General features: G+C 40.7%; 3 protein-coding genes and 4 non-coding genes across 7 annotated transcripts; 5 read left to right on the plus strand and 2 right to left on the minus strand.

Moving 5' to 3' along the window:
• Window positions 1-10,229: 10,229 nt before the first annotated feature.
• LOC6033179 (manganese-transporting ATPase 13A1) lies at window positions 10,230-38,279 on the minus strand. Its single transcript, XM_038258509.1, has 5 exons — window positions 37,702-38,279; window positions 30,235-32,782; window positions 29,829-30,168; window positions 29,488-29,764; window positions 10,230-11,029 (listed from the first exon to the last, which is right to left on the minus strand). Exons 1-5 carry the CDS (start codon window positions 37,978-37,980, stop codon window positions 10,907-10,909), a joined length of 3,567 nt encoding a protein of 1,188 aa, XP_038114437.1. The 5' UTR covers window positions 37,981-38,279; the 3' UTR covers window positions 10,230-10,906.
• Window positions 38,280-42,888: 4,609 nt separating this feature from the next.
• Window positions 42,889-56,766, plus strand: LOC6033172 (zinc finger FYVE domain-containing protein 26 homolog). Its single transcript, XM_038258508.1, has 4 exons — window positions 42,889-43,134; window positions 44,123-49,912; window positions 50,021-50,142; window positions 56,091-56,766. The coding sequence occupies exons 1-4, from the start codon at window positions 43,075-43,077 to the stop codon at window positions 56,578-56,580; spliced, it is 6,462 nt and encodes a 2,153-aa protein (XP_038114436.1). The 5' UTR covers window positions 42,889-43,074; the 3' UTR covers window positions 56,581-56,766.
• Trnam-cau lies at window positions 43,360-43,431 on the plus strand. The gene has a single exon. It is a non-coding gene; the product is annotated as a tRNA-Met (tRNA).
• On the plus strand, window positions 43,590-43,663 carry Trnan-guu. The gene has a single exon. It is a non-coding gene; the product is annotated as a tRNA-Asn (tRNA).
• Window positions 43,855-43,927, plus strand: Trnak-cuu. The gene has a single exon. It is a non-coding gene; the product is annotated as a tRNA-Lys (tRNA).
• On the plus strand, window positions 43,999-44,071 carry Trnaa-agc. Its single transcript has one exon. It is a non-coding gene; the product is annotated as a tRNA-Ala (tRNA).
• Window positions 56,767-57,106: 340 nt separating the features above from the next.
• Window positions 57,107-58,190, minus strand: LOC6033178 (TBP-related factor). Its single transcript, XM_001843608.2, has 3 exons — window positions 57,959-58,190; window positions 57,808-57,887; window positions 57,107-57,748 (listed from the first exon to the last, which is right to left on the minus strand). Exons 1-3 carry the CDS (start codon window positions 58,067-58,069, stop codon window positions 57,229-57,231), a joined length of 711 nt encoding a protein of 236 aa, XP_001843660.2. The 5' UTR covers window positions 58,070-58,190; the 3' UTR covers window positions 57,107-57,228.
• Between the last annotated feature and the right edge of the window lie 3,019 nt (window positions 58,191-61,209).

The raw sequence follows: 61,209 nt of genomic DNA on the forward strand, positions 1-61,209 counted from the left end.
GTTTGGGAATTTTTTCAATATTATTTTAACGAATATAGAATTATTTAAACTTTTGTAATTTTCCGTCGCATTCAAATAAGCAAATTCAAGTAAGGGACCATCCATAAACCACGTGGACACTTTAGGGGGTATGGGGATTGTCCACGATCCATACAAAAAAGTTTTTTTTTGTATGGACAATTGTCCACGAGGGGGGGGGGGGGGTAACAGATTCCCAAAAAAGTGTCCACGTGGTTTGTGGATGGTCCCTAATTAGATTTTTTCATCAAAACATATTACAAACAGGCACCGTGTAAAGAAACGTCATTCGCCACTCTTCCTTTCTGTTTCTTTTCAGCTGCGTGCGGCTTAAGAAATATCCTTTCTGGACCCTTTCCTTGAGTTTTGCTTTTCTTCCGAGCTCCGTACTAGCCTCTTTCATTTACGTGACTTAAAACAAAAGGAGGTCATTAGTTGCCAGATTGATTAAAAGTTATGAGCGCTTTATTAAATATGTTGTTATTTAGTTATTAATTTATTTTGAGCTAGGCATCACATTTATTGATGCTTGTAATTTGTTTATCCAAGATGGCGACCAAAATGGCGGTGATGGAGTGTTGAAAATATGTTTTTGCAATTCCGTCGTGAAACTAGGGGAAATCTACCCTTTCCAATCAAACACCTATCTTCGTCATATGGAGAGTTTGATGCTCGATTAAAGCTCCAAAAATACTATTTGGGCTATAAACTTACCAGTAACAGCACCGCCTCGAGTAAGCACGCAAATGTATGCCACTTACTGGCCAAAAAGATCACATTTAATGCACTTTTGATCATAATTTGTATTTTGCGAGACCACTTCTCATCATTTTGTTGGCACACACAGTGACACACACGAGAATCCCTCAAACGCTTAATGAATATCGCCAAAATTACCTTTTCACTTTCGCTTACTTTTTCACGGCGTTTAAGATATGAAATTGCTTCCAACTACCGGCAACATGTTCTTTTGATCATTAGTAAGGCACTCACTTGAAGAATAATCCCGAAAAATGTAATAAATTAGCAAGCGCCATAAAAAAAACAAACGCGTCAAGTCGTTTGACGTTTCAATTTTCACTTTGCATTCCAACCGAAGGCTGAAGAAAACCGAGCGAGAGACGAAGGCAAAAAGAACAAAGGCTGGCCGTCAACACCACCAGCAGCACAGCCAGCGATGCCAGGAAACTTTCCTATAAATGCCACTTTTCGTGAGTGTTCGTTTGAACTGTCAGCGCAAATGGCAACACTCGACAGAGTGTTGGAAGAAAAAGAACTAAGCCGATATTAGAAAAATGGGCGTGGCCCAATGCATTCGCCTCGATTAGAATACCCTTGGGAATTTTTTTTTGTTAAATGCTTGGTAAAGAAATACAATAACTTTTAGTGAAAGTGAAAATAAACAGAAATGTTCACAAAAACTTGCTCTACTCGTTGGTGTACTTGGTTTTAGTAAAATTCAAGGGAGACTCTAGATTATCCAGCATCATTCAAACACGACCGCTTATTAGGATTAAAATGGGTAGATTTCCCCTACTTACTTTTCCTGTCATTCTTGAGCGACGAAATAGCCTACTTTTCTGTACCAAATCGAATCGAATAGCAACACTTTTCAAAATAAATGCTGAAAAATTCTACTTCCAGCACTGAAATGGGTGCTGAAAAGTTCTACTTCCAGCACTGAAATGGGTGCTGAAAAGTTGAACTTTTCAGCACATTTTTCGAAAAGTAACACTTTTCAACATTTTTTTTTTTTATTTAAACGATTTATTGACAAAATACATGAAAATTTGACTTAAAATTTCACTCAATGGGTGTTTTCCGGAATTGCAAAAAAATTTGTATGGAACTCGTTGCAAAACTTGATTTTTTCAGCACTCTTCGTATTTATCCAACTCGGTGAACCTCGTTGGATAAATGTACGACTCGTGCTGAAAAAATCCTCTTTTTTCAACTTGTTGCATAAACTATTATTTTGGTTATGTAATTAACAAGGAATAAATCACTATGCATAATTTGGCTTTTAAGAGAAGCTGAAGTTGAGTTTTATTTTAGGAATTTGAAAATAAAAAATAAGAGAAAAAAATGATTCAATTTTCACAGGTTGTCTGGATTATTTTAAGTTGAGTAAAAAAAACTCAAAACACAAGCAAATCTGACCTTGTTAGCTGCTCCGATGGCCAGGTGGTAAAAATACCCACGATACCGCATGATTTATGAATCTTAATTACATTTCTTCCATTTTTAGCCTGCGTTACGTACTATTTTGACGCACAGCTAAAAATAACCGATAAAACGGTGGTTCTTTTCTCCATTTCTAGGTTGTTTTATCGTTGTCACCATTACTATCATCCGAGGCAACAGGGGCACGTGTCGTCCTAAGAGTTATGACCTGAAACTGAAACCAAAGTTTTTTTTTCCTTTATTACGCATTCCGACTATGACGGTCATATTATTTTAATTAACTGCTCTACAAGGCAGCTATCGGTTCCGATTATATGTGCGTATGGTTTTCCCGAAGAAAGGAAGCATAACCCGGAGCCGGTTGTCGTTTAGACTATATAGGCCATCGATTCTATTTTTAACATGCCTCATATTTTGGATTAAAATATTCTCCAGCTGACAAGCATAAGTGGCAACCCGTTGAACAATCGACGCGGTGCCGGTGATCAATTATGGAGGATGTAACAGTTGGCATTTAAAAAGAATTTCCCTTGTCAAATTAGTCTTTCGGTAACGCGGTCGAAACTTCGAATCGAACTTTTATTTCAAAATAGAATGATTGATTTTTACATTTATTATTATAGTAAGCTGACGCAGTTCAGTTTCCGATAGTCTATGCCAATTTGGAATTCAATTCAATTTAATAAGCATTAGCAACAATTTTTTATTTGATTTGAAAACTCCTTAGTTTTCAAAGCTCTGAAGAAAAGTTCATTATCGATATATTTACCTGTGCCGAGTTTCCTCATATTTCCCTTTGCCCCCACGACTCCATGAGCCATGAGTAGACTTTATGGCAGGCAATCATTACTAAGCTGAGTTTTCCTCCTTTCAGCTTAGTGGGGTAGGCTATTGCACTCTTTACAGTGCGAAGGACTTCCCCGAATAGAACAAGAGTCATTTGATTTAAATTTGTTCTTTTGTAAAAATGAAACAAATCTGTGAATATAAATTCCTAAAAGATTTTCGAAAGGATTAAAAATTTAAATTTCCGAAAATTCAACCCTCTACCGTTAACGTTTAACCGCCTTGCACCAGATATCCGTTTTGCTTCTGTCTTGGAGCCATCAGCCGGGCAAACAGAAGCCGTTTTCCGCAGTCAGTCAGGATTCGCCCCGACCACCACCACCACCACCGCCACCAAGTATTATAAATAAAATATCAGTTTTATTTTCATTTGCACGCTAGCCTTGCCCGACTATTCTTAGACTTTTGATTGCGGTTGTTTGGACGGATGGAGAGAGAAAGAGATGGGAAAAATAACGGAAAAGCCACTAAACCCGATAGGTTTATTTAGCACAACAACACAGACCAACCTCACCCATCAACCTAGCCACCCACATGGAGTGTGGCGCAGGAACCAACAGGTCGCACGAAACTTAAAAGTCGAAGAAAATTGCCCGCGCGCGAACTTAACATTGATCCGAAAACGGAAACTGCTTTATTCAGCTGATATTACGGGTTTTATATAATAAAGGCGGTCAAGTTATCGACCAATTGTTGGGCAGGAGTTTAAACTTTCACAAATAGACGTTTCTATTTTTTTTCATTAGGCTGGTACAAATTATATTTTATGTTTTTGACTCCCCCCTTCAAAGCTGGCCCGAAAATCAAGGGGCAAAAAAATATTTATTCATAAAACTTCAAAATCTTTTGAATTTTTGAAAATTTTCAATGTTTATTATCGCAAAATGTTTTTTTTTTCGCTAAAATTTTTGTTTTCGTCAAATCTTACATTTTTTGAAAACTAATGATTGCAAAACAACTGAACTAGTGTAAAATGCATTTTACAACAGTTTTCCATGCAAATGTTGAAACTATGGCTTGTTATTTCAATATTTATATTTGCATGAAAATATTCAAAAATGTGGGATTTTCAGATCGATTTTGTACTTTCGGCAAAATAGTATGATTAGAACATTTAAGATACACGCAAAAAATACTATTTTTTAAATTGACTTTTAATCACTAATAGGGGAAATATACCCATTAGGGTGGCTCGACATGATCGATTTTTCAGAACAGGCATTTTCCGGTCCCATTTGGGTCCCCAAACAACCCCCCAAAATTTGGGAGCGATTGGGTTTGACCCGGCTTTCCGCAAAGCGATTCAAATTTGTATGGAAATTTGTATGGGAAAACCCTCTTTTTCACATTTTAATTTTTATCATTTTCATTTTTCACTCAATTTCAAAACTAACACCGTAGAAGTATAGCCCTGAATGTCCTCTAAATCTTTCCCGAAGAAAGTATGGTCCTATCTTGCTTCTGGAAAAAGATACAGGGTTTTTAAAAGTAGCATTTCAAAATAAGTGCTGAAAATTATATTTCTTGCCAACACTGCCAGTACTTCGGTAGATATTTCGAAATCTTATTTTTTAACGTAATAAGGAAGTAACCTAGCAAAATGGTGTCTTAGGAAAAGTTGTTGTATATGAATGTGGCTTTTATTTAAAATTATTGACATGCAGGGTGGCACACTTACAGGGTGTCAACCAAGCCCTAACTTCTACTGGTGACCTTTCAAAGCGATGGTGTTTTAAGAAAAGTTGTTAAGCTACTTATTCCAAGAAATTTTGACATGGTTGGAAGACAGGGTGGCACATCTACAGGGTGTCAAACCATTTCTCGTTTCTATTTAAGACCTTTTTGATCACTGTAAATTGGGTGAAAAAGGGCACAAATCGCATAAGGAACAAAATAACGTAAAAATTAAGTTTGTTTTACATAAAAGTTCCTGGGGAATCGATTGCGCATGATTAAAAACAGTTTCCGATCTTGCATATTTAATTTTACATAAAAAAAATAGGTCAAAAATGTTAAGTACAAGATTTTTTGTTTATTTACAAAAATCACTATTTAAACAAAATATAACGTCGGAAAAATGTTGGTTCAAACTTCTGAATGGCTTAAAACATGCTAGGTTTTGTCACCTAAATCATAAAAAAATCTAGAATTTTGGGAAACAGTTTTTTTGTGAAAAAAAGTTAATTAAAAAAAATCGCCAATTTTTTCCATGTTTCTATTTTTTCGGAAAAGTCTTCATCAATACCTACAACTTTGCCCAAGACACAAAATCAATAAAAAAAAAAATCTTGAAAAGTAACAGATTTTTTAATATTTACGTACCATTTTTGTATGAACAGCTGCCAAAATTGTATGGATAATTGTATGGGTGAACCAATAACACAAAATGGCTTCTTTGGTAATAGGGAAGGCCTCCACAAAGTTTGAGCCAAATCGGCCAATTTTGTAGAGATTGCTCCAATGTCCCGAACATTTTTACAAAAAGAAATCCATTATTCAGCTTCCTTTTATTTTATAGAGAAATGTACAGAAAAAATACAACTTATCAGAACGTTGCCAAACTAGCATCTTAACTTTTTTACCGTGTTTTTAATCATGTGCAATCGATTCCCCAGAAAATTTTGTGTGAAAAAATGACTTTTGACGAATTTTTGTTCAGCCTCCTTTTGCGTGGCAACTTACAGGCAACCACTTTACAGTGATCAAAAAGGTCCTAAATAGAAACGAGAAATGGGTTGACACCCTGTAGATGTGCTACCCTGTCTTCCAACCATGTCAACATTTCTTGGAATAAGTAGCTTAACAACTTTTCCTAAAACACCAAGTCACCAGTAGAAGTTAGGGCTTGGTTGACACCCTGTAAGTGTGTCACCCTGCATGTCAATAATTTTAAATAAAAGCCATATTCATATACAACAACTTTTCCTAAGACACCATTTTGCTAGGTTACTTCCTTATTACGTTAAAAAATAAGATTTCGAAATATCTACCGAAGTACTGGCAGTGTTGGCAAGAAATATAATTTTCAGCACTTATTTTGAAATGCTACTTTTAAAACCCCTGTATCTTTTTCCAGAAGCAAGATAGGACCATACTTTCTTCGGGAAAGATTTAGAGGACATTCAGGGCTATACTTCTACGGTGTTAGTTTTGAAATTGAGTGAAAAATGAAAATGATAAAAATTAAAATGTGAAAAAGAGGGTTTTCCCATACAAATTTCCATACAAATTTGAATCGCTTTGCGGAAAGCCGGGTCAAACCCAATCGCTCCCAAATTTTGGGGGGTTGTTTGTGGGCCCAAATGGGACCGGAAAATGCCTGTTCTGATTGAATTAGTCCATTTTGAAATTTTCCCATACAACTTCAAGCCACCCTAATACCCATTTTAATTATGAAAGCTATAATTCACGATCAAAGTGCGATCAAAGGGTATAGTTCCCCTAGTTGAATTCAATATGAGTAGTTCTCAATGATTTCGCAATTTTTTCACGATTTTTAAATGTTTATTTTGCATTCCTATGTCGAAATAAGACCATCCATAAACCACGTGGACCCTTTTTGAAATCTCAGACCCCACCTCCCCCCTCGTGGACAATTTCTGATGGATTTTCTGATCAATGATTATTATGATTAGTACTTTTCAGAAAAAAAGGCTCACGGAAAAATCCCGTTTTTTAAATAACTTTGTATGAATAAAACTTTAGCCATAGTGCGTGATGGTGCAAAGTCTGGGTTGAAGTATATGATTTCTTAGAAAAATAGTTTTTTTTTTGTAAATATCAAATCCCGCACAAAAAAAAACTTGTAAGAAAAACACCTCTGAAAAAAATATTTTTGAGGGGCTTAGAAAATTTTCTAGAATTATCATTCTGGAACTTCTTCTTCTTCTTCAATATCAGATAATTAGTTTTTGAGGTACAGCCTCACAAAGAATTCAAATCATTGAAAATATTCGTTTTTTTGGGTCACTTGATTAGTCTGTAAATTTCAACTGACGATATCTCGGAAACTATTCGTCCGATTTTCATAGTTGAAGTTGAAACATTGTGATCTTTTTAATACAAATATAGAAAAAATATTATTATTTTTAGAGGTGCTTTTATTTTACTAAATTTTTTTTAAACTCAAAACACGAAAAATTTGTGCTTAAAAGTAGCTATAACTTAAAAACGGTACATTTTATCCAAAAATATCCAAAGAACTTTTTGATTGCAAATTCGTTTTTGCTTGAAAAAATGATTTAATTACTTATTAGTAAAGATTTCCGATATTTTCCTTAAAAAAACACTTTATTTTCAATCATTCATAACCTCCTAAACAAGATTTTTCACCATCGCGCAATGTGGCTCAAAAGATGTATTTTTTAGTACCCTAAGAACAAAATTCGAAAATTAAAAATACGTGTTCAAAAAATATGGAATTCAACTTTTATTTAATAAAAGTAAAAAAATGGGGAATGTTGTTTTCCGTGTGCATATTTCTTATGAAAAGTCCCAATCATAACCTACAACTTTGCCGAAGACACCAATCTGAAAATCCCTTCTTACACACACTTAGATTTTTTTACCGATTTTTTTTTGTTCATTTTGACAGATGAGCAATTCTCTACCAAAACCGGAAATGGATTTTATTTGTATTTTTGAAAAGGCTCAAACTTTGTGGGGGCCTTCCCTATGACCAAAGAAGCTATTTTGTGTCATTAGTTTGTCCATACAAGTCTCCATACAATTTTGGCTGCTGTCCATACAAAAATGGTACGCAAATATTCAAACAGCTGTAACTTATGAGTGAATTTTCTGATCAATTTGGTGTCTTCAGCAAAGTTGTAGGTATTGTTGAGGACTAATGAGAAAAAATAGGTACAGGGAAAAAATCAAACGATTTTTTAAACAACTTTTTTTTACAAAAACTCAATTTGCCAAAACCCATATTTTTTTATTTTCGAGATTTTTTGATATGTTTACTGCCGTTCTACGCATAATTGTCCCATGTCATTTTTGGTCGATTCTGACTTTTTGTCATTTTTAGGTTAAGTTTACTTTTCGAAAAACACATAAAATTGAGTACTTTGTTCGAAAACTCATTGAAAACAACAACAAGTCTGTTTGTCCCATCGTTGTACTTCTACGCATAATTGTCCCACCAATTATTTTCTTTTACGAAATCATCAGTTTCACGAAGTATTGTGTCTTGTTTACCTATTGTATAGCAAGAGGATCACAAATAAGAGTGATACACTGCTAACTGAGATGATTAGGGACTTATGGGGTGAATAGGGACCCACGGGACAATTATGCGTAGAAACACAAAAAACGGTCGAAAAATTTCAATCGCGTTTTTCTCAGTTGCACTTTTTTTAACATGGGACAATTATGCGTAGAACGGCAGTTTAGGGGACAAAACCCCGCATCTTTTGAGCCATAGAGAAGTATGGTCAAAAAATCGGCTGCTGAGTTATGAATTTTTGAAAAAATAGTGATTTTTGGGAAAAAATCGAAATGTCATGCAAAAACAAATAATTTCGTAGAGAATTGCTTGGAGTTTTACAGATCTGAACTTTATGTGAATTAAAAAATAATAAAGAAATTGAAATTCTTCAGAAGTGCAAGTGTCTAAAAAATCAAAAAATCTAAAAATATAGAAATTGGAAAATTCAATGATTTAAAAATTCTAAAATCAAGGGATTTGAAATTTGTCAATACAGTTCGAACTCCACGAATTTTATTTTTTCAAATTTGAGACTCTTATCTAAAATAAGACTGAGTTTTCAAGACTCCAATAATGCTCCAGAGTTATCTGATTATCTGTAATCTAAGCATTTCAGAAAAAAACAAAAATTAAAGGATGGAGCACCTGATTCGAGTGGTAGAAATGACAGTTCTCCCATAAGAAATACATTGTAGAAAAAAAAACAAAAAACAAAACCATTGAATGCTTAGAATTTTTGATTTCTTGAATTTTTTTTATTTTTCTGAATCAGAGTTTCAAATTATTGGCTTTGATAGGTTTTAGATTGTTTTGAAAAATTATAAAAGTGTTTCAAATTGCATTATACACCAGTTTTCAAAAATTCGAATTGTGAAGAAAAAAAAAATTCTATTCCTATTGAAATTAAATTGAAGTTTTTTGAAAAAATATTACTCTCGACCCCTGATTTTTCGAGCCGATTTTGCAGGGTCTTCAAAAAATATTTGCAACGGCCTGTTATACATTAGTATATTTCACATAAAAAAATAAAAATAACAATTAGAGTAAAGCTAAGTACAATAGATTTTTCAATTTTTCAATTTTGGATTCATAATATTGCCAGTTTACATATTTAATGTGTAAGAGTTTATACCAATAAAAAATGGTGGTAAAAAAATAAATTAGAAAAAAAAACTTTTATTTGTTTACTTTGCGGTTGTTTGGTCCAAGTGGAATAGAACACTGCGTTACATAATTTTTTGAACGACCTCCAATTATTGAAAAACAAAGTTCTTTCCCAATAAAAATAGGAAGAAATACGTTCTTATATTACCATTTTAAAAGAAAAATTCTTGAATTGTGAGTTTTATCTCCATCAAATGTTCCATAAAAAAACGAAAATTGCCGGAAATTCCCCAATATGACTCAAGAAAAACCCCCAAAACAATTAAGTTACCACCTTTTTAGGCATTCACCAATCAGAAGAAGAAAATCAGAAAGAAAAAAAATTAACACCCCCGACTAATGGGCGGAAAACCCCCCAACGACACGCCACGTCCAAGCATGGGAAAATCCACTTGTAAACTCACTGTGCTTGACACGATGGCCCACCTGGCCCACCGTAAAATGTAATCAAATTTGACGAAACAATAATAACGCTTTCACGCGCTGATCTGTTTTCGACCGTGGCCACTTAATCAATTTATTTTTAAAATTATGATCCGCTCGTAACCGGATGACCTTTTCCCGTTCCATTAGTGTTTTGTGATGCGACCCAATTTTGAGGCAAGTGAGAAAAAAAAATCTCCACTCTCTTGGCGATGGTAAACGAATTACGGCGCAGAGGTTGTTGAAAGCTTTTGTGGAAACGTAATGTTATTTTATCGCGACATCAACTGACAGGATTTTAATCCAATTTGAGGGTTATTAGTGGGCGAGTGCAACAGTTGCAAAGGGATGTGTGTGTGATATTGTGTGAGGGCAAGATTGCTTCTTTTTTTCAAATATATTATTTTATATTTCAAAGATTTTCCTTCGATACGACGAGCCATACAACGTTACTTCAACTAAAAAACTCGTAAGACAGTCATATAAAGTGTATAAGTCAAGTAAACGATTTTTTTTTGTTTGTTTATGAACATACTTGCTTTTCAGTTCGTTCCCTGCTTATTCATTACATTATTGAATTATTACCTCTTTTTTTTTAGTTAGTTCTCTTTTACTCTCTTTTATTCTAGACACAAATTCAATTTACTAACCTCGCTCCACGGTTTTCGTAAGCCTTGCTCCTCTTGCTTGTCTTTTCAACATCACTATCTCTTTAAAATCATTCACACATACATTGTATCAACGTTTTACGCACACAACAGGCTCGTCTTGCCTTCTTTTTTTCTTGCTTTTATCTGTGCGCATTGCTTCGTTTTTTGCTTTACTAACTAACTTAGTACTTAGAGTTCGGTAAGTTTGCAAGCTCAACTCCACCCTCCACCTTCGGCTTCTTCTCCGAGCTGCTCTCAGTTCCTAGTGCTTGTTCTCCCCTCAATTGTTTTAATTTTGTGGTTGCGTGTGTGTGTGTGTGTGTGTGCAGTTCTTTTCGTACAAAAACGAAAAACTCTCCTCTCTAAGTAATGCGCGTGGAATAGAAATAAAACGAAAAAAGAGCAACGCTTCTTAGGAGGCAGCGATAATGTCGGTCCGTTTGCGCATCTCGCCAAACAGGAACGAGCAGACGCGATCGACGAGGTACGCGAGCAGCATGTCGGCCACCAGCACGCCGACCAGGATTTTGCGGAACTGGAAGATAAGGGAAGAGAGAGAAAAGAGTTTACATTATGATGTTATTTTCCAGGTGAGAAATTCTCCCAAGAATGAAACATTATTTTCATTCTAAATTTGGCTGAAACTTTGCATTATTAGATCGACCATAAAAATCTTCACATAACTTTGACAAAAATACTATGAAAGAATTCAAAAAATATAACGTCATGATTCGAATTCCCGGACGCTTCGAAACCCGGACACCTCAGGGCTTTTGTTAATTTGATTCGGTTAACCGCGGTGGATTTTCTTGAAATAATTCGAACTGTCAAAAATCCACCAAAGGATCTACCGGTGGATACTTTTCTACCACAGTTTTTTGTGTGATCAATGTGGTAGATGTTTTGGTGGATTTTTGACAGTTCGAATTATTTCAAGAAAATCCACCGCGGTTAACCAAATCAAATTAACAAAAGCCCTCTCATCTTGTTTTATCAATTATTTGGATATAAGTTGGCAATATGAATGTCAAAACTGTGTTATTTGATGAATTCTAACATCAACTTTAATTTAAACTTTGTTTGAACGCTATAGTTAATGTCAAAACAATAAAATAAAATAAAATTATAAGATTACCAAAAATGCGAAACATTTCACGTGAAATATTTCATAGGCGTCCGAAGCAACGGGAAGGCAAAGCAGAAATTTATGGTTTTGATTTCCTTAAATTCTAGCAAATTTTTATATAAAATATCGATTGTTATGATGTTAACAGCTTATTTGAGACCTAAAGAATGCCATTCACTAACGTTTCAGTCCAAATTTGTGCGATTCATAAGCAAAAACGAGTGTCCGGAATTCGAAGCAAAAGTGTCCGGATTTCGAATCAGCTTTTATCAGTGTCCGGGATTCGAAGCACAACTAGTCATTTTAATTTTCAAATTCTGATGAAAAAGGTGCAGGTGGTTATGTTACACATGACCAGTATGACAAAGAACTTTGCTAGATGATTGTTGAAATTTTCGATTAAAACGTCCGATCCAAATTTCCCCATGATTCCCTTATAATTACACAAGACAACTCTTTTGTGGTCTATTTCGTGGCTCTGAAACAGTCTGTTTGATTTGTAAAGTTTTAAGACATAATATCAACGTCCTATCGAACTAAGGGGATGAAAATTGCAAGTGGAGCTGAACTGCCCTATTCAGGGCACTAATTGATTACGAAATAGTTATTCTAAATTTCCAGAAACAGATTTCAGAAGTTTAACAGTCATTTTTCCCCAACTCTTATGGTTCGGCAAATGTCCCCCCATCGGAACATCCCCGGGGCCTCCGGCCACTTCGGAGTGTGGCCACTACTGCCGAAATTTCATATTTCATGTCCAGTATCAAAATCCATAAAGTTTAATACCCATATTGCAACAACTCTTATGATTCGGCAAATGTCCCCCCATCGGAACATCCCCGGGGCCTCCGGCCACTCCGGATTGTGGCCACTACTGCTGAAATATCAAATTTCATGTCCAGTATCAAAATCCATAAAGTTTGATACCCATATTGTACCAACTCTTATGGTTCGGCAAATGTCCCTCCATCGGAATATCCCCGGGGCCTCCGGCCACTCCAGTTGGTGGCCACTACTGCCAAAATCCGGCCACTCCAGGTGGTGGCCAATACTGCCGAAATGTCAAATTTCATATCCAGTATCAAAAACCCTAAAGTTTGATACCCATATTGCCCCAACTCTTATGGTTCCGCAAATATCCCCCCATCGGAACATCCGCGGGGCCTCCGGCCACTCCAGGTGGTGGCCACTACTGCCGAAATGTCAAATTTCATATCCAGTATCAAAAACCCTAAAGTTTGATACCCATATTGCCCCAACTCTTATGGTTCCGCAAATGTCCCCCTATCGGAACATCCCCGGGGCCTCCGGCCACTCCAGGTGGTGGCCACTACTGCCAAAATGTCAAATTTCATATCCAGTATCAAAAACCCTAAAGTTTGATACCAATATTGCCCCAACTCTTATGGTTCCGCAAATGTCCCCCCATCGGAACATCCGCGGGGCCTCCGGCCACTCCAGGTGGTGGCCACTACTGCCGAAATGTCAAATTTCATATCCAGTATCAAAAACCCTAAAGTTTGATACCAATATTGCCCCAACTCTTATGGTTCGGCAAATGTCCCCCCATCGGAACATCCGCGGGGCCTCCGGCCACTCCAGGTGGTGGCCACTAGTGCCAAAATGTCAAATTTCATGTGCAGTATCAAAAACCCTAAAGTTTGATACCCATATTGCCCCAACTCTTATGGTTCCGCAAATGTCCCCCCATCGGAACATCCGCGGGGCCTCCGGCCACTCCAGGTGGTGGCCACTACTGCCGAAATGTCAAATTTCATATCCAGTATCAAAAACCCTAAAGTTTGATACCCATATTGCCCCAACTCTTATGGTTCCGCAAATGTCCCCCTATCGGAACATCCCCGGGGCCTCCGGCCACTCCAGGTGGTGGCCACTAGTGCCAAAATGTCAAATTTCATGTGCAGTATCAAAAACTCTAAAGTTTGATACCCATATTGCCCCAACTCTTATGGTTCCGCAAATATCCCCCCATCGGAACATCCGCGGGGCCTCCGGCCACTCCAGGTGGTGGCCACTACTGCCGAAATGTCAAATTTCATATCCAGTATCAAAAACCCTAAAGTTTGATACCCATATTGCCCCAACTCTTATGGTTCCGCAAATGTCCCCCTATCGGAACATCCCCGGGGCCTCCGGCCACTCCAGGTGGTGGCCACTACTGCCAAAATGTCTAATTTCATATCCAGTATCAAAAACCCTAAAGTTTGATACCAATATTGCCCCAACTCTTATGGTTCCGCAAATGTCCCCCCATCGGAACATCCGCGGGGCCTACGGCCACTCCAGGTGGTGGCCACTACTGCCGAAATGTCAAATTTCATATCCAGTATCAAAAACCCTAAAGTTTGATACCAATATTGCCCCAACTCTTATGGTTCGGCAAATGTCCCCCCATCGGAACATCCGCGGGGCCTCCGGCCACTCCAGGTGGTGGCCACTACTGCCAAAATGTCAAATTTCATGTGCAGTATCAAAAACCCTAAAGTTTGATACCCATATTGCCCCAACTCTTATGGTTCCGCAAATGTCCCCCCATCGGAACATCCGCGGGGCCTCCGGCCACTCCAGGTGGTGGCCACTACTGCCGAAATGTCAAATTTCATATCCAGTATCAAAAACCCTAAAGTTTGATACCCATATTGCCCCAACTCTTATGGTTCCGCAAATGTCCCCTATCGGAACATCCCCGGGGCCTCCGGCCACTCCAGGTGGTGGCCACTACTGCCAAAATGTCAAATTTCATATCCAGTATCAAAAACCCTAAAGTTTGATACCAATATTGCCCCAACTCTTATGGTTCCGCAAATGTCCCCCCATCGGAACATCCGCGGGGCCTCCGGCCACTCCAGGTGGTGGCCACTACTGCCGAAATGTCAAATTTCATATCCAGTATCAAAAACCCTAAAGTTTGATACCAATATTGCCCCAACTCTTATGGTTCGGCAAATGTCCCCCCATCGGAACATCCGCGGGGCCTCCGGCCACTCCAGGTGGTGGCCACTAGTGCCAAAATGTCAAATTTCATGTGCAGTATCAAAAACCCTAAAGTTTGATACCCATATTGCCCCAACTCTTATGGTTCCGCAAATGTCCCCCCATCGGAACATCCGCGGGGCCTCCGGCCACTCCAGGTGGTGGCCACTACTGCCAAAATGTCTAATTTCATATCCAGTATCAAAAACCCTAAAGTTTGATACCAATATTGCCCCAACTCTTATGGTTCCGCAAATGTCCCCCTATCGGAACATCCCCGGGGCCTCCGGCCACTCCAGGTGGTGGCCACTACTGCCAAAATGTCAAATTTCATATCCAGTATCAAAAACCCTAAAGTTTGATACCAATATTGCCCCAACTCTTATGGTTCCGCAAATGTCCCCCCATCGGAACATCCGCGGGGCCTCCGGCCACTCCAGGTGGTGGCCACTACTGCCGAAATGTCAAATTTCATATCCAGTATCAAAAACCCTAAAGTTTGATACCAATATTGCCCCAACTCTTATGGTTCGGCAAATGTCCCCCCATCGGAACATCCGCGGGGCCTCCGGCCACTCCAGGTGGTGGCCACTACTGCCGAAATGTCAAATTTCATATCCAGTATCAAAAACCCTAAAGTTTGATACCCATATTGCCCCAACTCTTATGGTTCCGCAAATGTCCCCCTATCGGAACATCCCCGGGGCCTCCGGCCACTCCAGGTGGTGGCCACTACTGCCAAAATGTCTAATTTCATATCCAGTATCAAAAACCCTAAAGTTTGATACCAATATTGCCCCAACTCTTATGGTTCCGCAAATGTCCCCCCATCGGAACATCCGCGGGGCCTCCGGCCACTCCAGGTGGTGGCCACTACTGCCGAAATGTCAAATTTCATATCCAGTATCAAAAACCCTAAAGTTTGATACCAATATTGCCCCAACTCTTATGGTTCGGCAAATGTCCCCCCATCGGAACATCCGCGGGGCCTCCGGCCACTCCAGGTGGTGGCCACTACTGCCGAAATGTCAAATTTCATATCCAGTATCAAAAACCCTAAAGTTTGATACCCATATTGCCCCAACTCTTATGGTTCCGCAAATGTCCCCCTATCGGAACATCCCCGGGGCCTCCGGCCACTCCAGGTGGTGGCCACTACTGCCAAAATGTCTAATTTCATATCCAGTATCAAAAACCCTAAAGTTTGATACCAATATTGCCCCAACTCTTATGGTTCCGCAAATGTCGATTATCGTGTGAGCAGCAGCGCCGGAAAGATGGATTTTTGTGGCGTTCTTTTTGTGCTGTATTCGTGATCGTGTTCATATCATGCATGCGGTGAGGGGGGTCATTGTGCTAATGAATATTATTGCGCTTCATTATCGTGTGAGCAGCAGCGCCGAGAAGATGGATTTTTGGGGCGTTCTTTTTGTGCTGTATTCGTGATCGTGTTCATATCATGCATGCGGTGAGAGGGGTCATTGTGCTAATGAATATTATTGCGCGTCATTATCGTGTGAGCAGCAGCGCCGGAAAGATGGATTTTTGTGGCGTTCTTTTTGTACTGTATTCGTGATCGTGTTCATATCATGCATGCGGTGAGGGGGGTCATTGTGCTAATGAGTATTATTGCGCTTCATTATCGTGTGAGCAGCAGCGCCGAGAAGATGGATTTTTGGGGCGTTCTTTTTGTGCTGTATTGAGGGGTGTCATTGTGCTAATGAATATTATTGCGCGGAAAGATGGATTTTTGTGGCGTTCTTTTTGTGCTGTATTCGTGATCGTGTTCATGTCGAATTATGTGGAAGGTGCGAAGCCGCGTTTTAGGATTCTTGTGTCTTTGTTGTTTTATTTGTGTTTCCATCTGGAGTATTAGTTTTAAAATTATTTTCATTTTTTACAGCTTCCTGGAATTATTTTAAATCAAATGTTTACATGTAAATTTGTCTACTCACTATATGATTTATTTAAATGTTCATATTATTCCTTATCCTATTCCTTTCCTGTAATATACCATCTCCTCATACCATATATGATCAAATTGCTTAAATTAACGAAACTTTCTAAAACAGCATGGGAACCATCTGGAGCATTTATATTTTAAATCACTGTTTTTTTTACAGCTTCCTGGAATCATCTTGATTGTATTTATTATATTCATTATTTTAATTTTATTTACTACATTTATTATATTTATTATTTATCATTATTACAAAACTATATGCTTATTGGATAATACACTACAGACTCACATTTACACTTACAAACATTCAAATCATTAAATACATTACGCACTCAACCATTTTCATCGGCCCGATGAAATTCCTCTAACCCCCATTCCAAACCTCCCAAAAATATTCCGTTCACTTTTAAAAGTCGCATGGGTTCCCTGCACTTTTGCCACTAGTGAACAACAAAAACATCCCCTCCCAAATCCCCACGGGACTGTATGGGCGTAGCCTTGGAGCACAGTGTGGAAATTTACGTTCTTAGATATTCTTGGTTGTACCGGGCAGCAATCAAATTGTCTAAGAATATTGAATTGATCATTGTGGCACCCCCTACAGCGTGGTGCAGACCCGTTATGCTATGCTATGCTATGCTATGCTATGCTATGCTAACTCTTATGGTTCCGCAAATGTCCCCCCATCGGAACATCCGCGGGGCCTACGGCCACTCCAGGTGGTGGCCACTACTGCCGAAATGTCAAATTTCATATCCAGTATCAAAAACCCTAAAGTTTGATACCAATATTGCCCCAACTCTTATGGTTCGGCAAATGTCCCCCCATCGGAACATCCGCGGGGCCTCCGGCCACTCCAGGTGGTGGCCACTACTGCCAAAATGTCAAATTTCATATCCAGTATCAAAAATCCTAAAGTTTGATACCAATATTGCCCCAACTCTTATGGTTCCGCAAATGTCCCCCCATCGGAACATCCGCGGGGCCTCCGACCACTCCAGGTGGTGGCCACTACTGCCGAAATGTCAAATTTCATATCCAGTATCAAAAACCCTAAAGTTTGATACCAATATTGCCCCAACTCTTATGGTTCCGCAAATGTCCCCCCATCGGAACATCCGCGGGGCCTCCGGCCACTCCAGGTGGTGGCCACTACTGCCGAAATGTCAAATTTCATATCCAGTATCAAAAACCCTAAAGTTTGATACCAATATTGCCCCAACTCTTATGGTTCGGCAAATGTCCCCCCATCGGAACATCCGCGGGGCCTCCGGCCACTCCAGGTGGTGGCCACTACTGCCGAAATGTCAAATTTCATATCCAGTATCAAAACCCTAAAGTTTGATACCCATATTGCCCCAACTCTTATGGTTCCGCAAATGTCCCCTATCGGAACATCCCGGGCCTCCGGCCACTCCAGGTGGTGGCCACTACTGCCAAAATGTCTAATTTCATATCCAGTATCAAAACCCTAAAGTTTGATACCAATATTGCCCCAACTCTTATGGTTCCGCAAATGTCGATTATCGTGTGAGCAGCAGCGCCGGAAAGATGGATTTTTGTGGCGTTCTTTTTGTGCTGTATTCGTGATCGTGTTCATATCATGCATGCGGTGAGGGGGGTCATTGTGCTAATGAATATTATTGCGCTTCATTATCGTGTGAGCAGCAGCGCCGGAAAGATGGATTTTTGTGGCGTTCTTTTTGTGCTGTATTCGTGATCGTGTTCATATCATGCATGCGGTGAGGGGGGTCATTGTGCTAATGAATATTATTGCGCGTCATTATCGTGTGAGCAGCAGCGCCGGAAAGATGGATTTTTGTGGCGTTCTTTTTGTACTGTATTCGTGATCGTGTTCATATCATGCATGCGGTGAGGGGGGTCATTGTGCTAATGAGTATTATTGCGCTTCATTATCGTGTGAGCAGCAGCGCCGAGAAGATGGATTTTTGGGGCGTTCTTTTTGTGCTGTATTGAGGGGTGTCATTGTGCTAATGAATATTATTGCGCGGAAAGATGGATTTTTGTGGCGTTCTTTTTGTGCTGTATTCGTGATCGTGTTCATGTCGAATTATGTGGAAGGTGCGAAGCCGCGTTTTAGGATTCTTGTGTCTTTGTTGTTTTATTTGTGTTTCCATCTGGAGTATTAGTTTTAAAATTATTTTCATTTTTTACAGCTTCCTGGAATTATTTTAAATCAAATGTTTACATGTAAATTTGTCTACTCACTATATGATTTATTTAAATGTTCATATTATTCCTTATCCTATTCCTTTCCTGTAATATACCATCTCCTCATACCATATATGATCAAATTGCTTAAATTAACGAAACTTTCTAAAACAGCATGGGAACCATCTGGAGCATTTATATTTTAAATCACTGTTTTTACAGCTTCCTGGAATCATCTTGATTGTATTTATTATATTCATTATTTTAATTTTATTTACTACATTTATTATATTTATTATTTATCATTATTACAAAACTATATGCTTATTGGATAATACACTACAGACTCACATTTACACTTACAAACATTCAAATCATTAAATACATTACGCACTCAACCATTTTCATCGGCCCGATGAAATTCCTCTAACCCCCATTCCAAACCTCCCAAAAATATTCCGTTCACTTTTAAAAGTCGCATGGGTTCCCTGCACTTTTGCCACTAGTGAACAACAAAACATCCTCCCAAATCCCCACGGGACTGTATGGGCGTAGCCTTGGAGCACAGTGTGGAAATTTACGTTCTTAGATATTCTTGGTTGTACCGGGCAGCAATCAAATTGTCTAAGAATATTGAATTGATCATTGTGGCACCCCCTACAGCGTGGTGCAGACCCGTTATGCTATGCTATGCTATGCTATGCTATGCTAACTCTTATGGTTCCGCAAATGTCCCCCCATCGGAACATCCGCGGGGCCTACGGCCACTCCAGGTGGTGGCCACTACTGCCGAAATGTCAAATTTCATATCCAGTATCAAAAACCCTAAAGTTTGATACCAATATTGCCCCAACTCTTATGGTTCGGCAAATGTCCCCCCATCGGAACATCCGCGGGGCCTCCGGCCACTCCAGGTGGTGGCCACTACTGCCAAAATGTCAAATTTCATGTGCAGTATCAAAAACCCTAAAGTTTGATACCCATATTGCCCCAACTCTTATGGTTCCGCAAATGTCCCCCCATCGGAACATCCGCGGGGCCTACGGCCACTCCAGGTGGTGGCCACTACTGCCAAAATGTCAAATTTCATATCCAGTATCAAAAACCCTAAAGTTTGATACCCATATTGCCCCAACTCTTATGGTTCGGAAAATGTCCCCCTATCGGAACATCCCCGGGGCCTCCGGCCACTCCAGGTGGTGGCCACTACTGCCAAAATGTCTAATTTCATATCCAGTATCAAAAACCCTAAAGTTTGATACCAATATTGCCCCAACTCTTATGGTTCCGCAAATGTCCCCCCATCGGAACATCCGCGGGGCCTACGGCCACTCCAGGTGGTGGCCACTACTGCCGAAATGTCAAATTTCATATCCAGTATCAAAAACCCTAAAGTTTGATACCAATATTGCCCCAACTCTTATGGTTCGGCAAATGTCCCCCCATCGGAACATCCGCGGGGCCTCCGGCCACTCCAGGTGGTGGCCACTACTGCCAAAATGTCAAATTTCATGTGCAGTATCAAAAACCCTAAAGTTTGATACCCATATTGCCCCAACTCTTATGGTTCCGCAAATGTCCCCCCATCGGAACATCCGCGGGGCCTCCGGCCACTCCAGGTGGTGGCCACTACTGCCGAAATGTCAAATTTCATATCCAGTATCAAAAACCCTAAAGTTTGATACCCATATTGCCCCAACTCTTATGGTTCCGCAAATGTCCCCCTATCGGAACATCCCCGGGGCCTCCGGCCACTCCAGGTGGTGGCCACTACTGCCAAAATGTCAAATTTCATATCCAGTATCAAAAACCCTAAAGTTTGATACCAATATTGCCCCAACTCTTATGGTTCCGCAAATGTCCCCCCATCGGAACATCCGCGGGGCCTACGGCCACTCCAGGTGGTGGCCACTACTGCCGAAATGTCAAATTTCATATCCAGTATCAAAAACCCTAAAGTTTGATACCAATATTGCCCCAACTCTTATGGTTCGGCAAATGTCCCCCCATCGGAACATCCGCGGGGCCTCCGGCCACTCCAGGTGGTGGCCACTACTGCCAAAATGTCAAATTTCATGTGCAGTATCAAAAACCCTAAAGTTTGATACCCATATTGCCCCAACTCTTATGGTTCCGCAAATGTCCCCCCATCGGAACATCCGCGGGGCCTCCGGCCACTCCAGGTGGTGGCCACTACTGCCGAAATGTCAAATTTCATATCCAGTATCAAAAACCCTAAAGTTTGATACCCATATTGCCCCAACTCTTATGGTTCCGCAAATGTCCCCCTATCGGAACATCCCCGGGGCCTCCGGCCACTCCAGGTGGTGGCCACTACTGCCAAAATGTCTAATTTCATATCCAGTATCAAAAACCCTAAAGTTTGATACCAATATTGCCCCAACTCTTATGGTTCCGCAAATGTCCCCCCATCGGAACATCCGCGGGGCCTACGGCCACTCCAGGTGGTGGCCACTACTGCCGAAATGTCAAATTTCATATCCAGTATCAAAAACCCTAAAGTTTGATACCAATATTGCCCCAACTCTTATGGTTCCGCAAATGTCCCCCCATCGGAACATCCGCGGGGCCTACGGCCACTCCAGGTGGTGGCCACTACTGCCAAAATGTCAAATTTCATGTGCAGTATCAAAAACCCTAAAGTTTGATACCCATATTGCCCCAACTCTTATGGTTCCGCAAATGTCCCCCCATCGGAACATCCGCGGGGCCTACGGCCACTCCAGGTGGTGGCCACTACTGCCAAAATGTCAAATTTCATGTGCAGTATCAAAAACCCTAAAGTTTGATACCCATATTGCCCCAACTCTTATGGTTCGGAAAATGTCCCCCTATCGGAACATCCCCGGGGCCTCCGGCCACTCCAGGTGGTGGCCACTACTGCCAAAATGTCAAATTTCATGTGCAGTATCAAAAACCCTAAAGTTTGATACCCATATTGCCCCAACTCTTAAGGTTCCGCAAATGTCCCCCCATCGGAACATCCGCGGGGCCTCCGGCCACTCCAGGTGGTGGCCACTACTGCCGGAATGTCAAATTTCATATCCAGTATCAAAAACCCTAAAGTTTGATACCAATATTGCCCCAACTCTTATGGTTCCGCAAATGTCCCCCCATCGGAACATCCGCGGGGCCTACGGCCACTCCAGGTGGTGGCCACTACTGCCAAAATGTCAAATTTCATGTGCAGTATCAAAAACCCTAAAGTTTGATACCCATATTGCCCCAACTCTTATGGTTCGGAAAATGTCCCCCTATCGGAACATCCCCGGGGCCTCCGGCCACTCCAGGTGGTGGCCACTACTGCCAAAATGTCTAATTTCATATCCAGTATCAAAAACCCTAAAGTTTGATACCCATATTGCCCCAACTCTTATGGTTCGGAAAATGTCCCCCTATCGGAACATCCCCGGGGCCTCCGGCCACTCCAGGTGGTGGCCACTACTGCCAAAATGTCAAATTTCATGTGCAGTATCAAAAACCCTAAAGTTTGATACCCATATTGCCCCAACTCTTATGGTTCCGCAAATGTCCCCCCATCGGAACATCCGCGGGGCCTCCGGCCACTCCAGGTGGTGGCCACTACTGCCGGAATGTCAAATTTCATATCCAGTATCAAAAACCCTAAAGTTTGATACCAATATTGCCACAACTCTTATGGTTCGGAAAATGTCCCCCCATCGGAACATCCGCGGGGCCTCCGGCCACTCCAGGTGGTGGCCACTACTGCCGAAATGTCAAATTTCATGTGCAGTATCAAAAACCCTAAAGTTTGATACCAATATTGCCCCAACTCTTATGGTTCGGCAAATGTCCCCCCATCGGAACATCCGCGGGGCCTCCGGCCACTCCAGGTGGTGGCCACTACTGCCAAAATGTCTAATTTCATGTGCAGTATCAAAAACCCTACAGTTTGATACCCATATTGCCCCAACTCTTATGGCTCGTCAAATGTCCCCCTATCGGAACATCCGCGGGGCCTCCGGCCACTCCAGGTGGTGGCCACTACTGCCGAAATGTCAAATTTCATATCCAGTATCAAAAACCCTAAAGTTTGATACCAATATTGCCCCAACTCTTATGGTTCGGCAAATGTCCCCTATCGGAACATCCCGGCCTCCGGCCACTCCAGGTGGTGGCCACTACTGCCGAAATGTCAAATTTCATATCCAGTATCAAAAACCCTAAAGTTTGATACCCATATTGCCCCAACTCTTATGGTTCCGCAAATGTCCCCCCATCGGAACATCCGCGGGGCCTCCGGCCACTCCAGGTGGTGGCCACTACTGCCAAAATGTCAAATTTCATATCCAGTATCAAAAACCCTAAAGTTTGATACCAATATTGCCCCAACTCTTATGGTTCCGCAAATGTCCCCCCATCGGAACATCCGCGGGGCCTCCGGCCACTCCAGGTGGTGGCCACTACTGCCAAAATGTCAAATTTCATGTGCAGTATCAAAAACCCTAAAGTTTGATACCCATATTGCCCCAACTCTTATGGTTCCGCAAATGTCCCCCCATCGGAACATCCGCGGGGCCTATGGCCACTCCAGGTGGTGGCCACTACTGCCGGAATGTCAAATTTCATATCCAGTATCAAAAACCCTAAAGTTTGATACCAATATTGCCCCAACTCTTATGGTTCCGCAAATGTCCCCCCATCGGAACATCCGCGGGGCCTCCGGCCACTCCAGGTGGTGGCCACTACTGCCGAAATGTCAAATTTCATATCCAGTATCAAAAACCCTAAAGTTTGATACCAATATTGCCCCAACTCTTATGGTTCGGCAAATGTCCCCCCATCGGAACATCCGCGGGGCCTCCGGCCACTCCAGGTGGTGGCCACTACTGCCAAAATGTCAAATTTCATGTGCAGTATCAAAAACCCTACAGTTTGATACCCATATTGCCCCAACTCTTATGGTTCGTCAAATGTCCCCCTATCGGAACATCCGCGGGGCCTCCGGCCACTCCAGGTGGTGGCCACTACTGCCAAAATGTCAAATTTCATATCCAGTATCAAAAACCCTAAAGTTTGATACCAATATTGCCCCAACTCTTATGGTTCGGCAAATGTCCCCCTATCGGAACATCCCCGGGGCCTCCGGCCACTCCAGGTGGTGGCCACTACTGCCGAAATGTCAAATTTCATATCCAGTATCAAAAACCCTAAAGTTTGATACCCATATTGCCCCAACTCTTATGGTTCCGCAAATGTCCCCTATCGGAACATCCGCGGGGCCTCCGGCCACTCCAGGTGGTGGCCACTACTGCCAAAATGTCAAATTTCATGTGCAGTATCAAAAACCCTAAAGTTTGATACCCATATTGCCCCAACTCTTATGGTTCCGCAAATGTCCCCCCATCGGAACATCCCCGGGGCCTCCGGCCACTCCAGGTGGTGGCCACTACTGCCGAAATGTCAAATTTCATATCCAGTATCAAAAACCCTAAAGTTTGATACCCATATTGCCCCAACTCTTATGGTTCCGCAAATGTCCCCCCATCGGAACATCCGCGGGGCCTACGGCCACTCCAGGTGGTGGCCACTACTGCCAAAATGTCAAATTTCATGTGCAGTATCAAAAACCCTAAAGTTTGATACCCATATTGCCCCAACTCTTATGGTTCCGCAAATGTCCCCCCATCGGAACATCCGCGGGGCCTCCGGCCACTCCAGGTGGTGGCCACTACTGCCAAAATGTCAAATTTCATATCCAGTATCAAAAACCCTAAAGTTTGATACCAATATTGCCCCAACTCTTATGGTTCCGCAAATGTCCCCCCATCGGAACATCCGCGGGGCCTCCGACCACTCCAGGTGGTGGCCACTACTGCCGAAATGTCAAATTTCATATCCAGTATCAAAAACCCTAAAGTTTGATACCAATATTGCCCCAACTCTTATGGTTCCGCAAATGTCCCCCCATCGGAACATCCCCGGGGCCTCCGGCCACTCCAAGTGGTGGCCAATTCCAATTCCCGCTCATGCCGGCTGGCATGTCTTGGCGTGTCCATGCTTCCAGGCTATCTGCTCCCGGGCCTCCAGGCCGTCTGCAAACGGGCCACCAGGCCATCTGCTCCTGATGTGTTCTCGTCGACGGCCAGCAACAGACTGAATTTTCGGGACCGACCGAGCCGAGTTTTGTTAATTTAGATCGGGGACGTATGCCCCGCCTTTTGCACCCATTCTCCTACATCTCCTTATTCGCTTTTGCCTCGTCGACGATCCGAAAATTATGAGGTAGAGTGGGGTGATTTTAGATACATCAATCTCACGTCTCTATATTGACTGATTGGGAAACGTTTGTTCAACCAACCAGCCTGCACCAAAAAGAGGGGAAATTTGCCGAGAGGGGAATTCGTTACGTAACGTTTTCGCTTCGCGAAAATTTTGGATTGACACCCCGTATAGAAACCTTAGGACAAAGTTCTTTGTCAAAATTGTTAGAAAAGACATATTTTTCATGCATTTTCTTAAAACTGACTGTTAATACTACATCCTGATGATATTTCTTCATTTCCAACATATTACATGATTTTTTGTCAGCTATAACGAAAATGATATGCTACTAAGTGTCCGGATTTCGAATCATGACGTTATATCGAAACGGGAATTCCAGATCGATTTTGTATCTTCGGCAAAGTTATTAAAATCACTAAGTTACTTGAAAAGTAAACCTTACACAATATTTATTTCACTCAAAATCAAGGAGGTATTAGACTATGGCAAATTAACAAACAATCAAACTCGCACTTTTTTTGTGTTTGACAGTTTGCCAAACTCGCAAACAAAGCAAGCTTACGTTTCTGCAAACAAATGCAAACTGGCAAGCTGTCAAAAAGTTTGTTTGTTTGTTTGTTTGTTTGTTTGTTTGTTTGTTTGTTTGTTTGTTTGTTTGTTTGTTTGTTTGTTTGTTTGTAACAGTCAAAAACGTCCTTCAGCCCTAACATCTTTCCAAATTTTCAAATGCAGACATCACAAAAAGCCGGCGCTAAAATCATAGTCAGCGTCGAATTTAGAGACCGGAGTTGGAGTCGCTTACAAAGTTACTCGACACCGCTGTTCTGATAAAATGTCACAGTTTTGACTCAGAAAATAAATCTAATGTTACTGACTTGATTTTAAACTCAGAAAATATCATTTTTTGCATTTTTTTACGATTTATATCATTCTAGAATGACGAAACGCCTAATTTCCATCGCCAAAAATAACAGTATTGAAAAGTACTTTTTTGCAATTCCGTCGTGAAACTACTTACTTTTCCTGTCATTCTTGAACGACGAAATAGCCTACTTTTCTGTACCAAAAATAACAGAATCGAATAGCAACACTTTTCAAAATAAATGCTGAAAAGCACTGAAATGGGTGCTGAAAAGTTGAACTTTTCAGCACTTGTTTCGAAAGTAACACTTTTCAACATTTTTTTGATTTAAACGATTTATTGACAAAATACATGAAAATTCGACTTAAAATTTCACTCAATGGGTGTTTTTCGGAATTGCAAAAAATGTTGTATGGAACTCGTTGCAAAACTTGTTTTTTTCAGCACTCGTCGCTATCTTGCTGAAAAAATCTTCTTTTCGCAACTTGTTGCGTAAACTACTATTGCAGCATTTAATCAGATTCTGAAAAGTTCAACTTTTAAGCACTTGTGTCGAAAAGTAAATACTGTTTTGGAATTTGACACATATCTTGACAGCAAATAACATTCAAGCGGGGAAATATACGTTTTACTGATAAAATTCATTTCAAATGAATATAATTCCATTATATTCTATTCAACTCATTGCAAAACTTGATTTTTTCTCAGCACTCGTATAATTTATCCAACGAGGTTTACCGATTAGGTGTCTTCGGCAAAGTTGTAGGTTATGATTATAGTAAGGCGCAAAAAAAACTTAACTAAAAGGTAAATTACAGGATGGCTAATTAAAACCCATTTTCGAATTTTCGACTTTTCCAGAACCTGAAATAATATGCATTTCTAATACAAGAATGAATTAGTTTTTTTTTTCGTGTCCTTCTTTTACTTGTTTTTACCATCACATTTGAGTTCTGCGACCCCGTTTTAGTCTAATTTGAATAAATGCATGTTTTCAATATTTCGTCACCGCCATCTTGGAATTCAAAATTTTAAATCACGTTAGCGTAGTTTAGGGGACATACTTAAGCTCGACACTCAAAAATTAGACAGCAAAAATTTTTTTTTCGGAATTCGATTAGGCCGATGCAAATATTTAAAAAAGTTTTTGTCCCTCGGCCCTGGCCGAGGTCAAGGGGGGGGGGGGGGCAAAAATAAAAAAAAATATAAAAATTTATATAACAAGCCATAGTCTTCACATTTAAATGAAAAAAGTGTTTTAAAATGCATTTTACACTAGTTCAGTTGTTTTGCAATCATTAGTTTTCAAAAAATCTAAGATCTGACAAAAACAAAAAAAATATCGAAAAAAAAGATTTAGCATCGAAAATTTTCCAAAAATCTTAAGATTTTTTAATAAACCCAAACATGCTAAAAATGATTTTAAACGCAGGAGAATGTATTTTAATTTGATTTTATCTGGTTGCACTTGAATTTTCATTGAAATTTTTAAGTTTATTGTAAAAATATTTTTTTTGCCCCCTGATTTTTCGGGCCAATTTTGAAGGGGGGGGTGACAAAAACTTTTAAAAATATTTGTACCAGCCTTATCCGAAGTTAAATTTTTCCGAGGCCTTCGGATAATCGAGTCTGGACTGTACATGGATAACATTTAAAGATTAATTTCAAAAATTGACAAATACTCGGTTTGATCTAGGAAAGAAAAGAGATGAAAAAAGTTAAAATGAACGACGCAACTTTTTGTACCCTAAAAAGTAAATGTCATCGCTGAAATTTTAAAGTTATCGTATTTTTAGTTTAAAAAGTTGTTTTTCCCCGTTTTTGCGCGCTGCTTGTCGAAAAACCCAGTTTTTATTTTCAAAACATCGTATCTCAGAAGCCTAAAAACATAACTTCATCATTTTTTTGATATCTTACGTAAGTTTTTTTCGAGGAATCCGATAAAAATATTTTCGGACATAGGCTCTTTGGTCCCGAGACCTTCAAATCGACATTTTATGTTTTCATACAACTTTTTTAAATGTTAGGCTGGATTTTTGAAACTATTAAACTATTTTTCCTTGAATAAACAACTAATCATCATTCATTTGCGTCCAAAACAACTAAAATTAGTTGAAATAGCGCGGAGTTACGATTTTTGACAAATTTGGACCACCCTAACACGGCGTAGGTCACCCTAATGGCCAAACAAAAAATATGGATCTAATTATTTCGGCCAAGGAACTCCCATAGGAGAACTTTTTCTCGTATCATGCTGTTTTCGTGGGGTTCTGCTGAATACAAAAATCATTGAAAGTTGAAAACCAAAAGTGTCCCATTGATGACTACGCTTCCCTAACCGATTTTTTTTTTTTTGCAAATTTTGGCTAATTTCTGACTTTTTCGATTTCATGACTTGTGTGGCCACCCTGTAAATTCCTATAAATCGATCATTTTCGATTCGATTCGATTCATTTCGATTTTTGAATATATTAGGGGACCAAGAAAGGGATTTTTGCGCCAGAGTGCTGCCAGATGCTAAATCTGGTTAAAACGACTTAAGCTTGAGAAAATGTGATGATCCTTAAAAAAAAATCTGATTAAAAAATAAAACTTTTTACCAATTTCAATATATTTTTTTTTGAGGCGTGATTTTTCGTCATTTTTATAAATTAAATTTTGCAAATTAAAAAATAACATTTTTGACAAAAAAAACATGTTTTAATTATATCTGTATGCCCCAATGTCACTCTTGGTGACGGTACTTTATCATAAGCTCACTGAGAGCCAGGAATTGTTCTATCCTGCAGGAACGAAAGCGCGTTAGTGTCTCTCCAGCAAGAGCGCAAAACTCAGGAAACGTGACAAGAATATAAGCAAAAAACAAAGCCCTTTAAGATTGGCGGGATGCCGTACTTTTTTCGCGCCGCAACCTCGGAAATTCACCGTTTGGCTAGCACCACAGTTTGCACACCTGACGCGCGCTTTGTGCGTTTTCCCCTAGCTTGCACAATTAGATTTTTTACCGAATTTTCAACTGCTGAACAGTTCGGTAAACTGAAAAGTACCGAATTCGGTAAAAACTTACCGAAATTCGGTAATAAAGTTTATTACTGTTCATTGTCCAACAGAAATTCGGTAGAATTTTGTTCATTTTGACAGATGGTTTACCAATCAAAACTTTACCGATTTTTCAACTACCGAGTCCGATAAAAAAATCTAAGTGTGTGTCGGAAGACTACCCTATTCGGTGATGTGAGTATCACCACACTTCACACACCGGAATGTGCCTCGACCGAATTTTTGACATTGATGTCGGATTCTTTGTGTAGAATCGCCTCGTCAACAATAATTGATCCAGTGATTTTATCCTTCACAAGGTGTATGAACCAGTCATCGTTGTTGATCTCGAGACTTAGCGTCAAAGTATGCAAGTTGTTTCTCCAGATCAAAGAACATGCTGTTTTTGTATCCCTGTAGGACGATCTTTACAAAGTCAAATGTGAAGAATTTGAAGTTTCGCAACTTCTACTCCTTCGCTTTTCTGTCGAAATTCAGTTTGTTCAGTGTTATCATTCATCAAAAGTAAAGACCATCAAACTTTTCCAATCCACCCACATCAATACTCACATCCGGCTCGAAGTCTATCACCTCGAACGTGGCCAGCAGGTCCGGCACGATGCCGAGCGCCAGACACAGCACGATCGTACTGGACGTGAAGATCGCGTACGACAGCAACCGGTTCTCGCGCATGCTCTCCATAAACGGGTGCCCCTTGTAGTTGACCGCCACCGTCGCGATCTGCATCGCCACACTGATGATGTACACCGTACTGTTGACGATGTTCGGCACAAACTCCTCCTTCTCGTCCGGACCCAGGTCCAGGTTGAGCTTCACCTTGCCCTCTCTGGAATTGTCGAAAGATTTGATTTTAAGGATGAGGATTGATGCAGACTTCAAAGGGTACGCACTTTGGCGGCGATCGCAGTTCGGCCTCGTGCACGAGGTAGATGAGCGCGGTAAAGTGCACCGCAAACTGGGCCAGGATGGTCGTCACCGAGTACAGGTTGAAGATGTTTGGGAGCGGCGCCTGCTTCGAGAGCACCTTGAGCGGTTTCGAGCGCGTGATGAAGAGAAAGCAGGCCGCCGTCAGGAGTCCGTGCAGCGTCAGCTGGGTGTCGCTGTTCTTGACGCCGTCGATGTACAGCACCGACTGGCAGTACGCCGAGATGAGCGCGTTCAGCGCGAGGATCTTGAACATCTGCAGCGTGGTCACGAGCGTGCAGCGGCCCTGCTTGATGATGTGGCAAACTGAAAGAGAGAGATTGAAATTGTATGAAAAGGATTAAGGTTAATCAGTGTTCAAAGCTTTCATACCACAGTTGATCGACGACGACCGGCTGGTGAACGGCGCCGCAATACTGGCATCGCCCAACTTGACAATCTGCACCTGCTCGTCGTCAATGTCCTTCAGCACCTTTTGCAGCCGTTCCTGGGTCGAGTTCAGATTCTCGCGATGCTTCAGAATAGCGCGCTCCCGCGGCGTCATCGCCTTCCGCTCCTCTTCCTTTTTCTTCTTCTCCGCGGGGCTTTCCCCTTCTGGTGCCGCCGCAATCACGGCCGCCCTCATCGACCGCTTCTCGGCCTTGCTCGGCGGATGACTCAACAGCGAAACGCCCACGTTGGCGTGCTTCAGCGCCCCGACGTCGTTAGTTCCGTCGCCACACATCAGCGTGTAGAATCCGAGCTGCTTCAGCGTGGTGATCACAAACTCCTTCTGCTTGGGGGCGAACCGTGCAAACACCGTCACGTACGGAACCAACTCCTGCAGGTAGCGATGCCGCTCGGCGTTCAAATACGCGAGTCCCTCGCCGGTGATGCAAAAGTCGTGCTCTTTGTACAGCTCCCGTACGGAGCGTTTGTCGTCCTTGCCGAGAGGTAGTCTCGTTTCGCCATTGATCGATTCCCAGTGCCATCCGGCTTCGTCGCGGTCATCGGCGCGAGTCAACACGACGATGGTGCGTTTCGTGAAGCGAAGTTCCTTGGCCACGTGGCACGCCGTCAGCGGATTGTCCCCGGTGATCATCATCACCTTGTGCGAGGCCTGTAGGATCTCCTTGATGGCGTACTTCGAGTCGGGCTTCAGCGGGCAAGAGATTATGATAAAACCGGCAAATTCCAGATCCTTTTCGACGTCGGCCCGCTTCAGCTCGCGAACGGTCGCGTTGTCCAGCGTTCCGAACGATTTGTAGCCCAACGCGAGGACGCGAGCTCCTCGGCGAGAATACTCCAGATACGTTTCCTGATAGTTCTCCGGCACGGTTTTCAGCATCTTCATAATCACTTCCGGCGCGCCCTTCACCGTTCCGATGTAGCAGGTATCGTTGCTGTACGGAACCAGGTAACCCGCCAGCACGGACATTCGCTTCAGCGACGAGGAAAAGTGGAACCGCTGATAGATCCGCAGCGGCTTGAACTTGCCCCGCTTCGGCACAACCGAATCCCCTTTCGTCAAACTCCAATCGATCGACGTCAGCGTGGCCTTCTCCAGCGGATCCCCCACAAGTCCATCTTCCAGTTGAACCAACGAGTGGCACGAACCCAGCACGTGCGCCGTCGCCTCCGGAATGTCCGCGATCGCCGTTATCGTAGTGTCCTTCTTCAACCCAGCAACTCCCTCAACCACCAAATTGTCGCTCGTGAGCGTGCCAGTCTTGTCAAAGCAGCAAATTTGCACCTTCCCGGCAAACGGTATCCGGAACGGTTCCGTACAAAACACGTACAGCTTCGAAAGCTGCAGCAGCGAAGTGTTCACCGCCAACGACAGCTCAATCGGTAGATCCGGTGGGATGATCGACGTCAAAATCAACGTGCACTCCAAAAACAGCTTGTACCGGTTCCGCTCCGGATCTTCCGAACCCTTGACCCACACGTAAACAGCTGCAGCCACCGCAAACACCATCAAAAACAGAATAAACGCAAACGTCTCCAGATTGTTCTCGGTGACGCGCTTCACCCCGAACAAAATCGTCCGCAGCAACTTGCCCTGCGACGTGTTGAACCCGGTCCTCAACACGTACCCGATGCAGCCACTGTCCGGCGCCCGCATCGCTCCCTTGCTCGGCGAGGAATGCTGAACCACCTTCGTCCCGCCAAACAGCACGTACAACTTCCCATCCGACTCAATGTCCAACTCCTTCCCGTGCTCGTCCGTATTCTCCAGCGATTCCTTCATCTGCGGCACCGACTCACCCGTCAGCATGCTCTCGTCCACGATGCACGTCCCCCGAATCAGCAGCAAATCACACGGCACCAAATTCTCGTCCTGCGACCTCGTAATCGACACCAAATCCCCCGGCACCAACAAGTTCGACTTCATCGGGCGCCACTTCCTGTTCCGAAACACATTGATCATGTACGGCCGATTTCCCATCTTCCGAATCTCCGACATGTTCCGCAGCTGCTGCTGCACCAAAATGCACTCAAACGAAATCAACATCCCCAGCGTAAACAGCGAATAGTACATGTACTCGTCCAGGCACCACAGCAGCACCGAAAAAATCTGGAACACGAAAAACGGCGCCGTCGCCCGCTCCACAAACAGCTCCATAAACTCCGGCACCACCATCTCCATATTATTGTTCCCATAGGTCCGCTCCGCCAGCTGCACGTCCGTGTCCTCCTGGTGGCCCTTCGACTCAAAGTACTCCTCGTACGTCCGGTGGATGGGGAACTCGACGCCGCGGAACTGCTTCTTGTCGGCGTCCCACACGTACTTGGTCTTCTGGAACAGGAACCAAACGATCGGTTCCGGCGACGATGCGCCGTCGTCCACGACGGTCCGCTGCAGCTTGACCAGCTCCGACGAGCCGTTGTTCTCCGTGGGGACGACCTTGGCGAGGCGCGCCTTCTCGGGGGATTTGGCCTGGAAGGGGTGAGGGAAATTTATGTTAAAATTAAACAGAAAAGCAAACATTTTTAGAGTCATATTTTAGGTTCAAACCCCTGATTTTGAGAGAGATAAAAATTTCTTATATGCAACTATTTTTTTTAATCCGAAGTGCATTTTAACGAGGACTTCGGACAATTCAATTGTTTGATGTTCTGAATTCCAAAAAAATTAATTTAGAATTTTTATGTTTTGGATTTTTTTATTTATTTATGGATTGTTGAATTTTAAATCTTTACATATATTTATATATTTGATTTTTTTATTTTTTTTTTTTTGAACTTTGGATTTTTTTATTCAAGTTTTGCGTGGTGATTATTGCACTTGATTATTTAGATCGCAATTTTCGACTCACGAATATTACGATCGTAATTTGTCAATGGTAAGTCGTAATTTTTCGATAGTAGATTGAGATCATAATTTCTCGATCTACCATCGACAAATTACGACTAACGATTGAGAAAATCTCAATATGCTTCAAAAATCGAAAAAAATCGGAAAATTTCACGAATGTTTCATATTTTAATATTGAAAATCGGACCATAAATTGCTGAGATATCGACAATAGAAAACGGTGGGTTGTTTGGGTGAGACTTAGAAAACATCAATTTTCCTGTTTTTAAATCTTTGCATGGCAATATCTCAGCAACTAAAGATCGTATAAACAAATTTCAAAAAAGCAAAATATAGAGAATTTTCTCAGCTTTTCAAAAATATTTTTTTCAAAAGTAGGCAAACATGGGCACTAATTTTAAAAAAATGAATAACTGCGACTATTTTCAAAAAAGTAGCCTAAAAATGGATTTAACTTAAAAACGGTGCACTTAATAAAAATTTCACTAATGTACGTTTTGATTATAAATTCGAATTCACATCGAAAAATGAAGTTGAAAAATTGTTGCGACCAATATTTCGATTTTTTGAAAAAAAATCAGTATTGATTCAAAAAATTATAACTCGATCAAAGATTTTTTGCCCGTTCTGGAAATTTCTGATAAATTGGCATTTGATGTCCCCTAAAACATATCAGAAAATAAAAAAAATAAAATAGTGTTTTTTTGGAAATCAAGTTTAAGTGACATCAAGTGAAATTAAAAATCACCAAACAAATGTTTACCGTGTTGCATTTTTTTTCAGTGTAGTTCATACCTACAACTTTGCCGAAGACACCAAATCGATCAAAAATTCCTTCAAAAGATTGATTATTGAATTATTTACATCATTTTTGTATGGACAGCTGCCAAATTTGTATGGAAAATTATATGGACAAACTAATGATGCAAAATGGCTTCTTTGGGGAAACCAAAAACACCAAAAAAGTTTCAGACGGATTAAAAAATATAAAAAGAATTGTAATTTTTGTAATTCTTGTAACTTTTGTAATTTTTGTAATTTTTGTAATTTTTGTAATTTTTGTAATTTTTGTAATTTTTGTAATTTTTGTAATTTTTGTAATTTTTGTAATTTTTGTAATTTTTGTAATTTTTGTAATTTTTGTAATTTTTGTAATTTTTGTAATTTTTGTAATTTTTGTAATTTTTGTAATTTTTGTAATTTTTGTAATTTTTGTAATTTTTGTAATTTTTATTTTTCGTAATTTTTGTAATTTTTAGATTTTTTAGAAATTTATGAATTTTATGAATTTTATGAATTTTATGAATTTTATGAATTTTATGAATTTTATAAATTTTATGAATTTTATGAATTTTATGAATTTTATTAATTTTATGAATTTTATTAATTTTATGAATTTTATAAATTTTATGAATTTTATAAATTTTATGAATTTTATTGGATTTTTGGATTTTTTGATTTTTTTTTTTTGTTTCTGTACGATCTTATAGCCCGTATTTAAACCATGGATTCTAATTGTTAAAAAAAATGCTATTACAAACTTTGATCGTAATTTCGTAAATTTTTAAACTTAATAAAATATTTTTTATTTTAAAATTTTTGAAACTTTTAAAATCTCTGAAAAATTTTAATTCTTTAAAAAAAAATCTTAGAATTTTTCAATTGTTGATGACATTTTTACATTTTTTTTAAATCTTCTAAAATTATGTTTTTTTTAATAATTCGGAGTTTTCAATATTGTTTTTATATCGTATACAGAATTATCGATATTTTCGTAATTTCAAGAATTTCATCATCTTCCATCTCCACCGCGGATTTGGAAGACGGAAAGTGTTGATGCTCCACTTTTGTTTTAATGAGGTAAAGGAAAATCTCAACGGTATCCCCAAGTAAGTTTCGCTTAAAGTTAGACGGTTTTTAGGAATGTTTAATATATTTTCATATTCAGAAACTTGTTGTCTCACCCACTGAGAAAAAGCTTTAAAATCATTCGGAAAATGAACTTCTTAAGGGGTTACATACATGTAAAAAATCACAAAATTTCATATTTCAGAAAATTTATTAAATCACCTTAAAAGATGATTTTCAATCACTCCTGAAAGTTTCATGAAGATATTTTATGAGTTGAGTAAGTTACAGACGATTTAAGCTGAAAATTTTGCCATGCGCAAAGCGAACTGTCAAACTTCGCGAGCGTTTTTCTCTGAACACAGAGTTGATTTACGGGTGCCACGATATCTCGAGATGGGATGGAGCAAATTGGCTGAAATTTGGGGTGAAGACTCGCAAGACACATCCCGTGTGCATGACGAAGCCCAATTTTGAAATTGGGTACTAAAGCCCTATGTAAATTTTTATGTACAACGGTAAAAAACACAATCAAAAACCATTTCTGATCACTTTTTTTCATTTTAATGCTGAAAAAAATAAAGACAAGACAACATTTTTTCGATGGATGAACTATGGTCCCCTTGGAACGAGCTGTCAAGTAGGAACTTTTCTGTCAAGAAGGACCGCGAGGTTAATTTTTCAAAATTGATTTAAAAATCCATTTTGAACTCTTTGTGGTCGTACAAAGGATCATTGTACTCAGAAAAATAAGCTTTATCGCTGTAAACAATAATATCAGCAATCTAAGCTTTATTTTAGGACCCAATTTTGCATTTTTAAAAAATACAAAAACTGAAAACTTTTGATTTTTAATATGAAAAACATAAAAATATTTTTATCTTTTTTAAAAATAAACTTTTTGAAAATTGGCCTTCGTCATGCACACAGGACCGGTTTAACGAGTCTTCACCAAAATCTTGAGCCGATTTGGTCAATGCAGTGTTGAGATATCGTGGCACCCGTTTTTTGAAAATGCTAACTTCATATAGCTGTATCTCGGCAATGATACAACCAAATGTCATCAAATTTATTTTGTTAATAGTTGAAAATGTATATTTTAATGTCCTGAAAACAGATTTAAACAAAAGTTTAAGTTTGTGCTCAAACCATTTTGAGTATTTTGTAATTTTGCTCGCTGAATCTAAATCTGTTTTCAAAATTAAGCCAAAGTGTCAAAATATCGACTATTTTTTTATATTTTATTTACATGGAAACCAAAAATATGTCCCATAACCAATTAAACAGAAATCTCTAATCCTTGACCGAAATTACTCAAAATAGGCATATAAACCTAATTTTGCCTAATGATGGATAACTGGTTTCCACAATGGTAAATAAATAATAAACCCTTAATTGACTTTAGATCAGCAAACCATATCAAACTCAATCTTCTAAATCGTTAAAATATTGTTTGGATTATTGCCACTAAGACTTTATCTCACCAATAAATCTAGCAAACTTGCTGACGAAAAACAAACAAAACCCCGTGTGATAATGTGGAAAATGAGGGTGCAAGAAACCCATCCTCTACCACAGGGGTGCTCAAAGTTTTTGGATGCCGGGCCAAATTTGAAGCTCAAATGAGCTTGCGGGCCAAATGTATAAAAAAAGTTATTTAAAAAAATAAATAACTTCAATTTAATTTAAAAGGCAAAAAACTACATCTATTAATTGATGTTTTGAGAATTTGCTGTTACTTTTTGAACATTTCCAGACTTTTTTTTTGATTAGGTCTTATAAACATATGAAATATAGGACCTTTTCAAAAAAACTCTAGATTTTCCTTATTTAAAAAATAAAAGACAGTTTTCCATCAGTTTTATTGCTTTTTTTGTATTTTTTCAAATACCTAAACAACTTTGCAATGAAAAAAAAAAATAGAAAATGTATTATTTTCAAAAAGTGTAAGATTGGACGAAAATAAAAATTTAAGCGAATTTTCTTTCGCTCTAGATTTCTAGATATTTTTTAGTAAACCCGAACATGCTCAAATTGAAAATAAACGCAGAGGTATGAATTTTAAATTGATTTCAGCTGATAGCACATTATTTTCAATTGAAATTTGTATGTTTGCCTGAAAAAATATGTTTGTCTCTGATTTTTCGAGCCGGGGAAGAGTTGGATTGAAAAAGGCTTTGAAAAATATTTGCAACAGTCTTATTCCTCTGATTTTAACATTTAGTCTGCCTGAATGAGATGGTAGCCAACCAGATTCGTTATCCAACTGTCAGTAGTTCAAACCCCGAGATGGAAGATTTCTTAGTGCTAAATAAGTTAATGGCTCAGTCCATAAACCATGATTACATTTTTTTTACTTCAGTCAAATTTAAACATTTCATATACATTTCCAAAAATGTTTATTGAATATTTTGATATTTACTAATTTTATTCATATTGTAACGTGTGAAATTGTTTTAAATTAGAAAGATTCATGAAAATTAATATAAAATTAAAAAAAAACATAAGTTAAAAATAACCCTTGATTTTGAGAAGTATACAATCACGGTTTATTTTCAATTAACGGGCCATTTTACATGATCATTCAAAATTGGTCCGCGGGCCACAAAAAATCACTTCGCGGGCCACGTTTGGCCCGCGGGCCATACTTTGGTCACCCCTGCTCTACCACCACCCACCACCCCCGCACTCACCTTCCGGCAGTTCAGGAACGTCTGCACGTGCACACTCCAGAAGCAGCACAAACAGACAAAAACCTGCACGAAGCCGATTCCGGCCAACGTCAGCAGGCCCGCCTCCCAGTACTCCTCGATACCGTACACGGCCACCCACAGGTAAGCCCACACGCCGTACAGTCCCATGAAGGGCAAGACGCTCCCGGACAGCAGGACATGGCTCGGCGTGTGCAACGTCACGTACTGAACGAGATCGTCCACTCGGTCCCCGGTTCGGCCACTGCTGCCAACGGCCATCTTTCCGCGGCACCTTTCACCTGATCTCTCTCTCTCACACCCAGACCAGCCGGAACGATTCCGGATTGCTTGCTTTATTCTTTTACTCTACTTTCACTCCTGCTCCTCCACGGGAGGAATCTTTCCACACCTGAACCCCGACGACGGTCCCTTACACCTACAGCTGGCACATTTTGGCCGCAGACTTTCCGGGACGAATTTTCCGCGAACTCGGAGAAAGGGGGTTGTGAAAATTTTTCCAGCCAGCAGGCGAAACCCGTGCAGTGAAAAGTCTTGACCAACTTCACTTGACAGTTTTCGTTTTTTTTTTTTTAAGAGAAAAAGAAGAAGAAGCAAGCGTTGACGTGTGAGTTTTCGAGGACTGTTTTGTACTAAAATGTGCACGGAAAAAATATGAATTAAATATGGATTAAAGATTTTGTTTTGGATTTTGTTCTAAAATCAAGCTCAAATTCTCGAGTTTTTTTTGAAAAGGTCCTATAAACAAAATTTTCACTTTTTGCTTTTTGGGTGTTTTTGAATACCCCTGACTCAAGGCGGTTCTAAAAACACCCAAAAAGCAAAAATTGAAAATTTTGTTTATAGGACCTTTTCAAAAAAAAGTCGAGAATTTATCAATATCAATTTTCAATATGCTTAATTTTAGGACCCAATTTTCACTGGGATTGCATCAGGACACTGTCCCATGTTTGTTTTAGAAAAACATTCAAATCTTGATTCAGAATGTTTCAATCAAAAAATGGTTTTCTTTGTGTTGTTTGTAGAAGCATTTTACGTATCGTGATTATTTTTTTTATTGCAATATACTATTTCTGGGCCCTGTATTCAGAACCATCATTGACAGTCATTGTTCCAAAAGTGAAGGAGACCTTCTTTGACCTTAATGCCAAAAAAAACCAACAAGACAACATTTCGTCGCCGTCGTGCTAACTTGTCGTACGTGCATTTTGGGCCAAATTGAGTTAACACTGAAATAAAAATCTTGATTGTCGCTATGAGTTTCGCATATAGATTTTTGCAAAATGCTTCTGCACATGAACGGCGTTTGCCCCGCATATAAACTGTATAAGCACAGCAAATGCATGGATACGAATTTGAACTATGTTAACGCATATAAAATATATGTGCACGGCACATGAACGGTATATGCAATGCTCAAAGATTTGAATTTGCATTCACTTAAAACATATATCAGTAAAGTTAATGATTTTTATGATATTTTTCATTTGATTTTTAATAGCAATGCATTTACTTTTTATTAAGTATTCCTTATGATATTTTTCTATATTAATTTTCGTTCAATATTAATTATTTACAAAATTTATAAAGATGCTTCTAACAAAGGTTGTTTTTTATTTAAAGGCACGTATTTTTTCTTTAATTTACATTCAAAATAATATACTTTTAACTAGCAATCACGGCCGAAGGCGGGAACTTCTTTTGGCAGAGCGTTGGCAGCATCGTTGCGTCGTCGCTGACTCGCTTTGCTGTCAGGGCACACTCATTGAGTTGGGCCGCCGAATCGCTTATCCACCAGGTCATATGAAAGAAGTTTCAATCTTGTCGTGCTATCTTGACACAGCCTGAAAATTGATGTAAGTGCGATAATTGGCCAAAGGGATTTCAGGTCAGAACGCATTTGACGCACGTACAAGTTAGACTATACCGTAAACATTTGTAGTTATAACTCGGGACTCCGGCAACCAAATTCAACCAAACTTTGGGACCATGCACAGAATGGTCAACCAAACCAAACGTGGTTTTTATTGTTTACATTGCATGATCTCGTTTTTGTTTATTCAAGGTCAAACATTAAAACGCGTTTTTCTCGGAACGTCGAAATGGCGGGTGCGGCATAATAGCACGACAACGTCGATTTTACGATGGATCAAATCTGGAGCAACATTTGAAAGGAGCGGTAAATACGACATTGCTCTTATGACCTTTTGTCCCATTTAAACTCGTGTATTGAAAGGCCGTAAGAGCAATGTAATACCACCCCTTTCAAATGTTGCTCCAGAAATTCAAAAGTTGTTCCCTTTGGAACGAGCTGTCAAGTAGGATGTTAATTTTTCAAAATTGAGTTGAAAATCCATTTTAAATCCTTTGCAGTCGTTTATATAAAGGGTCATTAAACTCAAAAGCTTTTAAATTACACTGGAACCCCGATGGTTTAACACCAACTGTTGTCAAAAGAACGGGGTCACTTTTTAGTTTGACACCCTGTTTACACAGAGCTCACACTTACTACCAAACGTTTTGTTTGGTAGTGTGTGTGAGTCCCGTGTTAAAAGTGACAGTTCGTCACTTTGACTTTGTCAAACCAACGGGGTACAACTAGGGGTACAAATTCAAAAAGTGTAAAACGAAAAAGTGACCAACCTCCGGGGGTTGAGTGTATCATTGTGAACAATAATATCACCAATTAATGTGCACATGATATTATTGTTCACAACGATAAAGCTTCTTTTTCTGGGTACAATGACCCTTTGAACGACCGCAAAGGATTTAAAATGGATTTTTAATTCAATTTTTAAAAATTAACTTCACGGCCCTTATTGACAGAAAATGTCCTACTTGACAACTCGTTCCAAGGGGACCATAGTTGATCCATCGGAAAAATATTGTCTTGTATTTTTTTTTTTTTTTTTTTTCATTAAAAGCGGTATACGCACTTCGGAAGGAACCGGTCAAGAAAAAAATCAAATGGGCAGCAGCGGCAGCGCAAGCAAGTCAGAGAGGGTGAAGAAAAGCCCCAAGAAATCGCTCCCTCTCCTTTGTTCTCCTGTTCGTAAAGCTGTTTCTTGACCCCTTTCCTTCCGATCAGCATACTAGCCTAAAATGAAAAAAAGTGATCAGAAATGGTTTTTAATCGTGTTTCTTACCGTTGTACATACCAGTGCTGTTAAATGTTTAAATTAACGACGTTTAACTTAACGGAATCGTTAGGTTAACTAAACGTGAACGCGAACGGAGCCTACGTTGATCTTAACGAGAACGTGAACGGAGCACGTTAATTAACGTCGTTAATTAACGCCGTTAATTAACGCGTTAATCCTTCTGAGGCCCCGACTTTGAGGGCCTGTATATCCCAAATGACAACATTTAGCGGGTTACTTCCAATTGGACTTGACTCTATAAGCTCCCGGAAGAGGTATTTGGCCATCGTGGCCACCGGTTCCGGCAACCCGGAACTTCCGGAAAACATATTTTTTACTGGTTTTATCAAGAAACAAGTATTTGAGTAAATTTTTCAAACGGATTTTTTTTTGTTAATCTTAACATTGCCTGTTTTGAGTCGATTCAGGCCAACTGTGGCCACTCCAGAATCGGTTCCAACGTACCTTGTACCCAGTTCCGAAGACTGCCTTTTTGAAACCCCCTACATGTAACATGTTGAACTCTGTGAAATTTCAAGCTTTCATCTGTCATGGTCATGCCTATGTTTGCTGGCCCAACCGGAACACTCCGGAACCGGCTATCGTTGGCCAACATCCAAGGTTACGCCGTTTTGAAAAGTGGCTACGGAATCATGCCGACGCCTCATGACCCGACCTTGTATTGAACTTGACCTTGAATATGGAGAAAAATTATGCCTACGACCGACATACAAAATTCCATGATTTTTTGTAATGCACTGCCTATTGTTTTCGGTGGTCCAGTTAAAAAACAGTTGGCGTGGGTGCTTTCAGTTAGCATAGAGCAAGCAGACGCAGTCGCAAAGCACTGAATCCAAGTAGGCCAGCTATCCTGCTGCTTGTCACAGTTCTGCCGTCTCTACGTCCACCGTAACCATGGAAACCACGCTGGTTACCATGAAAACACAAACACCCACCCACCCCACAATAGGCTTCGTGGGTTGGGCTGCATGGTGGTTTCTATGGTTACGGTGGAAGTAGAGACGGCAGAACTGTGACAAGCTGTCAGTCAGATCTTAACTTCAGGGAGTCCTTGCATGACCCAGGACATCCAAACACATTAACAAAGAAGTCTACCATACTCACTGAAGCTAAAATGTGTTATAACAAAATTAAACGAATTACAATTGATACATTTTGAAAATTATCCTCAACTTAAGTCATGGACATTCTTTTTTAAAACGATTCTCGATTTAAACAGCCCCATTTTGTTGTGTTAATCAAGTATATGGTGTACATTGGAACCGATTCTGGAGTGGCCACAGTTGGCCTGAATCGACACAAAACAGGCAATGTTAAGATTAACAAAAAAAATCCGTTTGAAAAATTTACTCAAATACTTGTTATTTGATAAAACCAGTAAAAATATGTTTTCCGGAAGTTCCGGGTTGCCGGAACCGGTGGCCACGATGGCCAAATACCTCTTCCGGGAGCTTATAGATTCAAGTCTAATTGGAAGTAACCCGCTAAATGTTGTCATTTGGGATATACAGGCCCTCATAGTCGGGGTCTCAGAAGGATTAACGCGTTAATTAACGACGTTAATTAACGTGCTCCGTTCACGTTCTCGTTAAGATCAACGTAGGCTCCGTTCGCGTTCACGTTAATTTTAACGATTAACGGACGCGTTAACGTTAATTAACGTTTAACAGCACTGGTACATACAAATTTACATAGAGCTTTAGTACCCAATTTTAGGACCCAACTCACCAAGTCACTGCAATCGTGTATCTACCTAAAGATGAACTTTTCCCTCAGTTCATGCCGTTCATTCGTCATCACGCACACTGGCGCACTGAATTCATTTACAGCTGACAGAGGAAGACAAAAACAACAACTTTCACTCCCGTTTCGAAAGGTAAACAAACCAAACTAGAGAACAGACAGACAGACAGAAGTCTTATCCGCCCCGTCGCAATCAGAACGTAAAACAAAAGAAGCTCGCGCGTTATCATTGTTCTTATCAGTTTTCTAGTGTGCGTGTGTGTTCTAGTGTGCGTGTGTGTTCTTGTCGTTCTCCGTCGGATGAGTCAGTTTCATCTCGTTTGTTCACCGCTGTGAACGGGAAATATTTTGCCTGTTTTTTCCGCGAAAACTTGTTGATCCGTGGCCGAGAGAATCGGTTTCAAATTTCCCGTCTAGAGCTTCGGATTTTCCGTAAACGAGCACGCACGCAATGGACCGTTTCAACGAGTACTGGGAGCAACTTTCCAATAAGAGTGACCCCATCGGAAAGGTAATGATTGATTTTATTCTGCAATAATTGCCGTTTTATTTTTAGAATTCATTATCAGGACAAATTTTAACAACAAACTTTAAAGAATTAGGCTAGAAATTATTTATTAGAATTTAAAATTATTTAAAAAAAAAATTATTATTTATTAGAATTATTTATTTATAGCAAATTTAAACAATTTATTAAAAATTCGTACTGCAATTTCTGTAACACTAGCATCGTATAAGCAGAGTGGCGCAGTGGAAGCGTGCTGGGCCCATAACCCAGAGGTCCGTAGATCGAAACTACGCTCTGCTATCTACAAATATTTTTTTACTTGTTGGATGTGACCTATTTGATGTTTTATGATTCAAATAACTACTTGAATGTTTTATTTTTTTCAACACAATGAATTTGTTTTTTTTTTATTCTCATAAACTTATTTATATCAGGTTCTAAACACATGTATTTCGCACGCCTTCGTGGCGCAATCGGTTAGCGCGTTCGGCTGTTAACCGAAAGGTTGGTGGTTCGAGTCCACCCGGGGGCGGTAATTTTTTTGTCACATTGAAAAGTGAGATAGGCTTTTAAGTAATGCTTATATAGAAAATATGCTACTTAAAATTCTTATGTTCTGTGAACAAAAAAGCTCATAATCGTTTTTTGTGCTTTAAAATTTATTTGAAAAACAAAATTTATTGCGAGCCACAGAATGCACTTAAATTTGCTAAAATTCATTCAGCCCGGCTAGCTCAGTCGGTAGAGCATGAGACTCTTAATCTCAGGGTCGTGGGTTCGAGCCCCACGTTGGGCGTGATAGTTTTTGCCTACATTACCGATCCGCAATCTACGATGGCTTTTGTATGATCAACTTCTCTATCACAAGGGGATGTAGCTCAGATGGTAGAGCGCTCGCTTAGCATGTGAGAGGTACGGGGATCGATGCCCCGCATCTCCAGTTTTTTTTTTTATAATTTTCAAATATTTAAAATCCAGTCATCTCTTTCAGGAACTGATCAGCTACTACAAAACCCTGCACGAGACGGAGGATGGCTCGCACCTGTCCGAGCACGTGTGCAACTTCCTGCTGCAGAATCTGCTCCGCAATCCGTACCCCACGTGCCAGCTGTTGCGTCTGCTGGCCACGTCGCGCATTCCGAGCAAAAACAGCGCCATCCGGGAGGTGTGCGACGCCGGAATGGTCGACTTTCTGGAGAGCTTTAGCGCCGAGAAGGGGGACAAGTTTTACAACCTGATTGCGAACAACCTGCTGTCGAGCGGGGCGATCGATCAGGTCGTTCCGGCGGTGCTGGAGATGCTGGGGGAGGGCAAGGTTGATCGGGAGCGGTTGCTGTTGGCGCTAGTGGCGCGGCGGTCGCAGAAGCTGTTGAAGCAGTTTTTGAGGGAGATGGAAGTGCCAAGGGAGGTGCAGTTTCTGATGGAGGTTATTGACGGGAAGCGGCACTTTGTGGAGAGGATTTTGACTGAAGGAGGGCAGATACCGTTTCAGGATGAGTTTGTACGGGATTACATCCGGTTGTTCCAGGTGATTTCTGAGGTGAATGCTGGGAAAGCGGTTGAGGATGTTCCTGCGGAGTTGGTTCTTCCCGAAGGGAGTGCACTTAAGATGTACCACCTTGAATTAAAGCGAACTCAGTTACTTCAGAAGTTGTTCAGTGGAAGCCTAGAAGACACTTTGCGGATGCAGGACTACGCAAAGGAATCATCCGTTTTGGCATTATACTTGAAGCAGAGGAAGTTGATTGAACCAGCCGGCTACGAGCAGTTGTTGGAAGTGATCGCGGAAAATGATCGTCTTAATCGGGAAATCCTGGCGGGAGTTGAAGTCGATCAACCGGAGGACTACAAACTGTTGCAGATGTTAATTCTTTGGAAGCACGTAATGGAGATGATTCAGCTCCCGCCGCAGTTGCACACCTTTGAGGCCATCTTAGAAATCAAGACAAACGCCATCCGGAACACGCTGAAATCCGTTGACGATGTGCAAATCTTCGTGGAACTGCTGGAGAGTCTCCTGACGTTGCTGTTTGTCCGTTACGAGCATTTATCGCAGAAGTCAACCACTTCCGGTGGGTTCATGTGCTCCCCAGCGGTTCTAGAAGCGAGCCTCAACTGTCTAGAGATCGTTGTGACCCAGCGAAAGCACGCTACCAACTACGTCGACGCGAGCGATCACCTGAAGCAACGACTGGCCGACTCTCTAGCCATTATCAACGACTCCCTGTGGAGACTGTCCCTGTTCAAGGAAATGTCCTCCACAAAAGACTCCCAACTGCAGCTAACCGATGCCGAGTCGGCCAACATCATCCTCAAGCTGCCCGATCTCGTCCAGGACGATGAAGATCGCGTGTTTCAAAGCGTCGATCTTGACGTCCCAAAGCGTAGACACTCAAAGCGCCACCAACGGTACTCCCAACCCTCGTCCAGCGGCTCCACCAGCCACAAACTCCTGACCACGCAGCACTCACTTCCACTCCCAAACAAACTGCCCGCCGCAACATCCTCGTTGAGTTCACTGTCCGTCTCCAAACCCAAAGCGCTCTTTTCCAAAATCCTCGGAAGTCCCGAACGACTAACCACCCTCTGTCTCGTAAACAAGAACCTCGAAGCGGCCCGCGCGATCGTCAAAACGCGCAACCTCACCGACACCGCGATCGGCCAAGACCTAACCTTCCTGGACAGCTTTGCCCAAGTGCAGGACAAACTTACCACTCTAATCGCCAACTACGATCGCATGCGGTCAGCACCAACCTCACGAGACGACCCGCTGCAGGAAATCCGCTCCCGAACAGCGATCGGCTTCGAGGCGTCCAAGATCGTCAGCACGGTGGAGAACTTTGCCCTCGGCCAGCGCATCGAGCAAAGCGACGACGATCGACAACTCCTGGAAAAGTACACCGGGCAGTACCCGTTTCTCCGGCTGTTTCAATCCGATTCACTGAAGAACATCCACGCGGTCGACCTGCTGCTCGGCCTACCGATGAGCTACGACCTCAACTTGGCGCTGTACAACCTGGTGGAGAAGAGTGTCGACGGCTCCGACTCCGGGTACGCCGGCTTCCTGAAGCGCTTGATCGACAACATGCACCAGTACAAGCTGTCGAGTGACGGACGCCGCGAAGTCACCTTCCACGAACTGCTGAGCCGGGAAGTGTGCTCGCTCGATCCGGCAAAGTTGGGCGCGGTGCTGGAGTCGCGATCGCAGATCGGCACGTTGCGTTCGCTTGAGGATGTCCCGCCCGGGGGGCGTTGGGTCGTGTTCCGCAAGGTTCAACGGTTCGTGGAGCAGGTCGAGAAACTGCTGAAGCTGCACGGCGAGTGGGACGAGTCGTTCAAGTCGGGCGACGCGATACGGCAGGATTTGGAGGCGATCGTAAGCCGGTTGGTGTTTGCGAAGGGCGTTGCGTTGGGTCAGCTGGAGCCGATGGTCGCGGGGACGAGCTCAAATTTGGCGCACATCATCGCGCGGAACTACGTTTGGGGGGTGGGGAAATCGCCGCGGTCTGACCTCGGCGCTCGTGCGGAGGTGTTGGAGTACGTCAACGGGAAGAACGACCTGCTGGGAGCGCTGCTGAAGCAGATCGTTAATGGAAGTGGCGATCACGCGCTGCTTAACAACCTGAACGAGTTGCCTGCTGTGATCGCGTGCAAAGATCTGTACGGTAACGTGACTGCGGCTGGTTTGGACTATGACCGGTACGGGTTGGAGTTGCTGGATGCGATCGAGGACGATCTGGAACGGTTGAATTACCTTGAACTGATCGAGGAGCGTGTGGGTCATGGTGATGGTGATCGAATTCAAGAATTAAGACATGAGATCGTAAGCAGACTGATCGAGTCAGATCGGGTGGACGTCCCGCTACAGCAGATCATCATGCGTACGAAGGACGTTCGTCAACAGGCGGAGTATTTGCTACGGGTCATCAATCGCTTCCCGAACGCTCATACGATCATTCAACTGATTCAGACAGTTCAGCTGTCGAAAGAGGTCTCCGAGCTTCCTCCACAAACCCAGCAGTCGCTGGCAGAGTGGCTCAGCAAACTCCAAGTCTACATCGAGGTCGGCCAAGTTCTGGAAAACGACGACTGGCGATCGGTGCAGAGTCTCTCCGAGAGCAACAAAGAACTGGTCCTGTACCAGCTGGTTCAGCAAAACCTGTACGATCTCTGCTCACGCTGGATCCGCATCCACCCACTGCAATTCAACGAAGAAGACAGCCGGCTGCTGGACGTTTTCACCCTAGCACTCACGAAGGCCTCCCGCGAAAGCGACGATTGCTCGGCACTGCTGGAAATCATCGAAGGACTTCCGGCGGAACGGGTTGTGCGTTTCTACGAAACGATACTGCTGGGGGTGAAAAGCGAGGCGATCATCCGGCACGCGATCGAATATCTGGAACGGAACGGTAACAACCGGAAGATCTACCAAAAGTATCGAATTTCGCTGGAGATATTCGCCCATTTGCCGGTTGGGAGTTCCGAGCGCCTTTGGCACTTGATCAGTCGGCCTCTGTTGATCGTTGAGCAGTTTCTGATGAACTCCAAGCTGGAACTGCTGACTGCGGTGATGAGTTCGATGCGACCGCTGCTGGTGGCCGGCACCGTTTGTCAGATTTGCTTCGAGCAGCGCGAGTACATCCGGGACTTGCGTCGTCGTATCAGCGGTTCCATCAACCTGGACTCGAGTCACGACGACCAGTTCATTACGAACGAGTGCGTCGACAGTCTGCTGCGGATCTACGCCGGCAAGGCGTTGGACTATCGTGTTTCGAACGATTCGGCGACCTCGGGGGAGTCCATGCACGACCAGAGTACGGATCTGTCCTCGCTGGATTCGCTCTGCGGGGCGTTTGTGATGCCGAAGGAAGCTCCGACGAAGGATGGGTGGGTTCGGGACGAGGACGCCTCGCACTGTATGTGCTGCCGGAGGAGTGTCTTCTCGATGCTGAATCGACGCCATCACTGTCGGCGGTGTGGCCGGGTCGTGTGTCACGGTTGCTCCAAGAAGAAGCTGGTCATTCCGGAACTGTACGAGGAGGTACCTGTGCGAGCTTGTGACGACTGTGTCAAACAGAGCCAGCAGGCGAAACTTCAGGTTCCGGCGCAGAACGCGGGGAAGGTAGCGACAGGTGGCGGGTTGAACGAATCTACGGATGAGTGGCAGCTGACGGGCAATGTCCGGAACGATAATATTCTGAGAGAGGAGTACAGCTACGAGTACGCGCCGTCTACGAGCCAGTGTCTGGCGATCTGTAACTTGCACAGCCAGAACGATGAGATCTCTTCCTTCCTACTGTATCACTGCGTCAACCTGGAGACTCTGCTACGACCAATACATCCGGGCTATCCAAATCCGGAAATCGACTACGCACTTGTTGCAAGGATGTTGCTCAACCTAACCTTGGTGGCCAAAGTCCGCGGTCTTGACTTTGCGGAAGCGGACAAGATCAAGGAGCACGCCGAGATCATCCTTTCGATGGTGAAGAACGACTGCGAAGCCCTGCTCCTGCAAGAATCCATGAGCAGTGCCAACCTGCGCAAGCTTCGTGACGCCCTGGTCCGCTCGGAAAAGTGGGCCCTTGCGCTGGAGCTCTCCACAAAGTGCGGCTTCGCCACCAGCGGAGTTATGGCCGCCTGGGGAAACACCTGCCTCCGAGCGGGATGCTACGAAACGGCACGGGAAAAGTTATCCCACTGCCTGCAGCGGATGTCCACCGACTCCGACAACAGCACGATTCTGAACTGCATCGAATCTCCGGAAACCAAACTGGCCAGCTATCGGACGGCGATCCCGCTCAAGCGACCTTCGCGAAGTCCTCCTCTTCTGCTGGAGATCATCAGCATCCTGGAGTCGACGGCCCAGGCCCAACCTCCGGAGGTAATCGCGCGAGCCAGCAAGATCAAAAGCTCCAACACTTCGCTCGCGAGCAGTGGACGCATCAAGAACAACGCCCCACTGCACGAACCGGCACTAAACGTGCTGAATACGCTGGCGAATCTCAAGCACATCGCGAAAGGGAACTTCACCGACTTCCTCCCGGAACGGCGAGCACTGAGAACTCGCGACCTTAAGCAGCCACTTCCGGCCAACTCGACGGACTACCTTCACGGCCTAGATTGCATCATGAGCACGTGGTTCTTCGAAGAGTCCATGTTCTACCTGCTCAGCTACGGCGCCCACCAAGACATCGTCGCCTTCCTCGTCAAACATCGCCAGCTGCTCCCAGCGATGAAGTACGTCCTCATGCAGCACGTGGACCCCGAAGTCTTCCTCCAAACCATCCTCCTACCCTACATCCGTCGCGGCAAGCTCGAAACCATCATCGAAGTGATGGGCAGCATGGACGAAACCCTACTCATCTGGAAGAACTACATCATCCACACCTGTCGCTACCTCGAGGCGAACCGCATGCTCAACTGCCTCTACAACCTGCAACTCCTGCTCGGTGACCCGATCCGTGCCAGCATGACCTGCGTCCGCTTCTACTCCATGGACGCCAAAACCTTCACCGATCTCGAGGCCAACACGTTCCACCTCAAGAACAGCGCCTCCCACCTGGAAGCCGAACTCGAGCTGTGCCACTGGGAGGAGGTCACCAGCAACGAAACCCCGCCACAGCACAGTCGCAGCGAAACGCACAAGAGTCTGCTGATGAAGATGGACCCGAAGGAGCTCAACAGTCACATCAACACGATCCTGCGGCAGCTCGAGGTGGCCAAGTATCTGGCCAACTGCGAGGCCAAAGGGCGCGACGTGATTGGGCTGCTGCTCCCGAAGGTAGACTATCTCATCTATGACCGTGGTGGTGGTGGTGGTGGGGAAGGACCGGGTTCCGTCGTCGGAGGTGGGGGAAGTAAAGTCTCCAGCGTTTGCTCACTTTTGCAGCTCTTCATCGAGACGGCACGCATTCCGACGCTGTTTGGGAACGGGCACGAGCGGCTGCAGCTGGCGGTGCTGGTGCTGATCTGCGGCAAGAACGTCGACGAGGGATTCGGGCTGTCGTACAGGTGGGTAACGGCGTTGGTAGCAACCTGGAATAACCGAAGGAATCTAAAAAAAAATTAAATGGGTAGCAAATTGTCTGGACTACATGAAACCGGATTGGTAACTGTACGTCCGCATAAATTGAGTTTTGGTAGCAAGCTGAAATAAACATCGAAATCTATGAAAATTGGTAGTCACCAACTGAAGATATTATTTGGATTGGTAACCAGGTTGCAAGCAATACTTCAAGTTTCTTTTTTTTGTGTTCTTTGAGAGTTTGTAGCAAACCAAATAGAAAACTTAAATGTTTAAACTTGGTAGCAAGAAAAAAAAATTTTGGCGAAATTTTTGGATTTTTGGAATATTGATAGCAAGCTGACATTTTCGTAGAATAATTTGTATATTGGTGATTATCATAAGATTCCGGAAAGTCTTGTTAATTTGGTAACTAGCCAAAAAGACCCCCAGAAAATTTTAAAAGTTGGTAGCCATCTATCGCAGGAAACTATAAATATCTGTAGCAACCAGAAATTATCAAAATAATATTAGGAATTTGTTACCAAAAATCTAGGAATCGTTACCAAAGAAAAATATACTTATTTTAAAAGGTGAATGCTTAGTGCTAACTGGCATGTCCACATTAAAATAAATTACCAGAAGAAACTTGTTGGTAGCGAACTGATACGTCTATTGTAAAGCAAGACGGAGGTTAATTTATTTTCAATTTTTGACCATTGACATTTTTTTAATGTTCTCAGAGGACTAAAACAGTATTGCTGAAAATTAATATTTCCATTGAAAACAACTTGTAAAGTTGATTTTAAACTATTTGAAATACAGTACTAGTTCGGTAACTGGGCGGAGAACGTAGCGCAGTGACCGAATGCTGCTCGTTAACTGGGCTGAACAAAAAATGCCGAGGGGACCACCGATGCATTTTATATTCTTAACAAAATATAAAAATAAAAGTTACATAAATTTGGGTCCAGAGCTAATTTTTCAAGTTTGCTTTAATTGTGACTTGAAATTACACGATACTAAAAAATAAATCCTTTATTTATTACACTTGTTTTTTGCTTCTATTCACCCCTCGGCCATTTTGCTTTGTTTTGTTTTTTGACGTTTGTCTGCTTTTAAGGGGTTACATACATGTAGAAAATCACAAAATTTAATATTACAGAAAATTTATTTAATCCACTTAAAAGATGATTTTCAATCACTCCTGAATGTTTCATGAAGATATTTCATGATTTAACTGAGTTAGAGACGATTTAAGCTCAGAATTTTGCCATGCGCAAAGCCAACTGTCTAACTTTCTGAGCGTTTTTCTCTGAACACCAAGTTGATTTACGGGTGCCACGATATCTCGAGATGGGGTAGACCAAATTGGCTGAAATTTTGGGTGAAGACTCCCAAGACATGTCCCGTGTGCATGACGAAGCCCGATTTTGAATTTTCAAAAAACACAAAAATCAAAAACTTGCGATTTTTTATATGAAATACAGAAAAATATTTTTATCTTTTTTTAAATATTTTTTTTCAAAATCGGCCTTCGTCATGCACACGGGGCCAGTTTAACGAGTCTTGACCAAAATTTTGAGCCGAATTGGTCGACGCAATGTTGAGATATCGTGGCACCCGTTTTTTGAAACTGCTAACTTCAAATAGCTATATCTCGGCAATGATACAACCAATGTCTTCAAATTTGTTTTGTTAATAGATGAAAATGTATATTTTTATGCCCTGAAAACAGGTTTTGAAAAAAAAATAATTGTGTGCTCAAACCGACCTCTGACATTTTTTCCCGATTTACATGTATGTAACCCCTTGCAGGCCAAGGATTGATACCTAAGAGCATGCAATGGCATTGACCTTGTTGCGTGCTCTTCGGTTGACGTCCACGTAAGGAACATCCTGGAAGAAGCGCAACTAACTACATCCGTAGTTCTGTTAGATCATCCGAATTATCTTGATCAGAACAGTATAGCTCTGGTTCCTTGCGAGTGTCCTATTTTCTTACCTCCACGTTGGCTTGGTTTTCATGATGACCTAGCTGGTGGCCTGTGGAAACGGATCGTAAACCTTTGACCACCGCGGGTCAGAGTCGAGACGGCTAAAAGAAAGGGGCGCGACAATGTGGGAAAGGGAAGTCTTTTGTGATTGTAGACGGTATTGTTTTGATTTGCAGTATGTTGAGTCAACTGCTGTGGATGTACCTGAACGTCGCAGAACGGGGTTTCTCTCCTTTCCATTTCCAGCTACCATCTATCTCCTGTTTTTATTTTGCTCTACTGATTCGTACTTCTTCACAAATTCTTCTGTTTACCATTTTGGTTTTGATTTATTAACTCTTGATTCTCGTAACTCTTGTACTCTTTTTTTTTTTTTTTAAATAATGCTGCTTTAACAAACTGTGTGTTTTCTTTAAAATATACCTTCCCCTAATGTACTAGTAATACCAAGTCTATTTATCATTTTCCTAATCTAAGCTTGTTTGTTATCTCTATTTATTGACTATTGCCTATTTCTAGATCTACTACATCAAGCTTATACTTTTTACTTTTTTACATACAATTATGATTCTCTTACTATTGATTCTTTATAAAGTATATTCTCCTTTACTGTCTATTGTTTTCAACCTTCACCCTTTTCTTCTAACAAGTGAGGTTCAAGCCCTTACTCAATTTATATAATGATTGAAGGATTAACACAAATATTACTATTGTACTTTTGGTAAACTTTTGAATAACATGCTTAGGTTTAAAACATTGTAACAAAACACCGCGACAGAAGAAATAGCAACAGATAAACACGACTTAACACTAGGAAAAACTTCAGGAGAAAACAATACACAGTAAATAACAATTAGTTTTTGAATTCAAACTAAAAATAAAACAGTTTTTGCTTTAATGAACGTTGATAGGCACACTATAAATGGTTAGGCGCTTATACTTACATCAAACCCTACGTAATGTACCACCCCCGGCCGAGTTAAAATGCGTAACCGGAAAAGAAGGTGTGCATGCCTGGCACGAACACTCAAAGCGTGTTCTAGCGTGCTGCTCGTACTGACTCAGAGCAAGGGTGAGATGTAGGTGTAAGGGCAGTGCGTGTTCGTCGGGAACCTAGTGCATAAGATCGGTCAAGGCCCGTTCTTACACTGAAAATTGCGAATTGCGAATTTACATGTATGTAACCCCTTAAGTTGGCTAAACAATGATGGTGCCATTCTATAGCAGAAAATGTGAACAACAAGCAAAACATTGAAAAAGTTACTGTAAAAACATGAAAAAAATAGATAGGCAAAGTGTAATGATAGAATAGGCCAAATACTACCAAAAACAAACGTAAACTAAACAAGATAACCGCAAATTAAAATACTAAAAATAAAACAAGAAAAACATAAAACAAGAGAAGTAATGTTTTTCTTAGAACAAAAGTTGCTCAAAATGACCTCCTAAACACGGGAAAAATAAAAAATTTCGAAAAAAAAAAATTGAGCAGTAGTGGGTTAAGGAAAACATATTCTCATAAATTCGATGAAAATATACAATTTTTCAGTAGTAGCATGACTGTACAATATATTGTACAAAACAATCTTAATTAAAAAAAGTACAGTGGACTCTCTCGTTGTCAATATTGAAGGGACCGTCGAGAGCGGGAGTTATCAAATTATAGAACGAAAAATCAAAGCAATCTATTTGAAGGGACTGAAAAATTTATTGACAGCTGGAGAAATATTGGTATCGAGAAAATCGACAGCCAGAGAGTCCACTGTATGAAGATTTTTTTATTCATTTCGAACAATAGTTTTTTAAGTACAAAATTCTATCAAAAATAAAAAAAATCGTAATCCTTAAAAAACATATTTCCTTTTTTAAAAATTCATAATTTTTAAAGAGCTTCAATATTCAATAATATATGCAAAAAATGGTTATACAATTTATTCTAAATTATTTAGGCCGATGCAAATATTTAAAAAAGTTTTTGTCCCTCGGCCCTGGCCGAGGTCAAGGAGGGGGCAAAAAAATAAAAAAATATAAAAAATAAAATAACAAGCCATAGTCTTCACATTTAAATGAAAAAAGTGTTTTAAAATGCATTTTACACTAGTTCAGTTGTTTTGCAATCATTAGTTTTTAAAAAATCTAAGATCTGACAAAAACAAAAATTGTATCGAAAAAAAAGATTTTGCATCGAAAATTTTCAAAAAATCTTAAGAATTTTTAATAAACCCAAACATGCTAAAAATGATTTTAAACGCAGGAGAATGTATTTTAATTTGATTTCAGCTGGTTGCACTTTAATTTTCATTGAAATTTTGAAGTTTACTGTAAAACATTTTTTTTTTGCCCCCTGATTTTTCGGGCCAATTTTGAAGGGGGGGGGGGGGGTGACAAAAACTTTTAAAAATATTTGTACCAGCCTTATAATTGAAAAAAAAAATAAAATCAAAATCAAAATTTATAATCGATTGTACAAGTATTTGCAATAATTTTTTTGTTAAAGTATAAATTAAATTTGGATTTAATGTAAAAAACAAAACATCAAAAATTTTACTTTCTTTGAAAAAATAAAGATAAATTAAAATTAAATATATGTACGAATTTAACGAAAACGAAGTTGACTTTATAGCTGTCGGCCACCATTGCTAGTACCAACCACTAGTGTCTTCCTTTTAACTACAAGGACTTCACCGCCCTGGGCTCCTAACTGTATGAAAGTATGGCACGGAGCGACGAATTTAAAGTTATAACAATATTTTATTGAAAATACTTAAAGTATTTTAAAATTTTATCGATTGTTAAAATACAGTCCAAAATCGTTTCACAAATCAGTTATTTCAGTATTGAAAGCAAGTAAAAATTGTTGGTGCCATAAAATTTAAAACATTATCATAAATGTAAAAAATATATATATAAAATAAATGAAAACTAAAGATCATAAAAAGTTTTTTTTATCTATTTTCGAAATTAAATAAAATTAAAATGATTAAATAAAATAAATTACATAATTTTTTTTTTTAAATATGATTTAACCTAAAGTCCAAATTTTGTTTCAAAATTATTTATTCTTCCCGTGTTCCGAAAGTCATTTTGAGCTACTTTACTTCTCTTGTTGTGATTTTTTTTTGTTTCATATTTATAGTATTTAAATTAGCATTTATCTTGTTTAGTTTATGTTTGTTCCTGATAATATTTGGCTTACTATACTACCTCCTATTATTATTCTTAGCATTTTTAGTTTTTTTATGTCTTTACAGTCACTTTTTGAATCTTTTGCTTGTTTTTCACGTTTTCTATACCATTACACAATACGTGCACTTTGAATTTTAGAAAAATATTTAAACAAAGCTTTGTCTAAACAAACATTCCCGTGTCTTAGATGAGGGTGACGATCGCCTTCTGATATTTTGGGTCAGGATTCATCAAATGATAGTTTTTTTCTATCACTCATTTACAACACTGAAAATAATATTAGTATTTTTTAAAACAAAATACAACTTTGACAATTGCAAGTATTTTAAGATATGATCTCATTTTTTGATTAGGATTATATTTTCTGAAGGTCCTATCTGCATAGGAAATCCATAGGACATAGCTGTTTTGAAAATTTACTCGAGATACCGGTATATTGGTAGCCGATTGTTTTTTTTTTTCAATCTGACACGAGCATCTATTTTTTAAAGTTTTGTGTTAGAACTTGCGTTGGCAGCAAATAAACAAGACTGGAAGAAACATTTAATAATGGCTGAAAACTGAATCTACCCCATAAAGCATAGAGTATTGATAGCAGGCAGAAACGATCGCAAGAAATTGGTAGCGTTGGTAGCAACAATTCAAGAGTGCAGGCTACTTTTAGTAATTATTGCAAGTTGCTACAGTCGTGTTAGTAGCAAGTTACCAAGACTGAAAGAATCTTTAATCGTTGGTAGCAAGTTAACAATTCCCCTCTCCCATCTTCCCGCCAGGATCATCCAGGACTTCAACCTGAGCAGCCTGCGCGTCTACACGCTGACGGCCAAGTTCTTCATCAACGAGTCCCGCATCGACGAGGTGGAAAAGCTACTGCAAGCGATCGCCGGCAACGGTGGCGGTGGCCTGAGCGGTGATGCGGCGGACACGGCCGGTTTTTGCGACGAACTGATCCGGAACTGCGTCGAGATGGCCATCGGGGCGCACGGCAGCAGTTCGCACATCAAGTCCGCGCTGGAGGCGCTCATCAAGCGCGTCGCGGACGTCGGCACGAAGATTCACTGCTACTGCGTGACGGGCCAGCTCAAATCGGCTTATTTGCTGGCGAACCGGACGGGGCGGTTGAGCGACGTGCGGAAGATTTTGCGCCAGGCGGAGGTGCTGAACCAGGGCCACGTGAAGCGACTCTGCCAGGCGAAGTTGGCCGGGGAGGGAGGGAGCGGGGGAAGCGGGTCGGCGGCGATGGGCCGGAAGTCGACGGGGTGATTATGAGTTTTTTTAGGGAAGTTATAATTATTCTATCGAAACATGAGCAACGCTTTGTCAATTCAATTATTTTTAATTTTTATTTTATGAAACTTTGAAGTAATTTCATTTCATTAATGTCTGATTTCGTCAAAATTTTTATTTTAATTTAGTAAAACTTTTTATGAGCAACATTATTGATAACAGAAATGAACAAAATTTAGCTTTTTCAATAAAATAATCAATGTTTAAAAATCTACATTCAAGTTTCAGAAAAAAAGTGTTAAAACATAAAAAAAGTTTTGTTTTGTTAATTAAAAAATATAGCTAAAGAATTGCTAAAATTTTTCTTTATATTTTTTCATTAAATAAACTTAATTAATTATATGTTAGACAAATTAAATTAGTAAAATATTTATCAAAAGAACCAAATAACTAAAGGGAAAAAAATGTATAAACCTGTGATTTCAGAAAAATAATAAGATTTCAAATAAGATGTGGGACAATATGATATTTCAGAAACATCCAAAAACCTTTTTGTTTTAGTTGAGAAATTTTATACAAAATGTAAATTCTTTGTACAGCTTAATAAAAAAATGCTTGTTATTGTAAACGATACTTAAGTTAAGTAACTAAAATCTAATCAATTTCACAGAAATCCAAAACTCTCTAATTTTTCCGGAAGCTTTGCAGAATCGGATAGATGTTCTCCAAGCTTTCCCTAATTTCCCACTCCGATTTGGCCCCGGTGAAGACGATCTTCCCGTTGACGAAGATCAGCAGCACGACCCGCGGCTTCACCATCCGGTAAATCAGCCCCGGAAACAGTTCCGGCTCGTACGAGCTAAACTGGCCGTGCACCTGATTCAAATTCTCCAACCGGATCGGAAACCGCAGATCCACCGTCGCCACCAGGTTCTGCACCTTAAACTCCAGGAACTTTACGTTATAGCCCACCTTCTGGATGATGCGGGCAAACTTTCGCGCGGCCAAATTCGCGTCGTGCTCGTTCTTGGCCCCGGTGCAGACGATCTTGCCCGAGCGGAACACGAGCGCCGTACAGCGCGGATCCCGGATGCGCATCACCACCCCATGGAACCTGCTCGGGTTGTACTCGGAGTTGCGCGTCCGAAAGTTGATCGACTGTAGATTCAACTCGCAACCCAGGCTAACGGTGGCCACACAATTTCTGAAACAAACTTAAATTGTTAACAAATCATACACAACTCGACCAACAATTTCTCTTACCTAACGAGAACGGAGTTGATGGCTTCCTGCGGCCCGGTCGGCATCGGTGCCTGCATGACCATGCTAGACTGTGGTGGAACCTGGTGGAACAAACAACCCAAATTACATATTTAAAAAACCAAAACAAATCCCTTTAAAAAAATCGACTCACATTTTGCATTTTAATCAGCGGAACGGATCCGCTGCCCGATGAGGTCTGACGTTGGAGCGGACCGGCTAGCAGGCTCTTCAGCGGAGAATCGGGCGCCGGCGGTTTGTCCATGGCTTAGTTCGAGGCTTCCAGGGCGATTTAAAATTAAAATCTCTTAATGCATCGCAGATCGCAGGTGCAGAACGACAACAAACGCGAGAATGTTTTGACTTTTGAGAAACGAACGAACCGGCAGAGGTAGAGAGAACTGTCAAAGTCGCTTGAAGTGTGTGCGTGTGTTCATCGTGTGGTGGTGTTCATCCGATGATGAATTTTTAGTACATGCACGGTTACTGAAAATCGTACTTTGTTGGGTTCAGAAATCGCACTTTTGACAGTTCGCTCCAAAAGTGTGATTTTGACTTGGATTTTGAAAATCAGAAATTTTTGTTTTTGCTCCAAAATTACGTTTTAAACCAGTTTTGAGGACGATGTATCTTTTTTATAGAGTTATCTACGTGCGCATGTATTGCGTGTACGTACACGAAAAAAAGTGAGGTTAAATTTTGTACCGGCCAGCAAAACAAATGGTGCGCTAGTGTGCGTGAGATCGGCCTTAGATAACTCTATTGGCCAGCTAGCACTATACCCCTGTTTGAAAAATGTCGCACGTCGTACGCGTTGTCGCACGGTTTTGATTTTACCGTTTCGATATCGATTGGTCCAAAGGACGACAAACGTACGACAATCACTCGACATGCCCGACATTGTTTTTTCCATCGATTTTCCTTCAATTCGACGTCGTCCCGCCCGTGTGGATCAATCGGACCGCGCACTGGACTCACAACCCAGAGGTCGCCGGTTCGAATCCCGCGGCGGGCGCTCAAAAATTCTTTGTGTAAATATGGGTATTCGGCGCCGTCGCTCCGTGCCATACTCTAGTACACTTAGGAGCCCAGGGCGGCGAAGTCCTTGTAGATAAAAAGGAAGACACTAGTGGTTGGTACTAGCAATGGTGGCCGACAGCTATAAAGTCAACTTCGTTTTTATCAGTTTGACAATTCTCTTCAGTTGATCTTGTTCGGACTTGATTGCAACCGAGTCGAACCAGTTGTTGTTGGTTTTAGGCTTTGGGAGGATTATGGACAGTTTAAAGGTAAGTTGTGTTCTAGGTTGAATTACTTTTTCTGCCGGAAAGTTCCGGCCAGAGCGACCGAATCAAATTGTCTTGTATTCCAGATTGCGGTCTTCGTGGCGGTACAGGAGGAAGAGAAGGAGGAGGAGGACGGGAAATATGGTTTACTCGGCGGGCCATTCCGGAAGACGGGACGGGAAGGAACCAGTTTGCGATCGAGGAAGCGGTTAGTGTTTGGTGTTTTACTTTCCGTGGGAGGTTGCTTCGCATATCTAATGGAACTGGTGAGTCATGTTTTAGAAACGATGGAGGAAGTGTGCTGGGAGTGCGATTGGACGATCGAAATTAAAAATAGGATGATCATCTCAAGTTATTAACTTTTCAATCCAATAATTCCAAACTGAAAAATGAAAAAATCTAAAATACTAAAGCTTAAAAAAAACTTCAACGCTGATTTGATTTGATAATTGTAAAATTAAATTATAAAGTTTTTCATTCTTAATTTCAAATTGTAGCATTCCAGAACTTAAGAATGCAAGAAATTGAAAATTCTAAATTTATTTAATTTCTTGATATTGTGCAAATTGTTAATATTCTTAAATTCTAGAATTTATTAATTTAAAATTCTCAGTCTTCAAACATTTAAAAAAAAATTAAATTCTTAAATGTGAAAATTTTGAAATTGACGAAAATTTAAATACTAAAATTTCCTTATTCTTAAATACTAAAATTCTTCAATTCATAAATACTAAAAATCTAACATTATAAAGTTCTTTAATTCCCAAAACGTAAGTCGCGCGAGTTGGAATTTTGAATTCAAAAATTCCAAAAATTATTAGTTCTAAAATTTCAAAATTGTAAATTCTAAAAATGCTAAAATTGAAATAATTTATATTTTTAAATAAAAAAATCGAATGTTTTAAATTCAAAGCATTTTAAAAATTAGTAAGTTTCTTAAAATTCTAAAAATAAAAAAAAATTGCACATCTTAAATTTTTGATAATTTTAAATAAAATACAAATTTTAAAAATTCTAAAAATTTTAAAAATTGCAAAATACAATGCTACAAATTATTAAAAATTCCAAAATTTTACAAAATATATTATTTTAGTTTTAAAAATGTTAAAATTTTTAATTTCTTTTAAATATTTTAAACTTTTAAAAATTCTTTTAAAAAAAATCTAAAAATTCTTAAATTTAAAAAAATATATAATGGAAAAAATCTATTAACATTTGAAAATTTTCAAGGACATTACAATGTGAAAATTAAAAAAAAATGTCTAATGAAAAATAGGAGTTAAAAAAATGTCACGAATTGAATTCAATGATTCTGGTATTGAGGTACTCTCAAATTTTAAAATTCAGAAAATTAGAGTTATTAGGATCTTAGAATTTTAAAATTTTAGAATTTTAGAATTTTAGAATTTTAAAATTTTAGAATTTTAAAATTTTAAAATTTTAAAATTTTAAAATTTTAAAATTTTAGAATTTTAGAATTTTAGAATTTTAAAATTTTAGAATTTTAGAATTTTAGAATTTTAGAATTTTAGAATTTTAGAATTTTAGAATTTTAAATTTTAAATTTTAGAATTTTAAATTTTAAATTTTAGAATTTTAGAATTTTAGAATTTTAGAATTTTAGAATTTTAGAATTTTAGAATTTTAGAATTTTAGAATTTTAGAATTTTAGAATTTTAGAATTTTAGAATTTTAGAATTTTAGAATTTTAGAATTTTAGAATTTTAGTGTTTAAGAATTTGATGATTGACGTTTGACCATTATTTTTTTATTAATTCTTGAAATTTTATTATTATTATTATTGAAATCTGAATTCAATTTATAAATTCTTGCCAATTGTTGATTGATGTTATTTTTTTTCAGGTAACAAACATATTCTGATCTGATCCTGCCGGAAACCATGCGTCCCCGTGTGGCCCCGCGTGGCTTCCGTAGAACCCACTGAAGCAGCCACGTTTTCTCGTACTCGTACTCCACAAACCCACGTTGTCTCGTACTCCGGTAAACATCAATCCGTCGGAGGTCCAAGATCGTCGCCAAGGTGTCACATCCGGGTTTTGATCAGCTCGTCGAGGAGCAAAAGTCCAACACGGCAAAGATGCTGCCACGGCCGCCTCAG

The sequence above is a fragment of the Culex quinquefasciatus genome, chromosome 2 (assembly GCF_015732765.1).
Source record: "Culex quinquefasciatus strain JHB chromosome 2, VPISU_Cqui_1.0_pri_paternal, whole genome shotgun sequence".
Lineage (NCBI taxonomy): Eukaryota > Metazoa > Arthropoda > Insecta > Diptera > Culicidae > Culex > Culex quinquefasciatus.

Excerpts from the sequence above, each read along its gene's own strand:
- LOC6033172 (XM_038258508.1), top strand. The coding sequence starts at position 43,075 with ATGGACCGTTTCAACGAGTACTGGGAGCAACTTTCCAATAAGAGTGAC. Across the intron at positions 49,913-50,020 it reads TTGGGCTGCTGCTCCCGAAG|CTCTTCATCGAGACGGCACG; the intron begins GTAGACTATCTC and ends TCACTTTTGCAG. Across the intron at positions 50,143-56,090 it reads GGATTCGGGCTGTCGTACAG|GATCATCCAGGACTTCAACC; the intron begins GTGGGTAACGGC and ends TCTTCCCGCCAG.
- LOC6033178 (XM_001843608.2), bottom strand. The coding sequence starts at position 58,069 with ATGGACAAACCGCCGGCGCCCGATTCTCCGCTGAAGAGCCTGCTAGCC. Across the intron at positions 57,888-57,958 it reads CGCTGATTAAAATGCAAAAT|GTTCCACCACAGTCTAGCAT; the intron begins GTGAGTCGATTT and ends TTGTTCCACCAG. Across the intron at positions 57,749-57,807 it reads ATCAACTCCGTTCTCGTTAG|AAATTGTGTGGCCACCGTTA; the intron begins GTAAGAGAAATT and ends AGTTTGTTTCAG.
- LOC6033179 (XM_038258509.1), bottom strand. The coding sequence starts at position 37,980 with ATGGCCGTTGGCAGCAGTGGCCGAACCGGGGACCGAGTGGACGATCTC. Across the intron at positions 32,783-37,701 it reads CGTTCCTGAACTGCCGGAAG|GCCAAATCCCCCGAGAAGGC; the intron begins GTGAGTGCGGGG and ends CACCCCTTCCAG. Across the intron at positions 29,765-29,828 it reads GAACTGCGATCGCCGCCAAA|AGAGGGCAAGGTGAAGCTCA; the intron begins GTGCGTACCCTT and ends CGACAATTCCAG.